At 48.7% G+C, this 72,089-nt stretch overlaps 2 pseudogenes; one reads left to right on the forward strand and one right to left on the reverse strand.

The window, feature by feature from the left end:
• Positions 1-16,006: 16,006 nt before the first annotated feature.
• LOC146187263 (uncharacterized) lies at positions 16,007-16,903 on the forward strand (annotated as a pseudogene).
• A 5,593-nt stretch (positions 16,904-22,496) lies between these two features.
• Positions 22,497-50,698, reverse strand: LOC146187264 (uncharacterized; annotated as a pseudogene).
• Between the last annotated feature and the right edge of the window lie 21,391 nt (positions 50,699-72,089).

Genomic DNA, 72,089 nt, shown 5'->3' on the forward strand with positions numbered 1-72,089 from the left:
GCATTCACCTGTGCTGTTGTATTGCTTGGTTACATCTAGTCCACTTGGGCGTACTGTGTTTTGTCTTCACTTTGTGGGGATATCATGCAGGGGTATATGCTGTGATGCATGTTTGCTTTACTATGACAATGCACTTTGCTATACTATGACAATACAGAATACACAATTTTATTGCACCATACCTGGCTCTTGAGAAGAAATTGTTATTCACATTGGCACTATTTACAGCACACACTACGGTTAAAATTTCAGGGTGCATAGAAGTTTATGGTCCCTGTCTTGCTAGTCGTTTCAGCAAGTCCAAAAAGTAAAAGCTTTCGAGCTTTGGGATAAACTCTGCCAAGAAAGCATCAGCCCTTTCGACTACTACGCTCACACTGCGTTTAGAAGAGTACACAAAAAGAAGGCACTCTTTTATCCCCAAAATATATAACATTATCATGACCTGAGTGTAAATACTGGTGTGTTTTTCTAACTGCTAGCTAGCCATTAACATAATGTACGTATGGTATATGCCTAACCTCTCATTCTCATGGTCAAGAAGGACATGATCTTTCAAAGAAAATGGGCATTTGATTTCAATTAGTTGGATGGCATGATTGGATGCGCTAACACCATTCGGTCTGCAGCACAACCATGGCTGTTCAGGGTGGATGATAAGTCCCACCTTCCAGAAATAAAGATGTGATTACTTCAAAGGTGGAAATGTGGATGCAGCTGGTAATAAATCTAGCACAATGTTCAAAGCACCTCATGGATGGTAGCTTGTAGTAATGCTGATAGCTCTGCACGTGCCAGGGGTTCCATCTGTTTGCCTGTGGGGAGCAAAAATTGACAGAAGTCCTTATATTGAAGTGCATGCCGATACTGTTACACAGAAACAATGCTATGACACTATTTCTGGCTGAACTTTGGGCTGCTTCTTTTGAAGGTGAATGCAAAAGTGAATGACTATACTTTTCAAATTCATTCAGAAAGCCAGGGAGCACACATTTCATGCAGTCACAGCATCTTTCTTCGTCTGTGCTACTAAAGCTACACTAGCACAAATAGTATGCCATGTGAGGTGCTAAAATATCCTGCACGCTGTTCCTTACCATGTGAAGTAGCAGCAGTTGAGAAAATTTACTCGGAGCTGTCGTTCTAGATGCCACCTGTTATAAAGCATGCATAGTATTAGTACAGGCCTGTGCATGCAACCAGATGTCGCACATTAAGTGTAAAGTAATAACAAACCTCTCTACAGCAGCTTGGCCCTGGGTTATCAAGGCAATCTCGATGATTTCATCGAGATTTTTTTGCACAAGCCTCTAATAAAAGTCTTTTTCGTTTGTGGACACCGCTCTCAGCATGTTGCACCTTTCCAGCTTTAGAGGTGATATGGACAGCACCCTAAACGCGGTGAATCACTGTCGCTTGTTATTTAGAATCGCATTTATCAGCTGAGCGTTTGACTCTGCTTTTGCTGTCTCCTCAACTGCAGCTGAGGGTGGTGTTCCTCGACCTTGTAAAGCACGGCTTTCGTGATCAAGGACATGCCTGAATGGCGAATTGAGGCCCGGGAATTGCGCGTGAACGACGGCCGGGTCGAGTGCTTGCAGTACCGGCGCTGGCAGTGGGCTTCCTAGGTAAACATTTTTGAAAACGCGCTAAATTATTGGCCTGGCAAGGATCGTACTCATCAGTATTGCTCTTACGTGAAAATAGATCCTTAATCAACTTCTTCGTGTCGAGATTCGGCCGAGATGATTGCCTATTCCACGCACATGGCAGGTCCGTGCACGACGTATGGTGGTGGCTGTTAATATAAACAGCCAACGCAGCAGCGTGCTTGCACCAGCATTCACGCCCCGCCTTGCAGGTGCAGGTGGCTTTCACAATCTTCCGATCACCTCCCGAAACCTACGGAACCACAATAAGAGATCAGACACGTCTACACTTCTTAACAAGAGATCAGACACGTCTGCACTTGTTAACTAAAACAAGGTGCTTACCTCTAGCCGCACGTCGTAGTCGACGCTCTTTATTTCGGCCACGCATTTTCCGATTACAACCGACGGCCCCGCGGCGCTGGAAAGTTCTTCGCGAACGCCGTAAACGTGCTGAGAAGCATACAAATTTTCGCCAAGTTGCACACTTGCACCTTTGAAAAACTCATCCACGTTTTCTATTCGCCTGAAGCCGCAAAACAGCACGCGACTGCCGCTTTGCGCTGCCATTCTCGAAATGCGCGCTGGAGGCGGAACAGACGGAGTGCGACCGGCTGTGCGGTAGATGGCGCTCGATGTTCGAGAGTGGTAGCGCCCTCATACCAGCGCACGAGGCGTATAGCCAGAGTTAGTTGATTTGACAAATATGTGAAGTTATTACGCTGTTTTAACTGCGTGTGAGAAAGGACAAGGAAAGCAAATATGTTTACTCAAAGGCACAACCTAGGGTGAAATTTTGCGCTCAACTATGTATGTGTATCCTTTCTTCTGTTGTGTGCTGTGTACAGTTGGAATCCTAGGTCTCTGACAGTCAAACACATGCTTTAAGTGAACTGTACATTGCAACTAAAGAAAACTTTTGCAACACCAACCAATTTGTAGTGCAAGTTGTGCTTTGTATTTATTTTAAAGTGGCACTATTAATATTGCTTTTACATGAATTGGTGACGGCTGGCATTTTTGGAAGTTTCCAGGGATGTAGACAGGCTCTATTTTGAAGGCTGCTTTCCAGAACATGAGTTGCAGAACCAGTACCGGTTCTTCGGAGCTCGGTTTAGGCCAGCACAACTGAAATGAAAGCATTTCATTTCGCACTTATTGTTGTCGCAGGCAATCGTACGGCCTTCTTCAGGCCCCTTGCATAGGCAAAACGTTTGTGTTGTTGTATTTTCTTTAGCATTCGATGTTTGAGATTTTTGACTGTCGAACAATGTATTTGAATGCTGAGCATTACATTGCAGTGGTGCCAAAGGCATGGGGCTGTTGCTGGTACCTTTAATTGTATCTTTCTGGCTGTCATTTGAGCTGACATCCTTTCTTACTGAAGGTTCTTTACCTTTGTTGTTTCTATTCTTGCTAGAGTTTGAGAACCGATGCGCAACTAGTTCTGGTAAAGAGGACTTTCTTGAAGAAATTGCTTGCAGTGGCAAGTTGCATTGTGATGAATTCGTTGTCGCTGAAAACTCGTTCAACATTTATCTCTTTCTCATTCCACATGACAAAATCTGCATATCCTGTTTTGCACACGAACATCTGTAATTGAATCTGGTAGTAGTAGCGATGTGTTCTCTTTAGTTGCAGAGTGCCGTCACAGTCTTTGACATAGGTGCTTGTATCTTTGAGCAAATCGCTCAAGGGGCTGTCTTTCACTCTCCACGGACACTTTGCTTCAACAACTCCTGCTCCACAGCATGTACACTGGACAAGCATGTCAGGTGTTGCAGCCACGAATTGATACTTCTGCGAAATACAAAATCCAGCTTGTTTGAACTCAACGTTCTGGTGGTACTCAGTCATTACCTGTTTGTACTTTGAAAGTGCCTCGGGCTCTTTTTAACGGCCATATCTTACTGCAGGTGTGGACAGCGTGCTCGTCGGTCGTGTACAGATAAGACTTGCTGAGGGATCCTTTAGCCGTGTATGACACACGTCATAGAGTGTTGTTCCACTGATTCGACCTCTTCTGCACAAATGCCAACTTGTATTCATAGCCTGGTTTCTCGTTATTTTCTCGACGCTTGTGATGGCTTCCTCACTAATTTTTAGTTTCAAATACTTGTTCACATTTTTCCAATAATGTTTTGTGCGGTACGTCGGCTGTACTCTGATCGTAAAGCATCCGTAGGTCAGCACCACTGCAGCTTCTGGCTGAAGGCACAAATAAGTTGCTGTACTTTGGGTCTGTGCTTGCAACAGCAGGCCGAAGTCCTCCCCCCCCCCCCCCAAACGGGAGCAGCACCTGCCTGCGCTGGTACGACCACCGGGTCCTCCTCTTGTACGGGAGCAGCACCTGCCTCGGCTTTTACGACTAGTAAGTCCAGAGACATGACGTCTCCGCCCGCCTCCTGCAGCACATCTGCAATGCTTTCGGGACCGATCACCAAGTCCTCCTCTTGTACGGAGGCAGCACCTGTCTCGGCTTTTATGCATAACATCGCCATCCACCTCTTGCTGTATATCTGCCTTGCTATTCGGGACCGATCACCGAGTGCTCCTCCTGTATCGGAGCAGCACTTGCCTGGGCTTTTACGACTGATAAGTCCAGAGGCATGACGTCGGCGCCAACCTCCTGCTGCACATCTGCGATGCTTTCGGGACCGATCACCGGGTCCTCCTGTTGTACGGGAGCAGTACGCCTTGGCTTTTGCGACTGACAAGTACAGAGGCATAACGTCTCGACCCACCTCTTGCTTTACATCTGCGCTGTTTTCAGGACCAATCATCGAGTTCTCCTCCGGTATTGGAGCAGCACCTGTCTCGGATTTTACGACTGATAAGTTTACAGGCAGGATGTCACCGCCCGCTTCCTGCTGCACATCTGCGTATCCCTCGGAACCTGCCTTCGGGGCCTCCTCTTTTACTGCAACAGCATTTTGCTCGGTTTTAATGACTGACAGATCCAGAGGCATGGCGTCTTCGGCCGCCGATCCAGAACCATGCACTGCGTGGAAGCCGTATGTGTCACTAGTACCAGGCACACAGTGAGAGGCTGTCCTAGCCGCCTGGCTGTTGTAGACACTTCGCCTTGGTGTGCCGATATGGCGGGTACACCGCTTTTTTGGCTGACTCATGTGCCACAATGAGGGCAGGGGCAGGGCTTCTCGCCACTGTGTGCCCGCATCTGCCTCGTACGGTGGAAGAGACACTTGAACTTCGCACCGCACTCCCATCACAGGTGCGCCTTGTCATGCACAGTCTCCCTATGCTGTTGAAGCTCGTTCTCCATCGGTTTTTCTATCACTGGCGCCTCTTTTTTTGAAGCCTCGTTCGCCTTCTGTCTCGTCTCCAACGTCCACATGGGCGTTTCAAACTCGTGAATGTCCTCCGTTGATGGTGTACTGCTCACAGCAAACTGTTTCACGATAGCTTGAAGAATGGAGCCGGAATGGACAGCGTAGTTCTACGAGACCGAACCGATGGCCTTGTGGTAGAGCATCCGCCTCGTATTCGGGAGGTGCCAGGTTCAATGCCCGGTGCCGCCGGGTGCCCACCAGTTTTCAATGGGTACAAGCTTTCCACCGGCCTGGTGCTCGGCTCTTCATTGTAAAATGCTTTGGTAAAGAGTACCTATAGTGCCAGTCTCAAAAGTGCAAATGTGAACTGCAGTGAGCTAATCACTAGGGGTGTGCGAATACTTGGAAATCCAAAAACAAATCAAAATTACCAAATTATTTGATTCATAAATTGAATACTTGCAGAACAATCGATATATTTTGCGACAGGCTTGATGCTGGTGCAGGGAGGATTTATAAATTACGTGAATTATTACAGGACTATAAACAACAGAAGCACCCTGTGGTTTTAATTTCTCTGGACTTTAAAGGTGCATTTGATAGTGTTTGGCACCCTTTAATCTTGCGTTTTCTAAGGCAGCATCGATGTCCAAAAAATATATATTCCCTTATAGCTTCCTTCTTAGATGACCGGCATTTAACATATCAATCTCCTTCTTGTTCTATTTCGGCTCCTTCTACTCTTGGTAGTCCGCAAGGTTCACCTCTTTCCCCATTACTTTGGAACATTGTCCTTTATGACCTCCTAAATATATCTCTCACTTCCCCAATTCACATTCAGGCATATGCCGACGACACCATTATCCTTGTACCTGGTAAGACAAGTCGCGAGTTATCTACAAGGGCAACCAGCGTTCTGACTTTAGTCCAGCAATGGTGCACCGAAAATCGTGTTCAGTTAAACGCACAAAAATGCTCTTGTGTTTTATTTCATGATGGAGTACCAGCATTACATAAGCGTAAACCCACCATCCGTCTTGGAACTCACAGCCTTAAGTGCGAGCCAACTATCAAATTATTAGGGGTCGTTTTTGATTCGTACCTTACCTTTATTCCCCATGTAAATCACTTGCAAACTAAAACTTTGACCTCTACCTCTAAGCTCCTTAATTGGTTTAATATACACTTTCGCGTTTCACCTTCTCGTTTGCGTCAAATTTATCACCAAGTCATTCTCTTCTCGATTACGTATGCTGCCCCTGCATGGTGGTATCACTGTCCTCTTTCTAGACTAAGAGATCTCGTCCTATCACTACAGCGAATACCACTCCTCGCTCTTACTGGCGCCTACGCTACCACGCGAACAGCCGCACTTTGCGTGCTTGCAAATGTTGTTCCGCTGCCTATTCATCTAGACCAGTTATGTGCCGAGTTCAAGCTTTTTACACTCCGGCAACCTATAGTTTATGGCAACGTTACATACAACCCTTCTGAAATACAGCCATTGTTCAATCCCTGGGCTGATCATCCCTCAATCAAGTTTAAAGTTCATTTTATTAAACTCACCTACCAGGAAGCCATGTTTTGTTCTTCCCAACGGGCACTGCATATCTATACTGATGGGTCCTTCTCACTTCACTCCGCGGGCGCAGCTTTTGTAGTACTTAACTCAACCCAAAACATACTATTTGTTCATCGCCTTTCTTTGCAGCCACCTTCCAATGCGTATGAAGCGGAACTTGTAGCCTTTAATTCTGCGGTTGAATATGCTCTTAACAACACTCCCACTACGCCTATTCATTTCTATACAGATTCTCTGCTCTCTGCCATCTCTTCAGTAATTCGTTTAACCCCACAATTCTTACCATTAAAAAGAACCTGTCGCGCTTATCGTCTCTCGCTCAATTCATGTTATTCCATATCCGGGGCCACTCCGGCATTTATGGCAATGAGTTGGCCGACCAAGCAGCTGGTAGCACATGCCGGTACGGCCGTTTACATCCTTCTACCCTTTCAAGACGTTATGTTCGTTCACGCTTACATCGTTCTTCCTTTGTTTGTGGAGTACATATTGGCGCGAAAATAATGGCGGCACAGAATTATTTAATTGGATACCCGATACCCTCAATATACCACGCATTTGTCCGCCCCGTAATGCGATTACAGCTCTAATTACAGGGCATGGCAGAGTTGCTTTTTATTTTAAAAAAGTACGTCTATCCTCCTCTTCACTTTGTTCCTGTGGCAAGATGTGTAATGACGTCCGCCACTACTTCCAAGACTGCTCCCTTACTGCTCCTTTTGTTTCTCGCCTGAAGTCTTTTTGCTCATCAGATATAACAAAGTCTCAATACCCGACGTTGCTTCGGAATTCTGTCGCTTGTGCAATTTTAATTCAAATGGTTAAACACATAAGTAGCACTATACCTGACTATTGTCGCTGGCATCATTCTGTTAAGTAAACTATTTGCTTGTTATTTCGCATTCTTTAAATTATATGCCGCAGGGTTTATTTTTCTACTTATCTCCTCTGAAAGGTTACCTATGCTTTTTCTTTTTCTCTTTATTTCTGTCCTAATAAATTATATATATATATATATATATATATATATATATATATATATATATTCTTTTCGAAACTTGCGTTCCAATTATGTACGTAATCATTTAGAGTTGATTTCCTTTTCTTTTCTCTCTAATATTTTCCTTGAATTCTTTGTTGTTCATCTCAGGTACCCTTTATCTCTCTCCCTCTTTTTTTTTTTCTGGCTGCCTTATTACTTGGGTGCAATTTTGACCTGTTTCCTGTTGTGGCGTGCACGCTGCTGCTGCCAACAGTCCATCCCTGGCTCTACAAGCACCAGTGGATTTCCGTTAGATCCGTACTGTACTTGAGACCGGGGATGAGGGACTCCTCGGAGTTTCCTGCCGACCCCCAACCACGCTCAGTACAGAGGAGGAAGATTGCTCTTCCTTTCAGCCTGTCTGATACGGACACGCCCACGTGCCTGCATGGAGGCGCCTATGGCTGTAGTGCGCAGGCCACACATGCCTACTGGATTACGTTTCTACGTGTCCATTGGTATTTCGTCGTGGCGTGCCCTTCGATGCCGCCAACTCTCCATCTTGGTTTTTACAAGCACCAGCGGACGACCTGCTGATCCTGTGCTTGAGCCTGATGGTGGTGGGGGCGAGGGTCTCGTCGGAGGGTCCTGAAGACCCCCTACCACGCTCTGCACAGGGGAGGGCTCCGTGCTCCTGTGTTGAGCAGAGTGCTTAAGGCATGCCTTTCAGTTTTCCTGGATGTGCCCGTGACTGCAGGCACTCTTGCCTACAGAGCCAGGTCCGTATGGGCAGCATGCATACTGCTATGAAATGAGTAGAGTTATTTTTTTTTATTTTCTTGTTCCTCTGTGATATCTGACACTTTACTTATTTTGCCTTTTCTGCTGCGGTTGTCACACGAGTCCGGTATAGTGGTGCAGTAATTTTTTTTTATATGAATCTTCCTCCATCGTTTCTCTTACCCGTGCATTTTGCGGTTAATATAATCTGGCATAGTGACGGACGTCTTTTCGCATCAGACTAGATTTAATAGTTTTTTTTTCTCTTAATGTTTTGTCTAGGTTTGCCATTCTTTCTCATCCCCTACCTTTTGTCTGTGGTGTCGGAAGTTAATTTTTTTTCTTTTGCTTGATTCTTCTATTCCTAAAATCAATATTTTCTCTCTTTAATTTGTGGACCAACGATTACAATGCCGTAGGAGACAGCAATTCTCTATTGTTCTCCCGATTTTTATTTCTTTGTTGGGGACTGTCCTGTTTACTTTTCTACCCCAGTCTCTCTTTTTTATGCTTTGAGTTTCGTACGTGTGCCTCAGATTTGCTGAAGGACGGGGGGGATATCGTGCTAGAAAAACTGGCCACCCTGTATACGCAGTGCCTGGTGTCATCGACGGTACCGGAAGCATGGAAGAATGCAAACATTATCCTCATTCACAAGAAAGGGGACTCTAAGGACCTTAAAAATTACAGACCAATCAGCTTACTGTCTGTTACGTATAAGGTATTTACTAAGGTAATCGCTAATAGAATCAGGACAACCTTAGACTGCAATCAAGCAAAGGATCAAGCAGGGTTTCGGAAACGGTACTCTACTATCGATCATATCCATACCATCAATCAGGTGATAGAAAAATGCTCGGAATATAACCAGCCCTTATACATAGCATTCATTGATTACGAAAAAGCATTTGACTCAGTTGAAACTTCGGCGGTGATGCAGGCATTGCGAAATCAGGGGGTAGACGAGCCGTACGTGAAAGTGCTGGAAGATATATATATAGTGGCTGCACAGCAACCATAGTTCTACATAAAGAAAGCAACAAAATTCCCATAAAGAAAGGTGTTAGGCAAGGAGACACAATCTCCCCAGTACTATTCACAGCATGTTTAGAGGAAGTATTCAGAGACTTGGAATGGGAGCAGTTAGGGATAAGGGTAGATGGAGAATACCTCAGTAATCTGCGATTTGCTGATGACATTGCCTTGCTAAGCAACTCGGGGGATGAACTGCAAATAATGATTGATGACCTAGACAGGAAAAGTAGAAAGGTAGGCTTGAAAATCAATATGCAGAAGACTAAGGTAATGTTCAACAGCCTCGGGAAGGAACAGGAGTTTACATTAGGTAGCGAAATACTGGAAGTAGTAGGCGAATATATCTACTTAGGACAGGTAGTAACCGCAGATCCGGATCATGAAAAGGAAATAACAAGAAGAATAAGATTGGGATGGAGCGCGTTTGGCAAGCACTCGCAGATTATGACTAGCAGCTTACCGGTATCGCTCAAGAGGAAAGTATACAACAGTTGCATCTTGCCTGTACTCACCTATGGGGCTGAAACGTGGAGGCTAACCAAGAGAGTTCTACATAAGTTGAGGACAACCCAGAGGGCTATGGAACGAAAAATGGTAGGGGTAACATTAAGAGATAGAAAGCGTGCAGAGTGGGTCAGAGAAATAACTCAAGTTAACGACATTCTAGTGGAAATTAAGAAGAAGAAATGGACATGGGCAGGACATGTAGTGCGAAGAGAGGATAACCGATGGTCGCTGAGGGTAACAAACTGGATTCCAAGGGAAGGAAAGCGTAGCAGGGGGCGGCAGAAAGTTAGGTGGGCGGATGAGATTAAGAAGTTCGCAGGGGTCAAGTGGATGCAGCTAGCACAGAACCGGGTTAAGTGGAGAGATATGGGAGAGGCCTTCGCCCTGCAGTGGGTATAATCAGGCTGATGATGATGATGATGATGATGACGTGTGCCTCTCTCCAAGTACTGTTATTTGTCATTTTGTGTGACGGTGGTTTTGCTGCTGTTCTCTTATTTTCTGGTTCTGGTTTGTGTTTTGTTTCACTTGCAGGTCTGGATGCTACCTTCTGGGGTTTTCCTTTTATTCTTCTTAAACCAGCGTGGACCACCTTTCGACATGGACCTCCTTTTTTTTTTTTAAAACCTTCTATCGCTTTTAAAAAGTGTTTTTTTTTTTTATCTCGAGCTGCTGCTCGTTTTTATTTATTTTTAATTGGTTTAAGTCTGGCAAAGCTTTTGCTGGTCCGGGCTCCCCCTCAATTTTTTTATGTTTTTTTTTTTTCTCAGTTCGAGGGTACGAATAAAATGGTAAAAAAATGGTAAAGAGTCTATGTCCCAAATAACTTTGCCGATGGGTAAGCGATCCGTTTAGACATCGGACAATAATAAGCCCGTCTCGCGCGGCAAAAGCCCCATTATGTGGTTCTTGTTTTCTTTAGCCTCTTGATTTAAAAAATCTGTTAAAAGCAGTAACAAAGAAATGTAGTGCGAACATTGCAAAAAAAAAAAAAAGGAATGCCCTGCTGCGCATTGCTGCTGTACCCCAAGCTCAAAGTGAGAGCCAAGATGAACATGAACCACCTTTGCAGGCTGCGAGGTTGTTCGCAGCTGGGATTGGCCCCCCAGGGGCGACTATCATCTACAATCACCGGCCGGAACATCCTTGCTCGCGTCCATCTCTCACCTCCCGGTCACTGCTCTACACAACATACAATTCCTCCTGCGATATTAAGGTGCAGTCCTTGCCTAAGAATATGCACCTAGAGCACCATGTCGCTCGCCGCAAGGCACGCGCAGAAGCTCTTCACAAACACTATGGCTTCTAGCCAGAGACCGTTTACGTAGATGCTGCCTCATGCCTCTCCCGCCCTGCGTTCGCCCTCAGCGCTGTCTCCAATCTCTAACTGGTCGCAGCCGGTACAAATTTTTCCTCCACTTCCCTGGAGGCGGAGGAGGCAGCGGTTGCCATCACCATAGCTACTGCCCGAGACACCACCATCTTTAGCGACTCTAAATCCGCCGTACGGAACTTCGCTCGCGGTCAGATCTTTGGGCCAGCATTCCGGTTCCTCGCCTCCCTCCCCCCACCCGAACACCCTATTCAATTAATATGGGTGCCCGCTCATACAGGTCACCCAGGAAACAAAGCAGCTCACTCCTTTGCTCGAAGATACGTCAGCCGAGCAGGGACTGCCACCGCCTGGGGAGATGCTCGCGAGCGCATGGTATCCTATCGCAAAATCTCACTCCATTACCGTGATCAACGAACCAACTACCCACCTCCTCATATATATCTGACTAAGCTACAACAGGTGACGTGGCGCCTGCTTCAGTCCCGTACATTCCCATCCCTGCTTTCATAGCTTTGATCCATCCAGGGTGTTCTCGCCGCAGTGCACCCTGTGTTGGGCACCTAAAGCTGATTTTGAACACATCATAATCAAATGCTCGGAATTCCATCCTTCAGCCACTCGGTAACTCTCCGACCTCGAGCGATGGGAGGCTGCGGTATCCAGCTCTGATCCGGCCGTTCAAAAGCGGCTGACGGACTGGGCTTTGGGTGTCGCTGGGAAGCACCAGCTTCCGGCCACATCACGCAGCCAAGAGCCGACCCATCATTAGGAGGTAATCACTTAAGGCTCCCAACATTGTATAAAGTTTTTCACCACCACCACCTCGTGCAGACAGAAGAGAGAAAGTAGAGAAGAAAGAAAAAGAAGAGGAAGAGAAAGACGCGCACCGCAACAGCCGCCGTCTACCACCTAAGCTGTGGTGGGTGCAATAACGGCCTGCAACACATAAATATTCAGTGGCTGGCTATCCCCCGCCGGAAGCGAAGTTGACCTACCGTCCAAGCCCCGCAGGGCTAGTAACAGCTACCCTTCACCGCCTCTTCAAGTAGAAGTTGTACGCTCCAATCGAAAACACTCGCTGGCTACGCACGTCATTTTGGTGACACGAGTGAACGTAAAGCAGAAATATACCTTGCATTCATGCGCCGTGCTCATGCAAGTTCTTTACGTACACTTCTTCGCGATGCCATGTGCTTAGGAAGCACCAAAGAGAGGCACGGGCATGGAGGCTTATTCAGGAAAAGAGGAATGAAATTTCGTTTACCTGCTGTGTGGGGAATATTCGCTTGTTTATCCTAGTATGGTTATACAGCATTTGTAACTGACACCTGCGTTCTGGAGTGCATTGTCCTGTTAAAAATTGCGAAGATGTAATACGGCTGCAGTCCTCTTTCCCGAGTCATTTGTTGAGGAAACACGGCTTTAGGTCAAACATTACTCAGCCAGTCCCATCCAGCGCTGTTCATGTGCTCCAACTATCGGTTCTTTATGCGTGTGCTACGTCTGAAGGTGCATTTGCCAGCCACATGGCTCCCCTTGATGACAGTGAGATAAGAGGGCTTGCAGCACCTGCTATACATGCATCACATCAGGGATTGACTCAGCTGATCATGGAAAATAGAGCCAAACTTGCACTACTAAAGCTTTTTTATCAGTTGCTGCATAACCAACTTAATCTTGATAAATTTAAGTATATCATGATACCAGAGGCGAATCGACTAGGCATAAACATACTGAAATACTAAAAGAATACTCTTTCCGCACTGACTGCCAGAAATAATCCTTTTTCCCCCTTGCAGTAAGAGAGTGGAAAACATTCGTCATCACATCACTAGTAGTACATCACCGAATGCGTTTCCAAAACTTGTTGAAAATCATCCCTTGTCATTAATTATCACATATACCAAATGTCAGCCTAAGTAACTTCATGTTTAATGCGACAATTCTTGGTCATACAATTGTTTCTACGTGATGATATTTGTGACATGCCTAACTTATCAGTTTTATCATGTTTGTCAGGCGTCGGTGATCTCTTTTTTATAACTTGGTAATTGGAGTGCGACCCTGGTATTCCACTCACCTTTTAAGCTCCTTTTAAGACTATGCATTCTGCATCTTTCATTTTTATTACTGTAGTGTTTTTCACCCTGATATGCTTTGTATTAAATGCCATTCCTGATAAAATCCCCAGTAGATTGACAGCATGTATAAATAAATAAATAAATAAATAAATAAATAAATAAATAAATAAATAAATAAATAAATAAATAAATAAATAAATAAATAAATAAATAAATAAATAAATAAATAAATAAATAAATAAATAAATAAATAAATAAATAAATAAATAAATAAATAAATAAATAAATAAAGTTATTGTTGCTGCCCGTCGAAGTGTTGCACGCGCCTAGAGACGCGCCACAGAGGAAGCCCAAATGCAGGTGTTATCGGCGTACAATGATATCTGGACGGTGGAAGGCAGGTTCTCTGGGAGGGCGATGAGTGTTATATTAAACAAAATAGTGTTGAGCACACCAGCCTGGGGCACACTATGGTGGGTATATTACGCTGGGGTCGAGCCACTTTCACACTGAATAAAAAACGTACTTCTTGTCAGATAATTCTCTATTCACGCAAACATCCTATCACCGATGCCCACATTTTCCATCGCATCAAAAATGGCTTTATGGCCCAGGCTGTCGTAGCCACCTTTGACATCAAGAAAGAGTTCCACAGACAGACGTTTCATTCGTTTCTGTTGTCGAACCATGGACATGAGGCCAAGGAAATTTTCAATAGATGAGCGACCCCGCCGAAAGCCGGCCATTGCTTTCGGCTATATTGTATAGTGCTTGAGGTACCAACCAAGGCGCGTCAAAACCATTATTTCCATGCAGATAGGAATGTACTACTTCCCTGCTACCTGATATTGTCTACGTTAATTTCCTAATAATTTTTATTTTTATGTCATTTAAGGTATAGGGGTTATATACTGACGCGCCGTGCGCGGTGCATTGTGGGCAATTTCGGGGCAGTCGGTCATTTTTGTGTCCTCCGGTGAGCATACAGGGTCGAGGATTATCGTGCGGTCTCGCGCATTCGTCGCTATGGTTTATTGCGCTGTCATCGGCTGAAATAGCCTGACACTGAGTAGGCAACAGAAGCTGAAGAGCTGTGCGAAAGACATTAGCTTTTTTAAGGCTCCCAAAGTGCGTACGAAAGAGTGCGAACGAGCAAATACGCTTTCCGAAGTGCGACGTCGCTTATGGCTGGCGCTGCTCAACCGCGCAGATATCACGAATCCTGACAAATGGCGGATCTACTCACGGCGCTTTGTATCAGGTATGTAAACAAATACTGCCAACCTCAAGCGCTGAACTTTCCATGGACAAAGAAAAGCACAGAATATAGCGAATGCATCCTTTCAGCCAAGAAAAGAACACACGGGGCGAAGGAGACAGACGCTGGACGAACGCTGAAGCTTCAGCGTTCGTCCCGTGTCTCCTTTCTTCGTCCTTTGTGTGTGTGTGTGTGCGTGTGTGCGTGTGCGTGTGCATGCGTGCGTGTGGTTTTGCGCTGAAAATATGCATTCGTCGTACCAAGACTAACAAACCAATCTTTAAGCCACGTTAACGGAATGTAATGGGTAGCACGTAGCGCAAAGTCGATCGGTGCCTGTTTCAAAATGCTTGACAGAGGGCATGCCTCGCTCATTAAAATGGTTCAAACAGTGCTTCATAGTCGCTCAATTAACAGCTGGTGTTTCGCAAATTGTATATAAATCTAACATATATGTGTCTGCTCTGCATGAACGAAAATTTTCGCGCAGGCTCGCCCGCTGTCCTCTTCGATGTGTGCAATCCGGACTGGGCTCCTTCACTACATCTTGGCTATGACGCAAAACCTGCCAACGAGAGCAGATACAAACAGCTGAAGACGCGGCGAACTCTGCGCGAGCAGGTAGCTCCATCTGGTAAATCAATTAGATGCCTGCATTATGTGTAAAAAGGTGTTCTTGTTGCGATAACACTTTTCTGTTTTTATTTTCTCAGATGAACCAATGAATGCATCAGTCGAGGCACCTGTGGTAGTAGAACCTGCAACCTCAGAACCCGGTATGCACTGTTTACAATATGGTCTGCACTGCCACTCACACTCCATACCTTACCTAACTAGAAGTACCATTGATTGTATGTGCGCTTACAGCTTGCCATTAGCAGTGTTATGTACATATTTTGGCAGCATTTGAACGAAAAGCTGATGTTGAAAACTTCAACCTGTCTAATTTTTGCTTAATTATGCATTTATTGTTTTAATTTTGTGTTTTCCTTTATACAGATGTAATGGACCAACAATATGAAGCAGCTGCAGCGATAGATCAGCCAGTGCTTCTCTTGAAACCTGGTATGTGTTTTCTCCGCATTGCCTGCAATTTTAGTTAAGTGTCACTGATTGTGATGTTATGATTACATTCGAGGTATTGACAGCTATAATGTCAAAAGTTTGGAGCCAAAGGGGTTAGGTTCAAAGTGTGCTTCTGGGCTTATGTAACATAGCTTAAAGTTTCAGAGGACTCGGGATGTTAATTAGTTCCTCTAACTGACAAATATGAAATATTGTGAGTGCATAACGAGCTGTACAGCAAGACTTAGAATGAAACTTCCTGAGATCTTCGATTTTGACAGAGGGTGTGCATACACAGGTAGTACTCAGACAAGGCAGTAATTTTTTCAACTTAATCTTTGCACTAGCCTTGAAACGTCAGGGAAGTATGGGTTTCTGTGATTTAATTTCCTGTCCTTATTTTTTTTGTCTCTTGTAGGTACAGGTTGCCAAACGGACATGACGGCTGCATACATCCAGAAGCTTGAAGAAGAAATCATCAATCTTCGAAATGAGCTACAGAATCCAAAGGAGAACTTCGCAGCAACAAGATTTTCTGAAGATTGTCTTTATGACAATGATGAGAAAGTTGCATTCTACACAGGGCTACCAACTTTTCTGATGCTTTGCTCATTGTTCAATATTCTCAAAGACCATGCGGCACATTCCTCTAGAAATCTACTCTCGCAGTTTGAAGAAATGGTGATGTTGCTCATGAGAATGAGGCTAGGTCTCCGTACACAGGACCTCGCTTATCGCTTCAACGTATCACTGCATCAAGAATATGTGAAAAGTGGCTCGATGTCTGCTATGACCGGTTAGCTGTACTTGTACGCTAGCCAGAAAAAAAGGATACTGTAAAGACAATGCCAACAGCATTCATGGAAAATTTTGGTCTGAAAGTGAGAGCGATACTGGATTGTTTTGAGGATTTTATAGAAAAGCCAAGTTCCCTGCTGCCTAGAGCTGAGACATGGTCGTAATATAAGCATCATAGCACGGTTAAATTCCTACTGGAAATCTGCCCGCTAGGCATGGTCACATTTATTTCCTAAGCATTTGATGGCCGAGCAATTGATAAAACGATAACAAAGGAAAGTGGTATTTTGCAGTTTTTAGACAGATGAGATGTTGTGTTAGCAGACAGAGTTTTTAATTTGCTGAGAGTGTCGGAGTGTGCTTTGCCACACTAGCTGTGCCTGCATTTACAAAAGGCAAGCAGCAGCTGTGGAGGGCTGAAGTTGTGCTGTGCATTCACCAACCTATGAAATTCGGTTGTCCCATTCGAATAGTGCGGCAACTTCCTGTTGTGGTGGGCACCTGTATGCATGTGCTGGTCTTTTTTCCAGACATTGAAATAAGGAGGGGGGTTAGGGGGGGAGTCATTTATGGTAGAGGAGACACAGTAACCATTCATGATTTTTTAAAATTCGGTCTTTGATTCTGAATCCATGTTTAACACTGTACACAGACATGGAAAGTTCGTCATGGAGCTTTGATACCAGTCATGACGATTCCCATGACACTGACACATATGTGTAACGTTGAGAGGAAGCGTGCAGAGCGGGTCAGAAAAATAAATCAAGTTAATGACATTCTAGTGCAATTCAAGAAGAAATGGGCAGGGCATGTAGTGCGAAGACAGGACATCGATGGTCGCTTAGGGTAACACAATGGATTCCAAGGGAAGGAAAGCAAAGTAAGTGGAGGCAGAAAGTTAGCTTGGCTTACGAGGTTAAAGAGTTCTCAGGGGTCATTTTGATGCAGCTAGCAGATGACCGGGTTAGTTGCAGTAATATGAGAGATGCCTTCACCCTGCAGTGGGTATAGTCAGGCTGACATTGATGACACGCCTAGATATGAATTTACGTTTGCTGCGCGCAAGAACTAGTTGAATTCGTGCAGCACAGGCACTTTGAAGATCCTTAACGATCACTCGGCAACTAAACTAGTAAAAAAACCTAAACCAAGACTTGACCTTTTTTTTTTCATTACAACCTCAAGGGCCTCCAGATGGGACATTAGATGAGGGGTAATTCTGTTTCCTCATCATCATCATCATCAGCCTTATGCCCACTGCAGGGCGAAGGCCTCTCCTATATTTCTCCAGTTAACCCGGTTCTGTGCTAGCTGCATCCAATTGACCCTTGCGAACTCCTTAACCTCATCCGTCAATCTTTCTGCCGCTTCCTGCTAGCTTTCCTTCCCTTGCAATCCAGTTTGTTACCCTAAGCGACCATCGGTTATCCTCTCTGCGCACTACATGTCCTGCCCATGCCCATTTCTTCTTCCTAATTTCCACTAGAATGTCACTAACTTGAGTTATTTCTCTGACCCACTCTGCAAGCTTCCTATCTCTTAACGTTACCCCTACCATTTTTCGTTCCATAGCCCTCTGAGTTGTCCTCAACTTAAGTAGAACCCTCTTGGTTAGCCTCCACGTTCAGCCCCATATGTGAGTACAGGTAAGATGCAACTGTTGTATACTTTCTTCTTGAGCAACACCGGTAAGGTGCTAGTCATAATCTGTGAGTGCTTGCCAAATGCGCTCCATCCCAATCTTATTCTTGTTGTTATTTCCTTTTCATAGTCCGGATCTGCGGTTACTACCTGTCCTAAGTAGACATATTCGCCTACTACTTAAAGCACTTCGCTACCTAATGTAAACTGCTGTTCCTTCCCGAGGCTGTTGAACATTACCTTAGTATTCTGCATATTGATTTTCAAGCCTACTTTCTTTCCTTTCTACTTTTCTACTTTTGCCGTCTAGGTCATCAATCATTGTTTGCAGTTCATCCCCCGAGTTACTTAGCAAGGCAATGTCATCGGCAAATCGCAGATTACTCTGCGATTACTCAATCTACTCTTATCCCTAACTGCCCCTATTCCAAGTCTCTGAATACTTCCTCTAAGCAAGCTGTGAATAGTAGTTGGGAGATCGTATCTCCTTGCTTAACACATTTCTTTATGGGAATTTTGTTGCTTTCTTTATGTAGAACTATGGTTGCTGTGCAGCCACTATATATATATCTTCCAGCACTTTCACGTACGGCTCGTCTACCCCCTGATTTCGCAATGCCTGCTTCACCGCCGAAGTTTCAACTGAGTCCAATGCTTTTTCGTAATCAATGAATGCTATGTATAAGGGCTGGTTGTATTCCGAGCATTTTTTATCACCTAGTTGATGGTATGGATGTGATGGAATGTAGAGTACCGTTTCCGAAAACCTGCTTGATCCTTTGCTTGATTGCAGTCTAAGGTTGTCCTAATTCTACTAGCGATTACCTTAGTAAATACCTTATACGTAACCGAGAGTAAGCTGATTGGTCTGTAATTTTTAAGGTCCTTAGAGTCCCCTTTCTTATTAATGAGGATAATGTTTGCATTCTTCCATGGTTCCCGTATCGTCGATGACATAAGGCACTGCGTATACAGGGTGGCCAGTTTTTCTAGCACGATATCCTTTAGCAAATCTGTAGTTATCTGATCCTCTCCAGCTGATTTCCCCCTTTTCATAGTTTCTAATGCTTTCTTGACCTCGTCCTTCGTCACTGGTGGAACGTCTGACTTTTTCCCTACCGCCAATCTCATTACGGTCCTGACTACTTTGGCTGCTGTACAGATCTGTATAGAACTCCTCGGCTACTTTGACTATCTGTACATATTCGTGATGACGTTGCCCGCCTTGTCGCTTATCGCATACATCTGGTTTTTGCCTATGCCTAACTTTTTCTTTACCGTTTTAAGGCTTCCCCCGTTCTTTACAGCATGCTCAATTTTCTCCATGTTATACTTCCTTATATCGGCCACCTTGCGCTTATTGATTAGCTTTGACATCTCGGCCAATTCTATCTGGTCTGTTGCATTGGATGCTTTCACACTGTAGCGTTTCTTAATCAAATCTTTCGTCTCCTTAGACGGCTTACCGGTATCCTCTCCAACTATCCTACCGCCTACTTCTATAGCGCACTCAGTAATGATATCTCTGAAATTATTGTTCATTGCTTCTAGGGTAATGTCGCCATCCTCGGTTAGAGCTGAATATCTAATCTGGCGCGAGATCCTGAACTCTTCTGCCTTCCCCCTCACCGCTAATTTGTTGATGGATTTCTTTCTTATTATTCTGTTGCGTTCCTTCTTCAGATTTAGGCTAATTCGGGACCTCACCATCCTGTGGTCACAGCATCGCTATTTCCCGATTACCTCTACATCTTGCACAATGGAGGGGGTTGAACACATTATGAAGTCAATTTCATTTTTAGTCTCCCCGTTAGGACTTTTCCATGTCCGTTTCCGGTTCTTCCGTTTGCTGAAGAAGGTATTCATGATTCTTAAGTTGTTGCGCTCTGCAAACTCAACTAGTAACTGCCCCCTGCTATTCCTAGAGCCAATGCTATAGTCACCTACAGCCTGGTCTCCTGCCTGCTTTTTGCCTACCTTGGAATTGAAGTCGCCCATTAGTACAGTATACTGCGTCTTTAATTCTCGCATTGCCGATTCTACATCTTCGTAGAAGCTTACAACTGCCTGGTCATCATAGCTACATGTAGGTGCATAGGCCTGTACAACCTTCAGATTAAAGCGCTTATTAGGCCTAATTACAATGCCTACCACCCTCTCATTTATACTATCGAATTCATCTAAATTGCCCGCTATATACTTATTGACAAGAAAACCTACTCCTAGTTGTCGCCTCTCCGGTCAACCTCGATAACACAGTACACGCCCATCCTTCAATACAGTATATGCCTCAATCGGCCTCCTAACCTCACTAAGTCCTATGACATGCTATTTCATACCCTGTAGGTCCTATAACAGCACTTCTAAACTAGCTTCACTAGCTAGTGTTCTAGCGTTAAACGTTGCCAGGATCAGTTTCCAATTGCGGCCTGTCCAGCGGAGCCAGAAATTCTTAGCACCCCCTGCTGCGTCAGAGGTCTGACCGCCGCCGTGGTCATTTGTTCCGCAGCCGCTGGTGACTGAGGGCCGGGGGTTTTATGGAACTAATCATGACAGGTTGCGGCCAATTACTGCACCAGGGTGGCCAACTCCTGTTCTGGTGAGGGAGTGCGTTGCCGGAGGTGTTCACCGGACTCAGGTCGCACCCAAAACCTGTTTATGGAATTCCATCGACACGCGGATTTTTTGTTTTGTTTTTATCCGGTGGAGAATTGCGTGGCACCGGATTTGAACCCCGGTCCTCTTGCATGCGAGGCGGATGTTCTACAGCTACGCCACCGCTGCAGTTTTCTCAGCTATTTGTAAAGCCTCTTCAGATAACCAGTTTGCTTTCTTGCATTTCTTTTGATTTGGAACTTCCTTAGCAGCAACTTCTTGTATATATCACGAACATCAGTCCACATCTCTTCAGGCTCTATGTCTTCTAGATCTAATTCTTGAAATCGATTCCTTACTTCCACAGCATATTCTGATGGAATTTGATCCAGATCATACCTGAAAGGCCTTCTAGTTCTCTGAGTTTTCCTCAATCGAAGCTTAAATTTGGCAACAAGAACCTGATGATCGGTGCCACAAACCGCCCCAGGCCTTGCTTTTACTGCTTGTATAGATCTTCTTCATCTCTGCCGGCAAAGAATATAATCAATCTGATTCCTGTACAGACCATCCGGTGAAGTCCATGTGTACAGGCGCCTCTTGTGCTGCTGAAAATGAGTATTCGCTATGGTCAGGTTGTTTCCTTGACAAAACTCTACTAGCCTCTGCCCACCTTCATTTCGCTCACCAAGACCGAACTTGCCTGTAATTCCGGATATTTCTTCACTCTCCACCTTAGCATTCCAGTCTCCTATGAGAAAAAGGACGTCTGATGATGGAGTGCGGTCTAAAGTGCACTGGAGGTCAGCATAAAATCTCTCAACGTCAGCTTCTTCAGCAGCAGTGGTTGGTGCATTGACTTGGATAGCTGTTCTTGATTCTTATAGCGGTAACGAAACACCACAGGAAGAAAGATACAAAAGGACAGAAGCGCTTCTGTCCTTTTGTGTCTTCCTGTGGTGTTTCGTCAGCGCTATAAGAATCAAGATCATGTACCAACTAACCCGTCAAAAAGTCCTGCTGCAGGATAGCTGTTATGTTGAAAGAGTGACCTTGGATACGAAGTGAAATAATTCTGTCGTTTTTGGGGTTGTACCATAGCACTGCTTTGCTCATTATTCTGTTTATGTGAGAGCGATCCAATTCCTACTGGATTAGTGCCCACAATAAAAGACATAATGGTCGCCGGAATTAAATTCTCCCATTCGGGTGCACTTGAGCTCGCTGATACCATAGATATCAGCTTTCAATCTGTCCATTTCTCGCTTGACGACAACCAGTTTACCTTGCGTCATAGATCTTATATTCCATGTTGCTATGTGATATATCTCCATGCGAAATTGGGCTTTCCGGTCGCTTCCCGACACATCCACAACAAAGCGTCCTTTTGGCTTTAGCCCAGCCGCTTCATTCGTCCTGGACCTACTAGGAATTGCCCTTTGTTCATCCCCAGTAACATGTGGGACGCCTTCCAACTTGGGTTGCACATCTTCCGGCGCCCTATAATTAATTTGGACAACCCTGCAGTGGCCACAGGATTGGAGGAGGTCAGTTTATATCCCCATTCCAAAGAAAGGCCCTGGCAAAGGTTCTTCCAACTACCGCACGATAGCGCTTATTTCGCATGCTAGCAAGGTGATGTTGAAAATTATCCAAGGTAGGCTGCATCAGTATTTGGATCGGGAGCTTCCGGACGGGCAAGCTGGGTTTCGCAAGGGCAGAGAAACTAGAGACCAGATTGCCAACCTTCGCTGGATCATGGAAAAAGCAAGAGTTCCAGAAACCCATCTACTTCTGCTTTATTGATTATGCGAAGCGTTTATATGCGTAGATCGCAGCAGATTGTTGCAAGCTCTCCAAAAGATGGGAGTCCCAATTCACCCCATCTGTCTCCTCAGGAACCTGTATGAAGGGCAAGAGGCCACAGTCAGAACTGGGCATGGTCTTACTGGTTGGTTTCCGATTGAGAAAAGAGTGAGGCAAGGCTGCATATTGTCGCCCTGCCTATTTAACCTATATGCTGAGTGCATCATGAGGAAGGCCGGACTGGACGAAGCTGGGTGAAGATTGCTGGAAAACGTATCAACAACCTTAGATATGCGGATGATACCACTTTAGTGGCAGAAAGTGAAGTGGAACTCAAGATACTTCTGCTGCGCGTAGAAGAAGAGAGTGAGACGTTTGGGCTTAAACTGAGCATTAAAAAGAAAAAGATCATCCTGGAGCATCAAAGGAGAAGTGGAAGCTGTGACAGATTTTATCTTCTTGGGCTCCAAGATTACCCCGGAAGGATATTGCACCCATGAAATTAGGAGACGCCTGCTTCTGGGAAAGAGAGCCATGGCTAGCCTTGACCGCCTAGTAAAGAGCAGATACATTAGACTGCCAACCAAATCCGTATAACTCATGCTTTGGTCTTTCCAGTTGTGATGTATGGATGCGAGAGTTGGACTGTGAAGAAGGCTGACAGCCGAATAATTGACGCGTTTGAATTGTGGTGCTGGCGGAGACTCTTGAGAGTTCCTTGGACTGCGAGAAGATCAAATCAATCGATATTGTCGACCATAAACCCTGACTGCTCATTGGATGGTCAAATTCTAAAGTTAAAGCTTTGGTGATCTGATGGGAAGAGAAGAGTTGCTGGAGAAAGATTTGATGTTGTGAAAGGTTGATGGTCACCGGCGAGGGGGAAGGCAGTGAACGCGATGGTTAGATGGCATCATCGAGGCGCTGCGGATGAAGTTGTGTGATGTTAGGAAGATAGTGAGAGACCGGAAAGGGTGGCATGATATGGTCCACAGGGTCATGAAGAGTCGGACACGACTGAACTGACACAATTTGCCTGCACCACACAGTCAGTGGTGCATGATATGGACCATATTGTGGAAGAAGGCTAGGTCAAGACGGCGAGGTCGTGGCGGCAAGGACAGCGAAGCCTTGTCCAGCGTTTTAATCCGGTCACCAACCCAGGCACGCGCCAGAGACGGCGCCGCGGGACGATGATGATGGTATGTACAAATGAAAGAAGATGATGATGGCATGTACAAATGAAAGAAGGTCCACAGAAGGCTCACACAATCTGCCCGGGGGGTCGGAAGCGGCCAGCCTGGCCGCTCCTAACTAACCGATGTACCGCGGCGCACAAACGGTTTCAAGCGAGAGACATGAACAATTTCAGTTCCACGGTGGCGTCGATCGGCTGGGGGATCAACAGGCGCGACTTTGTAGTTAACTGGAGAAGTTTGGCTGATGATCTTGTAGGGACCAAGGTAGCGGTGGTGGAATTTCTCACTAAGGCCAGGGGTGCGCAGTGGAGTATAAAGCAGTACTTCGTCACCGGGACGATAAGAGACCACGCGATGCGTAGAATCGTAGCGACTCTTGCGGTCTTCCTGGCACGCTGCTGTGTTGAGGCGGGCAAGATGACGGCATCTGGCCACACGAGATAAGAACTGGGTAGGTACCGATGTGGAGTAGTCGGGCGTAGAGAAGAAGGAAGCGTCGAGAATTGTAGTGGGAGGACGGCCATAAACGAGGAAAAATGGAGAATAACCGGTAGTCCGTTGTAGTGCTGTGTTATAGGCGAAAGTGACGAATGGTAGAATAGTGTCCCAATTTCGATGATCCGGTGTGATATACATGGAGATCATATCCGATAAGGTGCGGTGAAATCGCTCAGTCAGCCCGTTAGTCTGGGGATGGTAGCTCGAGGTTGTCTTATGAAGGGTGGATGACGCGTAAAGAACTTCGGCAACGACTGTCGATAAGAAGGCCGTCCCACGGTCACTTAGGAGCACCCGAGGAGCGCCATGACGCAATACAATTGATTGCAAAAAGAAATTTGCTACTTCTTGAGCGGAACCGGTCGGTACAGGTGCTGTCTCAGCATAGCGTGTAAGGTGGTCGACAGCTGTTATAATCCAATGGTTACCCCCCTCGGAGAGAGGTAGGGGACCATATAAATCGATGCCGACTACGTCGAATGGCGTGGCGGGACAGGGAACAGGTTGTAGAAGGCCAGCGGGTGAAGAAGTCGGCCGTTTGCGACGTTGGCATAGAGGGCAGGATGCGACGTATTTGGCAACGCTGGAAGATAGGCCAGGCCAAAAGAATCGTTTTTTCACGCGGTCGTAGGTTTTGTCAATACCAAGGTGACCTGCAGTAGCGTCATCGTGGAGAGCCGTCAGTATTCGTTGACGAAGCACACGCGGCACGACTGGTATCCAGCGAGTTCCATCAGGGCAATACACGAAGCGGAGTAGGATGCCATCTTCGAGCTTGAAATTGCGAAGTTGTCGGCGAAGCCGAGCATTGGGTGGGTCCGAAGCGCCAATAAGGCGATCGATGATGGGACGGCAGTAGGCATCGGCTAATTGCTGTGAGCGGAGAGTGTGTTTGTTCTCTGCGTCGTCAAATGAAACTGTTGTGATATACGTCGGGGAAAGAGATGGTCGGCTGTGGTCATAGGTGGAAATGCATTGGGAAGAAAAACAGCAAGCCGATTCCGAAAGTGGACAGCGAGAAAGAGCGTCGGCGTCTTGGTGTTGGCGACCCGATTTATAAATGACGTCAAAATCGTATTCTTGCAGGCGTAGAATCGAACGGCCAAGTCGGCCTGTCAAATTTTTGAGCGAAGACAACCAGCAAAGAGCATGGTGATCGGTCACAACTGTGAAGTGCCGACCGTATAGGTAAGGGCGAAACTTTTGGACAGCCCAGACGACGGCAAGGCACTCCTGTTCTGTAATAGTGTAGTTTTTCTCAGCTGGAGTCATAGTCCGACTGGCGAAGGCAATCACTTTCTCACGCGAAGTTGCATCGCGCTGCAGAAGTACAGCGCCAAGACCGATACCACTGGCATCAGTGTGCAGGATGGTTGGAGCGCTGTCACTGAAGTGGCCAAGAACAGGGTCTGATGTGAGGGCGTGCTTCAGGTTATTAAAAGCAGCTTCGCACTGTTCAGTCCACACGAAAGGGCTGCGTGCTTTAAGTAGTTGATGGAGGGGAGCAGCAATACTTGCAAAATGCTTTATAAAACGCCGGAAATAAGACGCCAGGCCGAGAAAACTGCGCAATTCTGTAGTCCGTTGTGGACGAGCAAATTTCAAGACCGCGATAATTTTTTCAGGGTCTGGACGAATGCCGTCATGGCTGACTAGATGTCCCAATATTTTAATTTCCTTCTGTGCAAAGTGACACTTCTTGGTGTTGAGCTGAAGGCCCGCGGAAGCGAGACACGTGAGGACCTCATTCAGGCGCGTGAGATGGTCGTTAAAAGTTGACGAAAAGATGACAATGTCATCCAAGTAGCATAAACAGGTTCTCCATTTTAGGCCACGAAGCACAGTATCGATCATCCTTTCAAATGTCGCTGGTGCGTTACAAAGTCCGAAAGGCATAACATTAAATTCGTAAAGGCCATCGGGAGTTGCGAAAGCGGTTTTTTCTTTATCGTCCTCGTGCATAGGTATTTGCCAATAACCTGAGCGGAGGTCCAAAGTCGAGAAATATTCGGCGCCTTGGAGAGAGTCAAGGGCGTCATCAATTCTTGGCATTGGGTATACATCTTTGCGGGTAATTTTGCGGGTATACATCTTTGCGGGTATACATCTTTGCGGGTAGGTTCCGGCATGGTGGGACTAACACGCCGGCAGAGTGCAAGTATGGCCTCTATGTAAGACGCGTACGACTCATCGGGACCTTGGAGGCGAGAGGCGAGCTTGTTCTTCGCGACCTCAGTGCGAACTGCTGGGTCGGCGAAATATTGGCGGAACTGCTGCTTGAATGTTGTCCAGTTAGTGGTGTGGGGTTCGCGGTTAATAAACCAGGTTCTGGCGACCTCAATGAGGTAGAAAGAAACGTTCAGAAATTTTAGAGCGTCGTCCCACCGGTTGTAGTTACTGCAGCGTTCATAGGTGTCCAGCCAGTCATCGACGTCTTCGTCGCGACGACCAGCGAACAGCGGCGGGTCGCGTTGTCGTGCGGGCATAGTCGGAGGGGGTGGTGCAGCCGAGGTAGAGGGTCCTGCCGATTCGCGGGTGCTCTCGGTCGACATAACGATGGTGGCAGGCGGTAAACAGCGACCGGAACGTAGCTCCAGCGAGAGGCAGGGCACAAAACAGCAAGGGGATCAATTCTCACCTCCACCACTTGTGGAAGAAGGCTAGGTCAAGACGGCGAGGTCGTGGCGGCAAGGACAGCGAAGCCTTGTCCAGCGTTTTAATCCGGTCACCAACCCAGGCACGCGCCAGAGACGGCGCCGCGGGACGATGATGATGGTATGTACAAATGAAAGAAGATGATGATGGCATGTACAAATGAAAGAAGGTCCACAGAAGGCTCACAATATCAATGATATGGTCCATAGTGTCACGAAGAGTCGTACACGACTGAACGTCTGAACTGAACTGATTTCTACGTAATTAGTAAGGAGTGGTTCTTTGTCTCTTCTTTCTTTGTACGGATATGTTGTTGCTCCGTTCTTCTTTCTTCCAACGAAGTACTGTGCCAATAGGAAGATTCTTGAGCGAAGACAGGGACTCTTGTTTAGCACTGGTAAATAGGTTTTATATACAGAAGACTATTTACAATGACTATATACAACTCAGAGTTATGTCTCACCGGCCGCCCCGTGAACCCACTCCACGGCTACACAGGAGCTCGATCCGCGTGCGCGGCTCCGGTCGAGACCAAAATGTCTCTACGTCTGCAATGGTGCAGAACATAACGCGTCTCGTGCTCTCTCACCAGGCGAAAAGAAACAAAAACACAGTTTTATTGTTCTCAAGGCGCGAGCAGGAGGAGTCTCGTCAAACCAGGCAGGTTAACACTTGTATTTACTCTCTCCATAAACGCCTCGGCCTCGGTGCCGTACACAGCTTGGAAACGCGGCGACGAACGCCCACCCGCAACAGATACCGCGACACCCTCTCGACACAGGCAAGGTGCCGCTACACGTCTCCAGATTTCGCTACCAAATGGCCGCCCCAATCCCGGCCATTGTCCGTACCGCGCCAGGCCGCGGAGCACCGGCCCTGTCGAAGTGTGGATTCCTTCGCTAACCGCAAGCGCGCCCCTCACAAGCATAAAGGCCCGACTCCATAGACACCTCTGCGTCCTACGAGCCGGGCGTTGTGCGCGCCTGCGCGGTGAGCACTGCGCCTCGGCGCGTAAAAAAAAGCGGTTCACAACTCCAAGCGCATGGCGCGGTACGCGCCAGGTCACGCGCTGCATAATCTGTGGAATTTGTCGCGGAGGCTTTTCCACCGCTTCTGGAGCGTTTTTAGAGCGTCTGTGATGAAAACTCAAGAACATACACACAAAATGTTTGATATATACGACATGAATAACGAATATACACGCTGTGAATAACGAACGAACAGGTTCAGCATGTCACCTTCGCGCGTGAACCCCGGCACAAGTTGCGCGGCCACTGCTATCCATAAAGCCGCCGTCATCAGCTCTTTCTAATGAAGCGCGTGGCTCGCAAGTCATAGCAGCTGCCATCGTTCGATGGCGGCGATGAGCAGCTCGTTGTTGACTTCATTTATTTGGCTGCCAATGCAGGATGACGCGCTTCCACTGAGGTGAAGATCCGCCATTTTGGGAAGACCCGCCTCGGACCCGCCTTTATTTTTTGTTTGTTTCTTTCTGCTTCCACAGTGTATGGGTTTTCTGTAATTTCTGTGTAGACCGCATCATTTGCCTAATTTATTGTGTAGTAGATGTTTGTTCTTATTTATGATGTTTCCCCCCTACAATAATGCCCCTGTGAGGGCGCTGTAGGTACTGTGTATAAATAAATAAAAAAATTACCGACGATTACGTTATTTCCTAATGCGAAATTTGAGTGCAGCAAATAAGCTGTTTCACCTTTTCGATAGGTTGAGGCAATGAAATCGAGCAACACATGTATGCGCTATCACAGAATATTTTTTTATTTTTCACAGGTATTCCTTTAACAAAGACTACCTTCTCGGCGGCGGCGATGAGCTTCTGCTTCAGCCTCGCTTACACCTGGTTGCTCTCGACGGTGGCGATGAGCCTCCGCTTCGGCGGTGCGAACGGCAGGGTCTTCTAGACGGCGGCGATGATCTTCTGCTTCAGCCTCGCTTACTGCTCTGGATTCTGGCGGCGACGGCGCTGGGCAGCAGCAGCAGCAGCAGCAGCAGCAGCAGCAGCAGCAGCAGCAGCAGCAGCAGCAGCAGCAGCAGCAGCAGCAGCAGCAGCAGCAGCAGCAGCAGCAGCAGCAGCAGCAGCAGCAGCAGCAGCAGCAGCAGCAGCAGCAGCAGCAGCAGCAGCAGCAGCAGCAGCAGCAGCAGCAGCAGCAGCAGCAGCAGCAGCAGCAGCAGCAGCAGCAGCAGCAGCAGCAGCAGCAGCAGCAGCAGCAGCAGCAGCAGCAGCAGCAGCAGCAGCAGCAGCAGCAGCAGCAGCAGCAGCAGCAGCAGCAGCAGCAGCAGCAGCAGCAGCAGCAGCAGCAGCAGCAGCAGCAGCAGCAGCAGCAGCAGCAGCAGCAGCAGCAGCAGCAGCAGCAGCAGCAGCAGCAGCAGCAGCAGCAGCAGCAGCAGCAGCAGCAGCAGCAGCAGCAGCAGCAGCAGCAGCAGCAGCAGCAGCAGCAGCAGCAGCAGCAGCAGCAGCAGCAGCAGCAGCAGCAGCAGCAGCAGCAGCAGCAGCAGCAGCAGCAGCAGCAGCAGCAGCAGCAGCAGCAGCAGCAGCAGCAGCAGCAGCAGCAGCAGCAGCAGCAGCAGCAGCAGCAGCAGCAGCAGCAGCAGCAGCAGCAGCAGCAGCAGCAGCAGCAGCAGCAGCAGCAGCAGCAGCAGCAGCAGCAGCAGCAGCAGCAGCAGCAGCAGCAGCAGCAGCAGCAGCAGCAGCAGCAGCAGCAGCAGCAGCAGCAGCAGCAGCAGCAGCAGCAGCAGCAGCAGCAGCAGCAGCAGCAGCAGCAGCAGCAGCAGCAGCAGCAGCAGCAGCAGCAGCAGCAGCAGCAGCAGCAGCAGCAGCAGCAGCAGCAGCAGCAGCAGCAGCAGCAGCAGCAGCAGCAGCAGCAGCAGCAGCAGCAGCAGCAGCAGCAGCAGCAGCAGCAGCAGCAGCAGCAGCAGCAGCAGCAGCAGCAGCAGCAGCAGCAGCAGCAGCAGCAGCAGCAGCAGCAGCAGCAGCAGCAGCAGCAGCAGCAGCAGCAGCAGCAGCAGCAGCAGCAGCAGCAGCAGCAGCAGCAGCAGCAGCAGCAGCAGCAGCAGCAGCAGCAGCAGCAGCAGCAGCAGCAGCAGCAGCAGCAGCAGCAGCAGCAGCAGCAGCAGCAGCAGCAGCAGCAGCAGCAGCAGCAGCAGCAGCAGCAGCAGCAGCAGCAGCAGCAGCAGCAGCAGCAGCAGCAGCAGCAGCAGCAGCAGCAGCAGCAGCAGCAGCAGCAGCAGCAGCAGCAGCAGCAGCAGCAGCAGCAGCAGCAGCAGCAGCAGCAGCAGCAGCAGCAGCAGCAGCAGCAGCAGCAGCAGCAGCAGCAGCAGCAGCAGCAGCAGCAGCAGCAGCAGCAGCAGCAGCAGCAGCAGCAGCAGCAGCAGCAGCAGCAGCAGCAGCAGCAGCAGCAGCAGCAGCAGCAGCAGCAGCAGTTTTCCACAAGCCATCTTAATAACATGCATGGGATAGCCTCTTTGGGGAAAAGGCTGCCGATGCCATCGAGAAGAACTTTAAAAGGATCGTGTTCAAGGGCAAGAGAGTTCAAGAAAACGCTGTTTCCTTGCTCCGAAGCCACAAATTGGAAAAGCTGGCGAACTCCGTGAAGAAGGCAGACGCTGGGCAGTTGATGGTGTTTTTCACAGCTAAGTCCCACAAAACCGGCATGCCTTTCCGTTCCATTGTTTCTGAGCGTCACACTTGGCAACACTCGGTCACCCTTTACCTGCAGAAGCATCTGACATCATTGAACGTGCTGGATTCATTCGTCATCCCAAATTCGTCCTTTCTCAAAGCAGCAATCACAAAATCCTGTATTCATTCCTTACAAAAGAGCGTCTTTGCACAGGTCAACAGGTTGAAGGAATCTGGCTATCCCATGCATGTTATTAAGATGACTTGTGGAAAACTGGTGCTTTGGATTAAGGCAGGCCATAAGCCGAAACTTGTTACACGGGAGCGTCAAAAGGTTGGCGTCGTGCCGTATGTCCATAGGATGGCACACGGACTAAAAGAAGGTGGGAAGCCGCTATGGTGTTTCCGTGTTTTTTTCTGGACCGACAAAATTGAACAGTTTGTGCTCACATATTCGAAATCGGCCGGAAACTGGCGGCGACAAGAAAAAGAGGCGTGGTTGCTCCGTTGAGCACCGCTCGCCGTTTGTACACTGTGGGATCGGCGTGGTGTGTAAGCTGCCTTTGTCTTGCGGAGGCGTTTACATAGGACAAATGGGGCGGTGTCTTGTCTCAACATTAGACAAGGGGAACACCACAACTCCTTAAAGGAACAGTCTGGAAATCTTCCGGAGCATTGCCGCGCTTGTAGCATTCAAGAGAACCATAAGGGGAAACAAAAGTGCACACCGCTTTTTTCTATGGCCACCGTTCTTTTTAGACATCGTGACGAGCTGGTTCGTGAAATTATGGAGGCTTACCATATTAAAAAATGTCAAAATTTGTGCTTCAGCGAGCCGTCGGTTACTTGGTAAATTGCGAATTTGATTTATTAGCCTCTACTTTACATTGACTTTACTTATCTATGCTTAGGTGTGTCTTCCCTTTTCTTTTTTCCCACCCCAGCAATGAGTGGCACTTGTTACTGTGTGTTACTGCCTATATGTTATGACCTAGCATCCCATTTAGGAGGCTGCTTCTCTCTTTTTTTTTCTATTCTTTTTCTCTTCTTTTTTTCTCCTCTTTTTTTCTGTTATTTTTTTTCATTTGACCTGTATTTATTGCGTGCTTGAGCAATAAACCCTGCAGTTGCCAGTTAGCGCTTGTCCGTGTCTTACTTCCTTCCGTCCTTCGTGTACTTTCGCGCTATTTTTCATCATGAATGTTAATCAACGCGCCTAACTTTCGACATTACTTATAAATAATTAGCATTGTGCCAAAACTGCACTAAAACTGAAGAGTTTTGTTCGTGCATCGCAATCGTTTTAAGCTCGCGACGCAACGAGATGGCACCACCGCTGCCATCACTACCACACACGACGCGAACATCCAACTTTTTCAGATCGAATGAGGAAAATACCCCAAACAAACTTGGTATATAAAGGTACTGACGGCCGAATATTATTTCTGTGTGAACTTTGAGCTTCAGATATTCAGCAGTTTAGCCGGGAGAAGCACTCTACGGCATGAATGTAAGTGCGCAACTAACCGGCGTTATGGCGATGACGGTGCCTGGTTTTGTCTGCTTTAGCCACGGCTGCTTAACTCACCCGCTTGTAAGGTAGTTGTGTCGTTCAAGTGATTTGTAGGCCTTCATTTGGTTTCTGGCGACGAAGCTCGTTCGTAGCACAAAGAACTCGTGTATGTCACACATATTTATGCGCGGCCACAGGTCGATACTTACCGTGCAGTTGCGCATATCGACTGCGAACGGGTCAGTGCCGCACAGGTCGATTTTTTCAATGTAACGTGCTCTGTCCACATCGCGCAGACTTTCCAGATAGTTGGAACTATCAGTCATGATTGCGATTAAGTTTTCATGACATCAATGCTGCCATGAAGTAGGAATTACAGCGAAGCGCACACTAACAGCTGAACCGCTAACCAGCGACCGCACTAGTCGAAACAGGACACAGAAATGGCGTCGGTCACGCACTGACGTAAGCTGCGACGTCACGTGAATACCCTCTATACCTGAGAAAGAGCACGGTGATAGGTCACAACTGAGAGTGGCGACCATATAGCTAAGGACGAATTTTCTGGACAACCCAGACGGCGGCAAGACATTTGTACTCAGTATTGGCATACCTTTTCTCAGCTGGAATCATGGTCCGACTGGCGAAGGCGATGAGTGTCGCACTTAGGTTGCGTCGCGCTGTATATTTATAGCGCCGAGACAACGACCTCTGGCATCAGTGCCCAGGATGGTTGGAGCAGTGTCGCTGAAACGACCAAGAACATAATCGGATGTGAGGACGTGCTTGAGGTTGTTAAAAAAAATGTCGCGTATGCAGTCCAGACGAAAGGGGTGCGCGATTTTAGTTCATGACGTGGAGCAGCAATAGTTACAAAAAAAAAACAGTGAGGCAGCCTGCCTACCGAGTGTTTTCAACGAAAAAAAAACGCGATTCGCCATCACGTACAGCAGATGCTGGACGATGATACTATACAGCCCTCACCAAGTCCTTGGGCATCTCCCGCTGTGTTGATCCGGAAAAAAGATGGCAATTGACGTTTCTGTGTCACCAACAGAAAGTCAAACACGTCACGGAGAAAGACGTTTACCCCCTTTCTCGAATCGATGATTTTTTGGAGAGCACCGCCACTTTCCAGAAAAGGATTCATTCTGCACTCTTCGGTGTCAAGTGGCAAACTTGCCTCGTTTACTCATATAATTTTTTTTTGTTCTGAGATATTTTCGAAGAATCTAAACCACCTTCATGCCGTCTTTACTGCCATCCTTCTTTTGGCTTGTCCCTTAAACCGGAGAGGGGCCGTTTGGCTTGCGACGAGCTCAAATTCCTAGGCCACCTTGTCAGCTCTGTTGGCAACCACCCTGACCTTAAAAAGACGACCGCGGTGGCGGCGTTTCCAACGGCAACTGACAGGCGGGGCGTGTGTGCATACCACCGGCGTTTTGTCGCCGATTTTTCTAGAATAGCAGTGCTCTTTACTCACGGCACCAAGGATGCTGTTCGTTTTATCTAGGACCACGAACAACAAGCTGCATTCGTCGACCGTCAAAGTCGTCTCCAGTAGTCACCGATCTTAGGCCGCTTAGCCGCCACGGAAGTCCACACAGACGCCAGCAACAGCGGACTTCGCGCCGCACTAGTAGAGTGGCAAGACGGCAATGAGCGCTTCATCGCCTATGCCAGCCGTGCATTCTCTCGTTCCGAAAAGAACTATTCGCCAACAGAAAAAGAATGCAGTAGGATGCTGAGTTGGGCGAGTTGGTTGAAGTTAATTTTGGATGGGAAAACAGCGCAAAAGGACGAAGGACAAAATAACAAGACAAAGTAACAAGTAATAAAAATGTAGTGCGAGTCAGTGCTCGTCTGTGTGCTCTTGGTACTTTGTCCTTCGTCCTTTTGCACTGTTTTCTAATCAAAATGAAGAAAAATAATGTCTCGCGGAGGTGTGGGCGCTCGCTAAATCCATACGGCATTTTTATGGATGACCATTCAGGGTCTTCAGTGACCATCATTCCCTGTGCTGGTTGGCGAACCTCAACGACTCTTCTGAACGCCTTGCCTTGGGGAGTTTGCGGCTGTAAGAGTACGCTGCTACTGAACCCTCCCCATTTATACTGTTTTCCCCTCTCTGCGGAATCACGTTTTTTTAGTTTATTATGCATGTATAACCTATAGTGTTTTGTATAGTGCTTTGGTTTGTGAGTAATGTGCGTTTTTACATGTATGTACGTATGTATGTATGTATGTATGTATGTATGTATGTATGTATGTATGTATGTATGTATATATGTATGTATGTATGTATGTATGTATGTATGTATGTATGTATGTATGTATGTATGTATGTATGTACCCAAGAATATTTATGGTCTATTAGTACGCGGAAAAGAACAGTGACGCAGACTGCGTCTTTCGCGCACCACTGCCTCTCGATATGGCTGATGCTGATCGGTACGACGAGACTTTCCTTTGAGAAGTCACAGCCTCAACCCTCGCTCAAATGCAGCGTGAAGACCTTGCTCTTTATCCGCTCATTGATTAGCTTGCAGGCCGCTACCACTTCGCCGTTTCTCGAGAGCGCTGACCTCGGTTTCGCTATGCAACGAAGTCTGGCACAAACGAACGTTGACAGCCTCTAATACCCTCTTTACACGGGCAGAGTTAACTATGGTTAGCGTAACTGTGGTTGCGCGAAACCGTGGTTAGCCCGTTTACACGGCAGACCAAACCATGGTTACACCCCTAACCGCGGTTATCGCAAACCGAGTTTGGCGACCTCGGTTTGCTTTGTTAACCGAGGTTATGGCGGCGTCTGTCGACGGAGGCTGCTCGTCGGCAGCCGAGTGCGCAAAGCGTACGAGCGTGTCTGCTTCAACAGTGTGTACTCCTTTGCCCGTATTGAATAGGCGGTGTCTACTGTGCCACCCAGCGTCTTCGGTTACTGCCTACAGCCAAGCGTCTGCGTACTGAAGCCCCGTCCTGTGTTTGCAGTATCGTTTGCGCGGCTTGGCGCTGAGTGCGGAACGTCAAAAAATGCGCGGTGTTAGCTTTATCATGAAAGTACACGAGTTCGCAACGCTTGCAGCGCGGGATGCTGCTAGCAGGCTGATGTACGTTACTTACCGCGGCAGTGAAACGTGCGAGCGCGGCGAACGACGGCGGGGTGTGTAACCCCCTACTCGTCGATAGGCCTAAATTATTCTCTGCGGCCGCGGCGGTCGGCGCTTTGGAACTGATCAACGCTGTCGAAATGGTGTACTCATGAAACTTCCTTATTGTGAATTCTATTCTGCCGCCGTAAAATAACGATATGATTAACTTTGGCGACGCAATAATCGCAGAGCTAGTATAAGCAGAGCGGTGAGCCGCAATGCACCGGCGGCAGCTGGCTTGAGCAGAAACTTGACAGTATCGCGGTTATCGGTCTCGCCAGCAATTTGTTGCTGGTCAGTGATCCTCAAGAGTGATTCAATCCGAATATTCGGCCCAATATTCCAGATGCCAATAAATTTAGCGCGCTTTATTTCTGACGTCGGCGCTAGCGAGCCGCCGTGTCGTTCGCGTACGGTCTGCGGGAGGAGGGGCCAACGCGGCGGTGTTTACGGTGGTCGAGGAGGTGCTGCCATCGTGCGGGGAATGACCGCGCTGTAGACGCCTTGTCGGACGGCACTCCGGAAACTACGTTATAAATAAGTTATTTGTAAATGCTGCTTCGTTCCGCAGATCACCGCGTCGCTTCGGTTGTACTTTATCAGCAATGGCGGCCGTAACCGAGAACGGTGGCGAGCTGCGTAAGTACAGCTAACCGCGATTGGCGGTTAACCGTAGTTAATTTCGGTAACCTCGGTTAAGCGTAACCTTGGTTAAGCCGGCCGTGTAAAGAAGGTATAAGCCAATGTACCTTTTGATCGTTCATGTTGCGCTTCGGTGTGAAACTCTGCGCGCCTCTCACGGTGAACCATCGTCTGGACATCTTGACTACAGTCGCACATTGGCACGAATGCGTCAGAAGTATTCCTGTGCAAACATTTCGGCCACAGTGGAACAGTATGTGAACTCCTTCGTGACTGCCAGCACCGTAAGATACCCATCGGAAGCCTGCCGGTTCGCTCCAACCTTCAGCCGTAATGTCCGTTTGACCATGCAAGTATCGACTTACTGGGGCCATTTGTTACACCATCTCAGAGCTACAGGCAGAATTTTGTAGCCACCGAATTATTATCGCAGTAATGCGAAAGAAAACAAATCCTGCATGGTTCTGCCACCGAAATAGGTTAGGTTTTGTACAAATCGTCCTCCTTCGTAATTTCGCTCCAGCTCTTGGCATCACAGATGGCAGAACCACAATTAATACACAACTCGTGAAGGAAGTGATGTGGCTCAGTTGTTCAGCTAGCGCAGAAGTACCGACTATCACCCCCAGACGAACGGACTGACCTAACGCCAGAACAAAACCCTAACCGATATAATCTCTATATGTACGGAGACGTCGACCACAAGAGCGGTGTTATATGCACGTCACTCTTGCATATAACAACACAGAGCAAGAAACAACAGGCTACACGCATTTCCGCCTTCTTCAGGGAAGGGAAGTGACTACAACGTTCGATGCGATGCCCCTCGCGGATGGTACACACGCCTCCATGTCCAACGCCAATGAATTCGCCCAGCTTGCTGAAAAAGCCCGCAGACAGGCAAGGCGTAGCATTCATCAGACACAAAGGTGTGATGCCCAGCGATACAACATCCGTAAACGGGAAGTCGAATATCATCACTCCGAAAGACTATTGCGTCGGTTTTTGGCCTCTTTAAGGTCCTTTGCAGGGTTACACAAAGGTGTGATGCCCAGGGATACAACATCCGTAAACGGGAAGTCCAATATCATTACTCCGAAAGACTATTGCGTCGGTTTTTGGCCTCTTTAAGGTCCTTTGCAGGGTTACACAAAGGTGTGATGCCCAGGGATACAACATCCGTAAACGGGAAGTCCAATATCATTACTCCGAAAGACTATTGCGTCTGTTTTTGGCCTCTTTAAGGTCCTTTGCAGGGTTACACAAAGCTGTGATGCCCAGGGATACAACATCCGTAAACGGGAAGTCCAATATCATCACTCCGAAAGACTATTGCGTCGGTTTTTCGCCTCTTTAAGGTCCTTTGCAGGGTTAGTGCCTTGAATTTCGAAGTCCTTCCAAAAGAAAATGTCCGCTCGTCACGTCGTGCTTCTCAGACCGACAGTAAAGATACGACAGTCTTCCCAGCAGTGGATCCGTCCGAGATAAATGACACTTGGGGGAGCAGCTTCTTAATGAACCGGAGAACTTTATACAGACTATATACAAGAGATGATACAAGAGTCAAGCCGGATTTGCTTCCCCAAGGGAGCAACAATCAGAGACGAACGGCAACTGGCCGCGCCGACCGCTAAAACACAGCAACCAGGGACTCCGCGTCCCCACAGTTGAGCTGGCGCCTCTTGCCCCAGCTCCAAAGCAACCACTACTCCCAGCGCTCGCCAGCGCGAGCGTCCTATCCTAAGGAGTACCTCCGGCAAAAGACACCCGGGCGCAGTCCCGCGCTCCTGAGATGAGCCGGGAGCATGCCCCTTTCCACAAGTAAAAAAAATAAAAACACATTTACTACAAACTGACTCCTCGGCAACCTTCGCAAAGCGCACCAGATGCACGCTACACATCGCAGTGCAGCGCGACAAAAGCCTGACCCCCCTTCGCGGGTTTTATGGCCTCCGGTCGCTCCCACTCGTGCGACGGCACAGCGGGAGACCGCGCTAATGAGGTCCGAGGAGAGGCAAAAGGGACGCTTCTCCCATCTCCAATAGCAAAGCGAAAATAAACTCAAGAGGGGGGTCCGAAGGAAGCGCTCGCATTTTAGAGCCAATGCTCTCCTTCTAGGAACTAGAAAGCGACACGCAGTTCAACACTAGGCCACCCAGCTGAGAAATTCTCCCAAAACACAAGTACAGATATACATCAACACATACACGAGGGTCTGGCATAGAAACTTACACAGACAACCCAACAACCACTGAGGCCGAACAGAGCACGGGTCTTACACGTCCCCCCTAAGAGGATAATTGAGCTTCCAATGCGCTCAATTAGACTAAAAAAAAAAGACCTGCTCTGTGAGGCTCGCTTTTAAACGACCGCAACCGCCTCTGTCCGCGGTTACACAAAAGTACTCTTCTGCCTAAATAGGACCCAGTACCCAAAACAAGAGCATGGAAAAGTACCAATAGGATGCGAAAACATATGTGCTTAGCGCGTACACAATCACAGGCGCTTGCATAACCAAACAGTTCTCAGGCATGCGACTCAGTCACACACACTGTAAAAGATGAAATCTGTCAATAGAAATCAGTTCATCTTGATCGTCAGTTCTCTGCATGTTGAGAGCTCACACACAGCTTCGACGTGCCCTTCCCCCACTCTCACACACTGCCTGCACACATGCTCGAGCCAGAGCACGGGATACACTTCTACAACAAGACAATGTCGAAGTGTGCACAGAGTGCGACCAGTTAGTCAATCATTAGCCTCCCGGGTCGAACACCTGCACTACCTTTTCCAGACGGCCCCACGTTGACCACATTGTACGACTGGGCTCCGATCTCTCCAATGCAACGCCGGCTCCAACTCCAGTCAACGCAATGCCTGCCCTTAGCCTCGCGCGCTCACGAATATTACTGTCAGGGTAAGTTTCCGAACCTGGCGTCGGCAGCCCTTCGTTCGGATTCGGGTCAACCGTTGGCATTCCTGGCCGCTCATTACTCCTTCGCGCGGCCCTATCCTGGCGCTCGAGGTTTTCTACTTTCTGCGGTAGTAGGTCTGCGCCGCTCATTGTACGCGGAAAGGAGACTTTGGCACCACTTATGGGCGGCAACTCGTGCAGCAAGGAAATAGACGACGCACTGCTCGCGTTTCCGTAAGCTTCGTGCAATCTGTCTGCTTTCCCCGGCGCCCGCCGTAGCCGCTCAACCTCTTTGTTTGGCATTGCGCCAGCCGCGGACAAAATGCAGATTTCACCTGTGTCGCTTTCGTCGCGGAGGTTCTCATCCCGAAGGATCTCGGAGCCTTGTTCAGGGCTCACCTGCTCTGATACTGCTACAATCGGCAGGGAGGCTTTCTTTGTGTCCGCCGGCACTGCCTGGCAATCATCGGGCACCTTTTTCTCATCCCTCGGATCCCCTGCGGCGGGTATCGGGACCTGTATGTTTGCGACATCGACAGTGCCTGCTTTCGCGAAAGCTACATCCAACTTTGCAGTGCTAGCTGTGGTTGGGAACGGTACCGCGAAAACCGCATTCGCAGCCGCTTCTGCTAAGCTCAGACTGTGAGCCTTGGCGTTGGTCACCTCGTCGCTACCGGCCTCGTCATTTTCTGAGCCATCTTGTGGGCTTGCATGCTCGGCTTTCTCTTCTGAGACGGGCTCCTTTGTATCCGCTAAGCCTTCTAGAGATACGGTAGCCACATCCATTTTCTCAATTGTCTCTGCAACGGCCTGCGATGCTACATGTATAACGTCGGCAATTTCATCGGGCTTTCGTTTTAATTCCTCTAGAGGAGCATTTACCTCTACAATGCCCGAAGGACGCTCGTCTGTTTCTGACAGCGGAGACACAACAGCTGTATTAACTGCGCTGTTCTCTCCCACGTAGCCTTCTTTGAGCTGGCCACGTTTGCGGCGCTCTCTTTCTAATAAAAGCTCCTGCCGCATCTGCCGTAGCTCTTCAAGCTCTTTCTGCATTTCTTTCAGCCTCATTGCTCGAATTTCTGGACCGCAGTCCGCCCCGAAATCCCACAGCCACATATCAATCTCCATAGCTATTTGCCTAGGCTTTTGGCTCGAGCACGGCAGAGACAGGGAAGCAAGAATGGGGAAAATCACTCACAAGTGACGCTGCAGTCCTGGTTGCAATGATGGAGCGTCCTTGGCGTCATCGCTGTGATGCTCCGCATCGTCAGTGCACACACACACACACGCAGTCTGCAGTCGGTGTTTCCCCGGTCTTTCGGAGTCTTCGATAGCTGACCTCGCCCTAGCTACGTTGGGGCTGCTGATGGTCTTCTGCGTCTCCACAACCGATGCGCGCACCTCTTTGCTCTCGCTTCTTCGGCGCTCGGCCGCCCGATGCTTCACGCACCCTCCTGCACTTCGGTGTCTCGGCGCCCGATGCTCACGCACCTTTTTGCAGTTGCGTCTTTGGGGTCTCCACGCCCGATGCAGCACGCACCCTCTTGTACTCGAGTCTTCGGCGTCTCGGCGCCCGATGCTTCACGCACCCTCTTGTACACAAGTCTTCGGCGTCTCGGCGCCCGATGCTTCCAGGCTCCTCCGTTCTTTCGGTTCCGCTGCAGCGCACCAATCCTGTAGCGACTGCGCCAATAAAGATACGACGGTCTTCCCAGCAGTGGATCCGTCCGAGATAAATGACACTTGGTGGTGCAGCTTCCTATTGAACCGGAGAACTTTATACAGACTATATACAAGAGATGATACAAGAGTCAAGCCGGATTTGCTTTCCCAAGGGAGCAACAATCAGAGACGAACGGCAACTGGCCGCGCCGGCCGCGCCGACCGCTAAAACAGAGCAACCAGGGACTCCGCGTCCCCGCAGCTGAGCTGGCGCCTCTTGCCCCAGCTCCAAAGCAACCACTACTCCCAGCGCTCGCCAGCGCGAGCGTCATATCCTAAGGAGTACCTCCGGCAAAAGACACCCGGGCGCCGTCCCGCGCTCCTGAGATGAGCCGGGAGCATGCCCCTTTCCACAAGTAAAAAAAAATAAAAACACATTTACTACAAACTGACTCCTCGGGAACCTTCGCAAAGCGCACCAGATGCACGCTACACATCGCAGTGCAGCGCGACAAAAGCCTGACCCCCCTTCGCGGGTTTTATGGCCTCCGGTCGCTCCCACTCGTGCGACGGCACAGCGGGAGACCGCGCTAATGAGGTCCGAGGAGAGGCAAAAGGGACGCTTCTCCCATCTCCAATAGCAAAGGGAAAATAAACTCAGAGAGGGGTCCAAAGGAAGCGCTCGCATTTTAGAGCTAATGCTCTCATTCTAGGAACTAGAACGCGACACGCAGTTCAACACTAGGCCACCCAGCTGAGAAATTCTCCCAGAACACAAGTACAGATATACATCAACACATACACGAGGGTCTGGCATAGAAACTTACACAGACAACCCAACAACCACTGAGGCCGAACAGAGCACGGGCCTTACACCGATATTTCAGAAGAATTGTCTTTATTCAACATATCAACCATACATCAAAAACTTGGTTGCATGCCAGCCGACTAAAACCTTACCACTGCCCCAAGTGCAGTGCTTGTGCGCGCCGTTCTTTCCTGCCTGGATATTGAGTGCTCCTCCTTCTACTTTTATTTTTTTCCCTTCTATGCTTTAAGGATCGGGACACTTCTTTTGACGAGGGGGTAGTGTCACATGTATTGTGCAACTGGTGTGGCCCCTTGTGAGAAGGCAGAGACAGAAGTGCACTGGTAATCGGAGGCTGTCGAATGGAGTTTTGCTGGTCTTCTTTTTTCACCCGTATAATATTAAATTTTACATTGCGAATAACTCACAGAATAAAGCAAGTTTACATACCACTTGTAAGATCCTTTGAATGACTGTCCACACCATTGATCGAGACAGTGTGTAGCCCTGTAATGACTTCACAATGTCCGGAGCACTTTAGTGGTGCACTTCACTTAATCAAACATTAATATTCCTTTGCAGGGCATTTAATAAGGTGCAAAAGAATTGAGTTTATTTTTGTGATCATTCCTTGAGTAACACTTTGTGTACAACGATCTTCAATATACATTAAAAATATCATGTAGTACTGCAATACATAACAAATATTGTCCCAACCTGTTCTTGCAAAAAATCGTCCTGCTGTAGCCAGCACCCATCTGAAGTATGCAAGCGGTAAAAAAACAAACGGTAAATGAACAATGTGAAAAATTTATGTATGATTGTGAAGCCCTAATTCAACTATAAAACACAGGCCTTTGATACTCACTGAATTGAACTGATAAGATTTATTTTTGTTTCCATATATATACCATGAAAGGTGCAAAAGGATAAAGAATTTCACTATTTGCAAAGAGTTTGGGTGCCTTAGCAGTCCATGCACCCCTTTTTTTAGGTTGTCCAGATGACAAAATTCTATAAAGCGAGAATAGAAGTTGCCTGAACTAGGTAATGAGCGGAAGCACAGTTATGGAAACATTACCTGCACGCGCCATTTGTGGATCTTACGTTTTAGGTGTCTTGGCTGCATACCTGGCACGACTGCGCTCCCTGTGGCTAGCGACATAGGATTCACACCGGGACCAATCAGCAAGACTGTCCAATTAAGTTGATGCTTGCTGTGGAGTGTAGACAACGACGGTCCAAGATTCACATCAACCATGTCAAGAGTAAGAAAGCGAGCCTCGGTTAAGCCACTTACCCACTATCGAAGTAGTTATACTGCGGCTTCTGGTGATTGCCTGTGAGGCTGACTACACTCGCAGTTCGGCCGACGGGGAGCCAAAGGTGTGAGCGCGGGCAACGTAGCTGTGTCTCGGTGCAGATGAAATTGGCGCATGCGCCTCCCCTAGCTGCTTAGAGAACTAATATATCGGAGATAATAAACGAAAGTGTATAAAGAGCAATATAAATTTGTAACATTTGCTTTTCGAGGCATATTAAGCAGCCTACTGTGTATTGAGGTGGTTCTAGTAAAATGTGAAGGTTATATGGTACCATTCGATGTTAAGTATTTCTGAGTTCAGTCTGATTTCTTTTTCTTTATGCAAGAAAATAATTTCTCATGCTGATGGAGTACTTGCATTCAGACATGTGTTGCTTCATTCTTGCTTTTCACTGCAATGCGATTCCTACCGTTAACATATGCGGAGACACAGCACTCCACTGCTCGAATACAGTAATTCTTAAGGCAACGATGATCCATTAAAGGCTTAAGTGTTAAAATTCATCATTCTCGTAATATTTGAAACACCACGTGAACGGCATACACGCACAAACATGCATAAACTCGCCTATGCTGACGGGTGTTCGGAACTGTGAGAGTGGCTTGTAGGCGATGATCAATATGGAGCCCCTCGTTTGAGGCAATTCCCTTGGAGAACCGATCGCCATCGTTGGAAGCGTTTGCCCATTTTGTACGGGTTGGGTGGCCGGCGCCGAGTTTCGAACAGGCCGCTTACTGAAGCCCAGGTAGAGAACCAAAAGTCTTTAGAAGGCTGGATGAATGCAATTCATTTTACAATGCCATTTAGGTGTAAGTTCAATGATACATGTTTTCAATATTTCTGCGAAACCTCGTAAATGCCATCAGGACGAAGACGTATCACTTATTTATCAACGCTAGAGGAGCCGGATTTGTCTCATACGATATATCCGCGGGCTACTCTTCCGCTTTGTTCCAGATACTTGCATTCGCCGTTCAGTCATTATAAGGAAGGTTCCTTAACACTTTTAAATTGAGCGCGGCCGAGAGCTGCACGCTTCTGCAGCCACGGCCGGTCTCAATGTGCGCCCTAGCGCGCGCAATGAGACCGGCCGTGCTGCAGCATAGCGACAAAGGTGCGTCACATGGTCGTACTGTTGGTGATTAAAGACAGAGGCCCACAGACGAAAACATCTATCCCACCCAACATTAGGGAACACATACTGGTACCACCTTTACCTCGAAACATGCACCCAGGCTACAACAAAGAACACAGAGAACACAGAGCCAAAGCCGTCGCTAAAAGAATGAAACGCAAAGCAGTCGACCAAGTTGCTTATGTGGACGCATCATGGGGACGACACGGAGCAGCTGTCTCGGCAGTAGTAAATGGAGAAGGTGCGCCTAAAATTGCGGCCTCAACACGCACCCGTGACATTAGTACAGCTGAAGAGGCCGCAATAGCGCTCGCATGCACTGGTACACAGGCCAAAACTATAATCAGCGACAGCAAAACGGCTGTCTGGAATTTTGCAAAAGGACGGATCTCAGAGGAGGCCAAAAAGATTCTTCTCACAAATCCCATTACTAGAACCATATCCATCATATGGATACCAGCACACGAGTCTGTCCCTGGCAACGAAGCTGTGCACCTGCTGGCCCGAGATCTCTACCACCGGGCAGCGGTAGAACAGCCCGAATGCAAGGGAATTAAAGATTGCGCTATCACATACAATGAGATCACAGAATCTTACAAATTAGATCCAAAAGTATACTCTCCCCCAGATCGGTCTGTCACTAACAATGAAGCACGCATCTGGAGGCGATTACAAGCCGATAACTACATCTGCCCTGTCTGGGTTTTCTTAACACAGACCGGGGAAGAAGAAGATTCTAAATGTAAAAATTGCTGACAAAAAGGCACGCTAGATCATATAATATGGCTATGCGCCGATTCCCCAGGCGCCGGCATTAACATTGATAGTAGAGAAGCCTGGGAGGTTTGGCTGCGGAGCGGAGATCCCACCGTTCAGCGGCACGCGACCCGCCTGGCGGCTGAGGCCGTGAAGAGTGCTTGTAACCTCTCCTGACCTCAGCCTGCGGAGCACTCCTGACCCGCTCCCCGGCCGGGAGATGAGGGGCTCCTTTCGGTGGAAATAAAGTTTTCATTCATTCATTTCATTGGTGATTAAAGCGTGCGAAAACTCGTTGCCTGAGGCATAAATGAAAACAGCTGTTTTCATATAATTAAGTGCACTTAGATTGATAACTGTATAACTGCAAAATTGAATAACGAGAAATAGTTCATAGAATGAAAATAAAACAGGTTTTGATTCTCATATATAACAGAAAAGAAACGTTCATTTATTTCAAACATGATTTATGCTATTGGCTTGCTGTAAATATATTATGATGTTGTTTAGCACTGGGTATAATTCTTGTAAAATCGCTGGTCTTGTCTTGTTTTTGTTATTGCGACTGTAGGAAAAAGGAAAACAAAAATTTGGAGGACGCTTAAGCTTCGCCTTCAAGAGTGGAACGCGATAGCGTTATTGCACCTCGTCGAGAAAACTTACTAAACGCAAGGGTATTGGGGCATCCTCGCCCCGGTACCTGCGCGGCCCGAAGGGGAGAAGCGGGTGAGCGAAGATAGTGATCTAAAGAAAGGAAAGACGCTTGATTCTACAACCTGCGAGGGTGCACGGCGAAACGTCAGGGGCGAGTGGCGCGCCACGTGTCGGGGCAGCGCCGCACATTGCGAGGAAGGGTTCTTCTGTGTTTGCCGCAAGATGGCTCTGCATGTGCGCAGAGCGCAGAAGAAATGTAGCGGAAACGTACTTCGCTACTCGTGTAACTACGACTTCTGTAAGTAACATGCTCATAATTACAGATATACACTGGAGTATAACGTTCTACGGCATGTTTCTAAGGCAACACCGCATTCACTAGAAGCGCTTTTGTACCGCTTTCAAGCATTGAACTCGTGGCTGAGTGGTAGCGTGTTTCTCACACTCCGGAGACCCTGGTTCGATTCCCACCCAGCCCATCTTGGAACTTGCATGTTCATGAAAGTGCATGAAAGTGCATGTTTATTTATGAAGTGCATGCCGGGATTTATCGCTCACTGGACGCCGACGACACCGGCTTTTCTGCGACACGAGCTCCTTAACGCTGCCGCGTTAAAATGCAGGGGCCTGGTACTGGCTCTTTAGCTAAGCCATCTCCGCTGCCTCATGCGGACGAAGAGAGTCCGGATTTATTTATTTATAGGAAGGGAAAGGCGCGGTGACTGTCTCACTTGTTTTCTGTGGACACCGCAACCGCGCCGTAAGGGAACGGAGGAAGGCGGGAGTGAAAGTGGAAAGAGAGAAAGAGGAGCCGTAGTGGAGGGCTACGGAGTAATTTCGACCACCTGGGGATCTTTAACGTGCGCTGACATCGCACAGCACACGAACGCCTATGCGGACGAAGAGAAAATAGAAGGAAAATAAGATAGAGGGAAAGACGCACGTAGCAACAGCTATCGTTCACCACTGTAGCTGTGGCGGGTGCAAAATAAGATAAAGGGAAAGACGCACGTAGCAACAGTCATCGTCCACCACTGTAGCTGTGGCGGGTGCAATGAAGGCCTAAAACATAAATATCCGGTGGCAGGCTAGCCTCCGCCGCAAGTCCCAGAGCCCCGTACGGCTGGTAGCAGCCACCCGCTCATCCTCTCTGGTGTGGTGGATAATGAGGAGATTGCCTATGAAACGCCACTCTGAATCTAGAAAAAACTTGGTCGAATGCTGAAAGGCAATGGTAAACAGACTGTTGGTTAACAGTGTGGTGTTCGATGGACGACACTTCACAGAGGATTTCTGCGTGGCCGCCCCTCGACCGCCTGCCTCAGGGAACAAGCCCCCCCCCCCCCCCCTTTATTGCAACATGACAAGTATATATACAGACGCCGAGTACCTCACGCATGCGCCCGGCATTGCAAACGTACACGTGCACTTGTTAAGATAGCTACTATCACACAAGTAGCGATAATGCCACATCATCCCCTTCCCTTTTGGAAGAGCAGCAGTTTACAAAACAAAGACGCACTTTAAAATACACAACAAATACAACAACTTCAAAGCAAACGGCTTGAATGGCATTCACACAAAATACACAAATACAACAACTTCAGAGCAAATGGCCTGAATGGCATTCAGAAATACCGTATCGTTCTGGCTTTTTTACTTTTCGACCAAAGCGTGTGACATATTCATCCCGAACCGCAGGCGAAGAGGTATTCGGCGGTGTCTGCATCGGGTCACTTGGGACTGTTTGTGTATTTGAAACATCGTTTTCTTTCCCCTCTAGACCATCTGGGACAGTTTGTGTATTAGGAACAGAGTTTCCGTTCTCGCCGAGACCATCTAGGCTAGACGGAAATTCGTACGCCCCGTCAGAGTCCGAACCTCTTTTGGGCGCTTGCTTGATTAGCGCTCGCCTGTTACGCTCAATCTGAACCCCGCTATCCAAAGCCACCAAATACGAGCGTGGTCGCTTTGCACAATGAAGAACCACACCTTCTCTCCTGTAGTCCTTGACCCAAACCGAATCCCCTGGCAGCAACGGGAAAAGGTGACGGGCCGCATGCCGACGATCATAATTTTGCCGTTGACCTTCCCTGAAATCGGCATCTTTGTCCCGTGCTTCTTTGAGATTGGGCGTCTTGGGGGCCAACTTCTTTGGGTGGAGAGGCAAAGTAGTGCGAAGCCGCCGCCCCATGAGTAGCTCTGCTGGAGTTTTGCCTAGGGGTCCCGGCGTGTCCCTGTACGCTAACAAAGCCAAATGTAAGTCATCCGATTTTAGCAACAGACCTTTCACAGTTTTTACCATTCTTTCTACCTCCACGTTTGACTGCGGGTACCTAGGGCTACACGTCACATGTTTGAATCCATAAGTTTCGCGAACTGGTTGAACTCCTGGCTAACAAAGTGAGCACCATTATCGGTTACCAGCATTTCCGGGATGCCGTGTGTCGAAAACACCTTCTTGGTATGATAAATAACTTCAGCGCTGTTAAGAGAGGTCAGCCGACACAACTCCGGAAACCGAGATAAGTAATCAACTATGAGCAAGTAGTTACAGCCTTTCACATGGCAGATATCTGCCGCAACGCTTTGCCAAGGCCGGAAAGGCGTCTCAGTCGGGATCATTGGCTCGCACGGCTGGACGCGAAATTGGGAGCACGTGCGGCAGTTTCCAATGAACGCAGCAAGCTGAGCGCTTAAACCTGGCCACCAAACGGACTCTCTTGCCCTTGCTCTACACCTTACCACACCCTGGTGGCCCTGATGAAGCAGCTTTAACATTCTGCTTCTAAGGCAGTGTGGCACCAACAGGCGGGTGCCGTGCAGGACGACACCTTTGCATACATTCAAAACGGCACGATCCTGCCAATAGGGCCTCAAAACAGCTGATAACGAAGGTAGACTAGGCCAGCCCTTCCGGACATAGAGACACAACGTACGACAAGTCTCGTCCTTCGCCTGTTCTTCGGCTACTAAGCAGAAGTGCTCCGACTCTCTTAACTCCGATAACGTGCCAGCAACGTAACAGTTGATTTCATTGACCGAAAGAAAGTTAGTCTTTTGGCCTGGCCCTGGCGCTCTGGAGAGTGCATCCGCTATTTCAAGGTTTTTTTCCCGGAACATATTGCACCTCAAAACTGAATCGAATTAGCCGCATTCTAAACCTTTGAATGCGAGGCGGATCCAAATCAAGTGGAGTCTTTCCTAGTAAAGCAACCAACGGTTTGTGGTCTGTTTCTACCGTAATGTGTAGCCCACGCACAAAGCTTTCGAGACGTTCTGCGGCCCATGTTATAGCCAAAGTATCCTTTTCGATTTGCGCATAGCGCATCTCAGTTGGTGTCAATGATGTTGAGACAAAAGCAACCGGCCGCTTTTCTTTATTTGGTTGCACTTGCAGTAAAACCGCTCCTAAGCCTTACGACGAAGCACCTGCAGAAATAATCGTTGGACGTTGGGCATCAAACTTAGCCATACACCTATCTGAGCAGATAGCACTCTTCACGCCATCAAAAGCTATTTGCTGAGGTTCTGCCCAGACCCACTCTGTGTTCTTTTGCAGCAGCTGACGCAAAGGCGCCGTTTGTTCAGCTAATTCTCGAATGAATCGGGAAGAATGATTAGCAAGACCTAAAAATCTGCGCATTTCTGCAACGTTCTTCGGCGCGCGCTTTATATTTGCAATTGCGCGAACCTTCGCTGGATCCGGGCGTATGACATCTCGGCTCACGCGGCACCTCAGAAAACAAAGCTCGTTTACACTGAACTGGCACTTTTCTTTGTTTAGGGTCACGCCGTTTTCGGCCAAACGTTCTAAAGTGCACAATAAGCGTTCGTCGTGTTACTTCTGACTAGAACCAAAGACAAGGTATCGTCCATTAACTTCACTACCCCGGAATTCCATCAAGGATCTCGCACATTTGTTTTTGAAAATACTCCGGAGCCGAAGATATGCCAAATGGTAGCCGCTCAAAGCAATAACGGCCAAATGGAGTAATGAAAGTTGTGAGCAGTTGACATTCCTTTGCTAACCTCACTTGGTGGAAACCAGAGTTTGCGTCCAGTTTGGAAAACTTGACTGCCCCATTGAGCAACCAGAGTGTCTCATCCACAGTTGGAAGCACAATCCGTTCACGTTGCACCGATTTGTTCAACTGAGTCAGGTCAACGCATATTCGCACTTGTCCTGACGGCTTCAAGACGGGCACTATGCCAGCACACCACTCCGTAGGCCCTTGAATTTTACGAATGACCCCATTCTTTTCCATTTCTTCCAGCTCTTGTTTTACCCTGTCCCGTAGTGGGATGGGTGTACGACGAGCAGTGTGAATGGCATAGGGCACCGCGTCTGGCTTAAGACGAATACAGTATTCGCCTTTCATGGTCCCCAGACCACGGAACAAGGAACTAAATCTTGTCTGCACCACCTGGTGAACTGATGCCTCGTCCACAAACTTCGCTATTCCCAACGCTTCTATTGCAGGTAAGCCAAGAATCACATTGCTTACCGAATTGACAACGAAAACATCCTGCCTAACCGAAGCATGTTTCCACAGAATGTCGGCAGTAAACATTCCCTTCACGTCCAACTTGTCACCGCCTGCTCCCATCAAAATAACATCAGTAGACTTTAGTACCTTAGGTAACGCTGGAAATGACTCTGACACCACATTTACCTCGGCTCCCGTGTCAACTTTGGCCGAAACAACTACACCATTAATAACAACCTGGACAAAGCGCGCTTTTACTGATGTCGCAAACAAATTCCCCACGGAAAACGTCCCACAGTTCCTGTTCGGATGCTCCCCCCGAGGACAGTGGACTCCTACCTCCAAATGCCGTACTTCGGGTTCCGTGGTCCAGTGTGTCCGTGGGCAGACAGCCGCGAAGTGTCCCCGGCGCTGACACCCGTAGCACAGCGCTCCCCTGGCAGGGCACGATGACCTGGAATGAGGGCCCCTACCGCAAGCTGCACACTTCAGGTGCTCCGGATGTTTCTGGTTTGGTGTCCGCCTATGAACAGTGTCGACTTCAGCGCTCGTCAGTGAACCATCGCGGTCCACGCTGACGCGAATATCCTGCTGTTGCCGTTGCACAGCTTCTTTCAGGCGTGCCTTGGTGAGAGCACTTTCTAGAGTCAGCGCCGCATCCATTTGAAGAGCTTCCGTCTCGTATTCCACTTACAAAGCGGTCGAGAATCATACGCTCTTTCATCTCCCTGTAGTCGCATCTATCGGCCAGCGTATGTAACTCCGTAACATACTGATCCACGGACTCGTCTGGTCCTTGGTGGCGGCGATGGAAGCACGCACTTTCGTAGACTAGGTTCCGTGTGGCAACAAAATGGGTATCGAACCGTTTCTTCACCACCTCGTATTTCTTCGAGTCTTGCTCAGACAGGCTGAAAGTCTTGAAAATATTTCGTCCCTGTCGTCCCATCGTGTACAGCAACGTACGCACCTGAGCCTCTTCAGTTCGCTCGTTAAGTCCCGAGGCGAATCGGTAGTCATCGAACTCTTGTATCCACTCAGGCCATTCGGATGTTTTGTCAAAGTTGAAGCTTGCTGGCGGCTGCACCAGGAAAGGCTGGGAGGATACCTTCGTTTCTTGCGCCATTTCTCGTTGGTGTTATTCGGGCTGGTAACGATACCTTACAACTACCGCAGGTCCAGTACAACCCGGACAACCACTTCTGACACCATGTGGTGTTCGATGGACGACACTTCACAGAGGGTTTCTGCGTGGCCGCCCCTCGACCAGGCCTCAGGGAACAAACCCCCCTTTATTGCAACATGACAAGTATATATACAGACGCCGAGTACCTCACGCATGCGCCCGGCATTGCAAACGTACACGTGCACTTGTTAAGATAGCTACTATCACACAAGTAGCGATAATGCCCCAAACAGCTGCCATAGGTTTGCTTTTCGCAAGTGTGTGAACATAGTCTCAAAACTGTATACTTGTTTAACGTAATCGAGAAATTTTTTTGGTTTTTAATGATCTCAGTGACAGCATGGAGGTTCGTTGGTTGGTTCACAGGAAGGGAAAGGCGCATTATCTGTCACACTTGCTCGGTCGACACTTGAACCGCGCCGTAAGGGGAAGGTGGGAGTGAAAGTGAAAAGAGAGAAAGGGGAGTCATAGTGGAGGGCTACGCAGTAATTTCGACCACCTGGGGATCTTGAACGTGCGCTGACATCGCACAGCACACGGACGCCACTTCGTTTCGCCTCCATCGAAACGCAGCCGCCGTGGTCAGGTTCGAACCCGGGAACGCCGGCACAGTAGTCGGGCGTCTTACCACTGCGCCACCCCGGCGGGGCACCATGGAGGTGAGCGCGCGTCGAAATTGCAATAACAGCGCATCTCCCGGACACGGGAGTTCATGGTTAGTGGCACCTCACGCTTTAATGAGCACCCGTGCGAGCGTTTAACATTGAATTCAGACATGAGTACATCCTTTGAAGCGAAACCTTCACTACACCATGTGTATGCCGTGGTCAAACACCACGTTGGCCTTTGACGGCAGAAACAGCATAGCGTGTGCCCTCTTGTCGTTGAGGGCGTCCTTGACTTGGACTCCATAGTACCGCCAATCGTGTCGCTGCACGACCACGTCTGCGATTGTCTAAACCTAAACCTAATCAAAGCACAACCAAGCAAAGCGGCGCATGCGCTCCGCCGAAGTTAGCAGGGTTAAACCTCAGGTGATGTTGAAGCTAACATTTCACTATCCTAGGTGGATCAGGTTTTCGCGTGGGCTTCAGTTCGAAATAATAATAATATTAATGATAATAATATTAATAGTAATTGGTTCATAGGAATGAAAAACAACAGAATCTGTCACATTTGTTTAAATGGACGCCTATACGGCTCCATGAGGGGAGGGTGGGAGTGAAAGAGGAAAAAGGGAGCCGTAGTGGTAGGCTGCGGAGTAATTTCGAACATCCGGAGATATTTACCATGCGCTAACGTCGCACAGCTTCTTCCTTTCACCTCCTTCGAAACGCAGCCGCCGTGGTCGGCATCGAACTAGTATACTGCAGTATAGTAGTCGGGCGTCTTACCACTGCACCACCGCGGCGGGGCCGTCAGTTTGACTGCGATTTGCCGTTCAAGGAGCAGGACAAACTGTTGCTGCTTGTTCAGGTATCCACAGAATAATCTGACAGATATTGTGCCCTTCCTTCCTATAAACCAACACACAATGCCAGCCTGGGCAGTGCGCGTTAAAGATCGTCAGTGGTCGAATTACTCCGTAGCCCTCAACTACGGCTGATCGTTCTCTTTCCACTTTCATTTCCATTTTCCTCCCTTCCCTTACGGCACAGTTCAGCTGTCCACAGAAACAAATGTGACAGCTACTGCGCCTTTCCCTTCCTGTGAACCAATTGTTATTTATAGCCATTGACATTCAAGGAGCCACAGGACAGTGTGGCTATAAATACACTAAAACATCCTTTGAAACATCCGACCGCTTGAAGTGTAAACTTGTGGACCGTCTTTGTGTCCCACCACGAGGTGATCAGCTTAAGCAGTGGAACTCGAAGTGACCTTCGCGCTTTCAATCTTGGAGCTGCGAAGAAAGTTGGTGTTGGATCAATTGATTGATGATGATGATGATGATAACTTTATTCTACAACCAGATAAGGAGTCCCCCGATTCCAGCTCCCGGCATGCAGGCCTAAGGGACGGGTGCCGAGAGCTCCGCAATAAGAAGCAAGCAAAGAGGTCTTGGTTCTTCGCGGCTTCTTCCGCCAGGCGGATGGCTTGTTGCTGTGAAGCAGGGACCTCGCTCCGCAGCAAGGCTTCCCAGGCTTCTCTGCAATTTGTATTTGGTTTAGCCCCTGGGGAGCTAGCACATGCCCAGATTATATGGTCGAGGGTCCTTCTCTCTCCACAGAGCTTGAATTTATCGTTTTCTCTATCGTCCATCTCGACATATAATAAATGAGCTAGGTTACGTCACCTTGAGCATGCGTGTTGTATTCTAGCAGCAATCGCGTCTCGACACGGAGCCAACCATGGAAGCCAGTGGAGGTGATGCTGGGATTAGGGTATCGTACCTATTCTACGAAAATCTTCTGCTGAGCGCAGCTATTCAGTGGTTTTCGCTGAATACCATGTTTAACTGTGCTAAACATGTGCTTATTTTTTTCTTTCTCGCCTTGGATTTTTAAGGTGAGGAGGAGGATAACGAATTATTTGAGGAAGTCAGGCAGGCAGGAGCTTCCGCGCTAGATGGCCAACAGCCGTTGATCTCTGCTGGACTGGGTTGCACGCTCGATGGCCTGCAGTTCGATTACCGCATCCGAGCTGAGCATAGTGGCCTCTCACTGCTCGCAGGTGGAGAGCTGCAGATCCCATGGAGGGGGTCTCAGGGGCAGGCCCATAGTATGTGGTGTAAGTTGGCCCTCTGGTAGCATAAGTTATAGTAAGGTGTGTATAATGCAAGGTATGCATGGGAGAGAAGGGGACTGAATTTGGAAACGAATATGCGCCTGTAATTTTCGCCAGGTGACATCCTGTGCCTTTGTGAGATTTCTGTCCCGGAGGGTATAGGGTTTCTGCTGGACGGAAGTGTAGTGTAATTTCTTGATAGGAACCCATATGATCCCTCGCCTACCTCATAAGGGGTTGTCTCGTCGCAAGCTGACGAGTCATCGGGCGAAATTGTGGGCAGCCTCATTACCAGGAAGGGAGGAGTATGCTGGTATGCAGATTAACTGTATTGAAAAGGAGGTGTTTGAGAGACAAGCAGTAATTTGAATGCTTTAGGGGATATCCTGGCTTTGCTGTAATTTATTATTGCGGTTTTCGAGTCGCTAGCTATATGAAGGGCTGAGGTTGAGCTTATCGCGAGGGCGACTGCAGCCTTATCCGGTTCCTCCAGGTGGTTGGTAACGGCCGAACTGGCTTTGAGTTGTTGACCCTGATAATTTAGTCACAATCGTGAATGCATTAAGGTCCGCATGTTCGGCTGTATCGACATAGACCACGTCTTAGTCGATACAGCCGAACACGCGGACCTTAATGCATAGGGGGGGGGGCGCAGATTTTACAGATGAAGAACATTACTGTAAAATCTCATAATAAATTAGGCAATAAAGAATACAAGAGGGGGTGGTGCAGTGGTTAAAGCGCTCGATTATTGTTCCCAAGGAAGCGGGATCGAATCCCGGCCTTGGCAGCCCAGGTGATCGAAATTTCCAGAGTCCTCCACTACGGCAACTCTCATAGCCTGAATCGCTTTGGGACGTTAAACCCCGCAAACCCAACCAGACCAAGTCTTGATTGAACTGGTATTGCTTGGGTAGGGGTTTGGTTCTTTCGACTCGCCTGTCAGAATGAAATTCAGGATGCATATTTTTCGGGAGAGGTAGGATTTTCAAGTGAGCTCGCAGGCTCATTGGAAGTGACACTTTGCCGTGTCTTGTCGCGGGATAACCGATTGAGAGAGCATCCAGGATAAAGCGTCCGATCGGTGTGTGGGTTAGCCGTTCGTATTGAGAGGTGAGCTGGCCTCTACCAGCTCGCTAAGAGTGTTGTGGACTAAGAGGGCAGTGGAGCGCTCCGTGGAGGTGTTTATGGTTAGACCAAATGCGGACCTAAATTCCCGTCTGATCAGGCAATCAAAACATTGTGTTTCTGCTACGTTAACTTTGAGGTAGGGTAGCGTGTAGGTAATTCTAGTAGACAGGCGGAAGAGATCAGATTCCTTCATACCCGAATACCGGTTAGCCATTCGACGTATGAGACCCACTTTCTGAGAAACACTAGCCTTAGGGCGATTGAGGGACTCCGTATTTCGGCCGTTGTTCTAGATGTAAATTCCAAGAACCCGTATGACGGACACCTTCGGTAAAAGTTGTCCCTTAACGTGCACCCGGATTTGTGCATGGCCCCCTGTGCCGTGTTTACTACGCATGATCAGAAGTTCTGATTTTGTTGGTGAGCAGGATAGACCCGCCCTCTCTACGCATTCGGTAATGGTGTCAACTGCTAGTTGTAGGGTTTCTTCTATTTCTGCGTCATTTCCTGATGTGACCCACAGTGTTATGTCTTCGGCATAGAACCTATGGGACAGATTGGGTATATGGTTCAGTTCGTCCGGGAGTGATAAGAGGCACAACGTAAAGCGGAAGGGGGAGAGGAGAGACCCCTGTGGGGTGCCGTGGCTGTGAAGTGATATATTGTCAGATTTGAGGATTCCAAAATGTAGTTCTGCTTTTTGACCTGTGAAAAAATTGCTTACGCAGTTGAAGGTCCTCGGACCGGAATTTATTGCGTGCAGGTCGTTCAGTATAGCTGCATGTGCTACATTATCGAATGCCTTGGCTAAGTCTAGACCTAGGATAGCTTTGGTGCTATAGCCAATGGGCGGCTGCATTATGTCGTGGGAAAGTTGCAACATGACATCTTGTGCTGAGTGTCGAGAACGGAAGCCCAACATTGTGGGTTGTAGGAGATGGCGATCCTCGACATAGGTCTGGAGGAGGAGGAGGAGGAAAAACATTTATTATGTAAACTTCCTTTTCTTCCTGAGTGGAGCCCTCAGTCCAGGGCTCCATGTGCCGCCTCAATCCTGCAGGCCCGCCAGAACAGCTGTCGCTGGTCTTGCGGTTTGGTGCTGATGAAGCGGTCTCAGAAAGAAATAAATACACGTCAGTCCATAAGCCCATGGGCCATGGCAATCCTCTCGGCCCGCTCGATTAGCCGGCGTTGTTCGGCCAGCTCCGTGCGGGACAAGGCATCTTCCCAAGATGAGAGGGTGGGGTGAGGTACAGGTGGAATGCCGCCGGGTGGCTTTGGGCAGGCCCAAACAGAATGGTATAGTGTAGGTCGGTGTTGTTGGCAGGTGGGGCATTTATCTGGGTAGCGGGTGGGGAAGAACAAATGTTTATGGTACAAATTGGGGTGAGGCGATTGAGGATAACATGCTCCATTAGTCTGCCTATGCATGATGTTAAAGAGATGGTCTGAGGTTTTCAAGGGCTAGCCGTTTGCCTGGTTTAGGTGTGAATGCTACCTTCGCACGCTTTTCTATGCTGCAGGAATTCGGCCTTCACCCGACATTCATGCATGTAAATTGTAAGTGCTGTAATTGACACATCATCCAAGTTTCGTAGAGATTTGTTGGTAACACCGTCCGCACCTGGGGCAAAGTTTACGAGAAGCTGTGTTATGGAGAAACCTACTTCAGCCTCAGTGATGGTGTCAAGTTCTGGATTTGCAAGCCCCGCATACGTTGGAAGGGTGGTCGAGGAATGGGAGTTTATGCATATTGCTTGAAGGTCTCAGAGAAGATCTCCGTCGGTTCCCGGGTATTTGCGCATTAGCGTTGGCAGGCTGTCTAATTGGGTAGATTTTGATCGCTGCGTCAAGAAGGTACCTCAGTAAGTTTCAAGTGCGAGCAATACCTAACTGCTCTTGCATTGCATCACATGCCTGTCCCCATTGTCGGTGGGCTAGCTTTAGGGTGTACTCCTCAATGTGTTGGTCAAGCTGCGTAATTTTCAATTTCAGGGCGGTTGTGCTTCTGCGACTTCCGGCGTATTTGGATTGAATTTCGGGCCTGCCAAAGGTGCCGAAAGTGTTTCTCGGGTGTTGTTTTGTTTATTTCTTCTGAGGGCTCCTCAGTGTGGCGAGTAATATTCTCTCGAAGGTTGGCAACCCACTCATCCAGGTTCTCGATTGTGGATGGTGCAGTTTGGTCACAGAAGGTGAGTAATCTGTCCCAGTCAGTGAGGAGAGTTTTATGACGTTTCCTTCGGTATGATTCAGAAGTAAAGGTAGTAGATATAAGGTAGTGATCACTAGCGAGGTTTTCCCCTGTGTTCTATATGTGTATTTCGGCAGAAAGTCAGGTCGGGGTTATATCTACACAGATATTGTTAGCCAACCAGGTCGGGATATGCGGGTCAGTAACGAGCGTGAAGCCAAGCTGCTGTAAATGTAGCCATATATCTCATCTCTGCCCTTGGCGCTGTCCTTGTGATAGCCCCGAGGCTGTGTGGGGTGCGTTAAAATTTCCTACTATAATCAAACCGTTGTGGTGTGGGAGTTAAGAGTCTGTGAGAAGGGTGTTGTCCTCGTGGAGAGCTATATAAACTTAAGATGCAAACACTTGGATGGTCCTGTTTTTGTGGCAAAAGCTCTATTAGAACATGGTCTATGTCGACGCCTTCCATTGTATGTTGGATCGCTGTAAGATTACGTTGCATTAGGAGGGTGGTGATGAAATTTGTGGCGCCTGGTGGCGTATAGGCCGTGTACCCGAGACTTTTGTGGCACCATGCGTTTCCTGTAGGGCGAGTATATCTGAAGGAGCATAGGATGTTTGAATGAACTGCTGGAGATTCCCCCGTTTCCAGCGGTATCCCCTGTAGTTTTATTGCCAGATCTTACACGTTTTGCGGGAGCTATAGTGTAATTTAGCGGGGTTGAGGAGAGGTTTCGCTGAGCTGAGGGCGACGGGCGGTCATATGGCTTCGTTCTAGTCTCCATTATAGGAGCGTGAGCTGAACCTCGCTCAAGGACATGACCTTGTTTTTGAGGCCATCTAGCCACGAGCATAGCTGCTGGATTTACTGCGAAATTGGCTGTACAAGTTCTTGCAAGTACTGTACGAGTTGTTGGATTTGTTGTTGCGTTTCCTGGTGTACTTGTATCTGAAGTTGCGTTTGTTGCCCGTTTCGCGAACGCGGGTTTTAGCGTTGCTATTTCCGAGACTGAAGGCGTCGTACAAAGGGTCATCCTTGCTTTACGTTTCGGTGGTGGAGAGTCATTCTGATTGATCCTTTGGGGAGGAGGTGGAGGGTGTATTGGGGGTCACTGTCGAGGAAGTTTTGTTTTGTGACTTTAAGGCAGAAATTTCCTATTGTTGCTGTGTCAGTTGTTTAAGGCGGTTTATTTCTGACGGTAGGGCATGCAGCTCTGCGTTGTGTGTGCTGATAGTCAATCTGCGTGTTGCGGGAGGCTGCGTATGCCCAGCTCACCTGTTTTTCGCCCGGTGGAAGGCTGCTTCTTGAGTCTTGTCGGCTCTCAAGGGGCGGAAAGGACTGGAACAGGGAAGGTTGCGCTCCCTGTCATCTGGCGCCCTCGGGAGCCCGAGCGGCTTCCAGATCTTCTGGGAGAAGCGAGTCGCGCCTGGGGGCGGCTCATGTGGCCGCCGGCATTGGCGTCTTGTGTAGCTTGTGCTTCCTGGCTTTGGCACTGTTGGTGGGACGCTGGAGTCTAGAATCGATGCTTACATTGAGCAGATGCCGTAATGTGCATTCCGGAGCATATGGCGCAGATGGGATCACATTTGTGTTCTTCAAGCGGGTTGTTAAGACCCCAACGAACATTTGAGAACTTTAGAGGTTGAGCAGATGTCAGCATGGTGGCTGCATTTACAGCAAATAGTGCATGCTCCTACCTTTCTCTTGAAAATCCGGTATCGGTACATAGCGCCTCTGTAGCTAATCCAGTATGGGACTTTGGTGCTGTCAAAGACAATAAGTGCCGAGTTGGTCTGACCCAGTCGGCGAGCTTGAAGAACATTTGAGGTGGTATTGTATTCCGTTAGGCTTCTGGAGATGTCTTCGGGGGAATTTTTATGTGGAATATTGTGGATTATCCCTATAGCAGAATGGTCTAGAGCCGTGAGGTAGGTATCAAATGAATGTTCGACGGCTCCAAATTTGAGGGCCTGGATTGCTTGGTACTGATCAGCATGCTGCCCAGAGGGAGTACTCACAATGATGGAGTTCTGGATGTATTTTAACTCTACCAGATCGGCCTATGCAGCAGCAGGTGAAAGTCCAGCTTTTTTTATTTAGTGCGTTTGTTATCTTTGCGGCATTCCAGGCGCGAAGGTTGTGTTCCCCATGAGGCCGGAAACAATTTTGTAGTCGTCGTCCAGAAGCGGTGCCTTTGGTGGCGTCTGCGAACGCGGGTTCGGAAGCGTGGTCGACTGCTTGCTTCCTCTAGTTGACGCAGCATTCGCCTCAGCCGCTTTTTGTTGAGCCGCTCGTAGTCGCTTGCGGGCATGATGAGCTGGTAGCCAGCCGCCTTTGGTGAGATCTTCCGGGGTGCACTCCTCCCCTTCGACGAGAACTTCCATAAAGTGGACGTGGCGCGCGGCGGATCGGTGGTTTGAGTGGAAAACGGCGTTTGCAGGCTAGGAGAGACGCTCACTTGCTTTGTGCATAGTTCCAGACGATGCCTGGCTCCTTTAGGGGCGCGGGGTGACACAAATGTGGATGATGGGCTGTGACAAAAAGGTCACCACGAGAAAGCGATCGGAGCGCATAGGAATGTGCGCCCGCACTCGGCGGAGGCTAGAGGTGAATGCCCTTCTAGCCTAATGAAACGAAATTCCGTGCGTGAGAGCTGTGCGCAAGATCTTTCATATTCTGGAAGATTCTGCGGGAGGTGTTCTCTCCTAGCGTTCCTGTTATCTGCAAAATAATAATAACTGTATTGACAGCAATAGTAATAGTAATAATAATAAAACCATAATATTATAATTTGGTTGAGAGGAAGGGAAAGGCGCAGTATCTTTCACAGTTGTTTTGTTGACACCTGATCACGCTGTAAGGAAAGGGAGGAACGAGGGAGTGAGAGCAGAAAGAGCGTAAGGGGTGCCATAGTTCGTTGCGACTGAAGGAAGAAGGAAAAGAAAATGCTCGGGCCTGCTACTGGCTCTGTAGCTGAGGCACCGCCGCTGCCTCGTGCAGTGGTGAATAGTGGCAGTACGGTGTCTAGATGGGTAGGTGTGCCGACAGGCGGGGGTAACGTGTGCCTTTTCTTCATGACGCCGCAGTGGCGCCACCAGCGAAAGCCCGGTTCATGACCGTTTCCTCCGGCCGTCGCCACGCATGACAGAAAGCGACTCGCTTCCCTTTTTTCAAGTGCAAATGAGTTTATTGCAAACAAGCTGTCTTACGGGAATAGGGAAGGGATGTAAACATATTACAAAGGCAGGGGAGCCGAGTTTAAGGCTGTTTTTTTACGTACAGCGTGTTTGCTGCGTTCCCAATTTTTCAGGCAAGCAACTCCAAACACTGTTATGTCACTTCCTCGTTCTTAATTTTTTTTTTCATTAAATGTTCGACGCCATCACAAGGCAACGCGAATATATATTAACGCAGTGCTCAGCTGTGATTTATGCGTGTGCATGGGCGTAAGCAGACCTTGCAAATATATAAAATAAAACGAGTGCATAAGCTTGTATTGCAAAACGGTATCTTCTAGCTGAACTTTTGAAAGTGCAACAAATGACATGCACACATTAGTGTTTTTGAGTCAGTTAAGTAACACGCCCCAAATTCATGCCTATGCGTTCAAAGCACGCGTCTCAATTTCAGGTGTTTTCTTTTTTTTCGCGCGTTTTCACGGGCCAGGTTCTTGCTCTTGACCAAGAAGTGGAGGCGCATGATAGAGTAAAACTTGACGACGCTGTTAGTGATCTCAATCTTATGCTCCCCACAACCGATCATAGGCGGAGGTTTGAGCTGCAGAAAAGAGGCGAAGTATGGGAGACTTTCTCGCCTCAGTTCAGTGACTGTGAAGCAGTGACTGAACCTCTCCTCGAGAGATGTCACGAGACTGTTCAAAGCATCAGATGGGAATATTAAGTTCCCCATGCTTACGTGGGCTGTGAGAGCGGCCACAGGCGGAAGGGGAGCTTCTGGCGATGCCAGCAAAACAGTGGCACAATCGGCACATTTAGTCTTTGAAAGAAACTTTCGCGCCACGTATCCTGCCAAATAGAAAATCAGCCGCGAATCACTTTTTCCTACCGCCAGGCACTTTTTCTTACCGTTACTTCCTGTCATTTGTCGCAAAACCCCAAACAGTTGCTCCGAGATGTCTTGGCTTAGTCTGGCGGTCATTAAACACCTGTAGGCTATTTTGGACGACAGATAATCCAAGAGGGAAAGAGTGCTCGGCAGCGTGACTCGGAGGACTTCTGCAGTGCTCCCTGATAAGAATCCCTCCTTCTGAGCACACCGTTGCCACTCATCAAGACAGGTGAGGAAGTCACGAAGTCGCCGAGCTTTCGCAGAGTTCGGGCGGAGGGCGGCAGCTGGAAATCTTGAAGTCATGATGCTGATGATCTCCTGCATCAATCTGACAAGTTCATCGGTCGCGTGAACTGAACCGTGGTTGTGCTCAATCTGCTGTCTATACGTGAAAAGACCACGCCGGACACCATCAGAGAACAAGCGAAACGCATAATTTGCGCACATCTTCTCGAATGTGTCGGGCCTTACAACAGCTTTGTGCACCCTGGGCATTGCCTTCAAGACGACATGGCTACGTTGATCTAGCTGCCATGCGGCATCAACGTGACTGATGGATGCCACGCCCTGAGGAGTTGTTAAAGGGTGCTGGAGCAAGCTGTTTCTTACATTCTTCACCAAATGGGGAAAATCGGAGACGAAGTGCAAGGAGCGGTTCTTGTCCACAGGGTGCGGCGACTTGCAGACAACTTGTCCTGCTTTCCCAAAAATTCCAAAAATACGCCACATGGAACGATTCCAGCTAGCAGCGTCTGTTGTTATGAAATCCACAAAAAAATGTGAGGAGTTTTCTGCCATTATCACACCCTCCACAGTAATTTTTGCTAGCACATCAGCTTTCACGTTCCCCTTCGAGGCAAAAACGCCAAGCACCTGGTGCCACTTTCCCGTGAATGGTTGGAAGAGAACAACTAGGGCGTGATCCGCCAATTCTGAGCTGGAGCTAGATGAAAATTTTTCGAGGTCCACCAAACCGTTCACTTTCCCGTAGTGACTGACCGTCAGGTTCTCGGAAAGTTTAATTTCATCCATCATAATGCCGCCGTGACGTGGCTGCTCCGTCATGCATATGCATTTTTCCTTCAAGGCAGCAAACACCCGTTTGTTGAAGCCGAATCCGCTTCGAAATCCGCGCAGGTACCGTTGGAGACACGTTCTGCCGGGCAGCAGCATGATCTTCTCCTTGCGCAGGTGCTCATAAAGCCGTTTGCTCCTCATCCACATTATCAAGCATTCGAGCAGCCACTCGCGCTGGTACTTAAAACCCTTCGTGCTTTTCCGCTTTGAAGCATTTAAACAGGCCATGACTTGTGACTGTTGTCTTACTGGCAAATTTTTTATTGTTGACATTATTTATTGTTGACCATTAAATCCACATTTCACTTGGTGGGGGTCAATCTGAGGTTTCCTGTACCCATCTCGCCCTGGAACTTCGCAGCAGAACATTGACTACCCCAATGACGGAGCCGACTTCATTGCACCTGCCTCCGCCCGTCACCTGCACAGGTGCGCTTCGTCAACGGGACCCGGCTACCTTCGGTGGAAGCAGGGATGACGACGTCGACGATTGGCTGACCACTTACGAATGGGTCAGCCGTCACAATAATTGGGACGACAATCGTAAGCTCAATAATGTCATCTTTTACTTGAGCGACGTCGCTAATCTGTGGTTTCAAAACCACGAGTCGGACGTTGCCACCTGGGCGAATTTCTAGACGAAATTTTCTGATGTCTTTGGCCGCCCCGCCGTCCGAAAACTCCGCGCGGAACAGCGTCTACGGTCGCGAGTGGAGCTGCCTGGTGAAACGTTCACCAGTTACATTGAGGACATTGTTGACATGTGTCGTCGCATTGACCCGACCATGACCGAGGCCGTTAAAATACGTCATGTCCTCACAGGAATTGATGACGGCGCTTTCCACATGCTCATCGCGAAAGGCCCCACTACGGTCAAGGAAATCTATGACCTCTGTCAAAGCTACGACGAGCTCCGGAAGGAGCGTGTTTTGATTCTCCATCCTCATACATCACTTGCTTGACTAGTTGCGGAGAGGGAGTCATCTAGCCTCTCTGAAGACATCAAGGCTTTTGTACGCCAGGAAGTCGCGCGACAACTGTCCCTGCAGCCATATGTTAAGGAGTCGCCAACAACTGGCCTTGTTCCGGAGCTTCGCCATGCAATCTAGCAGCATGTATCTTAAGTCCTCCCTAATCCTGTTCCTCAATCAGCTCCGGTCGCACCTTCAATGCCGTTCCCCACGCCCACAGTTTCATCTTCCGGCGTTGCGCCACTGAGCTACGCTCCAGCATTCGCGCCGGCTCCTCCTCAAGTATTGCGTCGCACGTATGCCGAAGTCACTTAAAGTCCACCGTCTGAGCCAGCATATGCCTATGCTTCGCCCCCCATGCTGTCCGCACCAACAGATTTTGCTCCCCCTTGCTTTCGGCACGATCTCCATGGCGCACTTCAGACAACAGGCCTATTTGCTACCACTGCGGCATCCCTGGGCACACTACACGCTACTGCAGGCGCCGAATAAATATGGCCTTTGCTGCACGGCCTGCGGCACCTTATTCGGCCCCCCAGTTCCCAGTCCCATCGGGTCCTCCAACAGCACCCCCTGATCCTCCGGACTTCCTCCCTCGTTGTTCGCCATCACCACGTCGCCGCTCCATTTCGCCAATGCGCCGACGACCCGCTACCCAGTCGGAAAACTAACCGCCGCAGTTCGCGAGGCACGAACTGCGTATTCGACAGAATTTCAAAGTCCCCGTCTTAATCCCGCGAATGTTATTCCTGTCATCGTTGAACGTGTTCATACTCTTGCGCTCGTCGACACCGGTGCCGCTGTATCAGTTATCAGCCAAAACTTCTGCCGCTCCATCCGAAAGGTGACTACGCCTCTCGAGGGACTATCGCTTCGTACCGCATTCGCTCACAGTATACAGCCGACAGCTATCTGCACTGCTCGCGTCGTCATTGCTGCAGCCTTGTACATCATCGAATTCGTTTGTTCTCCCCACATGTTCTCATGACGTCATTCTCGGCTGGAATTTCCTGTCCCAGCATCATGCTATCAATGACTGCGCCAGTCCTCAATGAGAGCTCATTGAATCGAGTGATGCACTGTCTGATGCCCTGCTCCACGAGCCGTGTCCTCATTTTGCGACCAAACTCCTCGTAGCACATGACACAACCATCCCACCCGTTAGCACTGTTCTGGTTCCCCTCATTGCCTCTTTTACCACCACCGCGACAGTCTTCTTTGTGCCCTCTAACGTTGTCTCCGTCGCCGCCACTTACCGCTGCCGTTTGCCGTCCTTGACATTAAAAACGGCGCTAGCACACTTCTGGTAGCCAATCCTCTTCCGTCTCCCGCTATGTTGATCGAAGGGGAGTGCCTCGGCTGCATCGAGCCCGTGTACCTTCTGTTCGCCTTTGATGATGTGTCATTCCCTGTTTGCCAAGTTGACGCCTTGACTCCAACTCGTGTGGCTTCAGATCCGCTACAGCTGGACGTTTTTGACCATTCTGCGGACAGCGCTCTAGAACCGCGCCACCGCGAGCAAGTTCTTGACCTTCTACACCAATTCCGTGCCTCTTTCGACATTCCGCAATCTTCCTTGCGCCGCATGATGACCGTTTCCCACCTCACCGACACAGGCGCTCACCCACCTCTCCATCAGCGGCCGTATCGGGTGTCCCCGACTGAGCGCCGTGTTATTGCCCAACAAGTCGATGACATGCTGCAACGCGGAGTAATTAGAGAATCCTGTAGCCCATGGTCGTCTCCTGTGGTCCTAGTTAAAAAGAAGGATGGCTCCATACGATTTTGTGTTGATTATCGCCGACTCAACAAAATCACTCGTCGTGATGTGTACCCCCTCCCACGAATCGACGATGCCCTAGACTGCTTGCAAGGCGCAGAATTCTTTTCCTCACTCGATTTACGCTCCGGGTATTGGCAGGTGCCAATGGCAGAGGCGGATCGTCCTAAGACCGCCTTTATTACTCCAGACGGACTATACGAATTTAATTTTATGCCATTCGGACTCTGTAACGCCCCAGCCACATTTGAAAGAATGATGGACACTGTACTGCGCGGCCTGAAATGGAACATCTGTTTATGCTACCTCGATGATATCGTCGTCTTTTCAACAGACTTCCCGACCCACCTGACTCGACTTCGCCAGGTCTTCACCTGCCTAACCCGCGCCGCTCTTCAACTGAACCTCAAAAAGTGCCGCTTCGGTGCCCGCCAGCTCACAATACTCGGACATGTTGTGTGCAAAGATGGAGTTCTGCCTGATCCTGAGAAGCTCCGCGCCATTGCTGACTTTCCGAAACCGACCACTTTGAAACAACTGCGAAGCTTCGTGGGCCTTTGCTCGTACTTTCGTCGTTTTGTTCGCAATTTCGCGACCATCATAGCCCCCCTTACACAGCTCTTGAAAGGCGCCCCTAACCTCCCCTCTTGGTCGCCAGCCTGCGATGATGCATTCGCGACGCTGCGCAATGTTCTGACGTCACCGCCAATCCTTCGCCGTTACGACCCTACTGCACCTACAGAACTTCACACCGATGCCAGTGGTGTCGGCCTCGGCGCCGTCCTCGCCCAGCGCAAGCCTGGCTTCTCCGAATAAGTTGTCGCCTACGCAAGCCGTGCTCTTACCAAAGCCGAGACCAACTACTCCGTTACCGAAAAGAAGTGCTTAGCAATCGTGTGGGCTATAACGATGTTCCGCCCTTAGATATATGGCCACTCCTTCGAGGTAGTTACAGATCATCACGCTCTCTGCTGGCTCGCGTCTCTCAAGGATCCGTTTGGCCGTCTCGGGCGCTGGGCTCTCAGGCTTCAGGAATACGACATCCGTGTAGTGTACCGCTCTGGCCGCAAGCACTCTGACGCCGACGCTCTTTCTCGGTCACCGGTGCGCTCGCCTAACTCATCATCCCCTCCTCAAGCCTCTTTGTCAGCACTCACCATTGAGGATATGCCTTTCTAGCAACGACAAGATCCTTGGGTTTCTAACCTGCTAGATGTCCTTGGAACTACTTCCGCGGCTTTGCACCCTCGGGCACTCCGCCGACAGACATCCCATTTTACCATTCGGGACGGCCTGCTCTACCGAAAGAACTACAATTCAGATGGCAGAAAATGGCTTCTTTTCATTCCGCGCCACCTCCGCTCCGAAGTTTGTGCCCACCATCACACCGACCCGCAAAGCGCTCATGCCGGCGTCCTGAAAACCTATGATCGAATTCGTCAGAGGTATTACTGGCGCGGAATGTACAATTTCTTACGTCGTTACATTCGCTCTTGTACCGCCTGTCAACAACGCAAGATTTCTCGCCACACCGCTGGCCCTCTCTAGCCTTTACCGTGTCCAGCTCGCCCGTTTGATCGCGTGGGAATCGACCTCTATGGTCCGCTACCATGCAGTGCCGCCGGTAATCGATGGGTCATCGCCGCCGTCGACCACCTGACCCGTTATGCGGAGACTGCTGCACTTCCCGCGGCGACAGCCCGAGAGGTAGCCCATTTTCTCCTGCATCACTTCATTCTTCAACACGGCGCCCCTCGCGAACTACTGAGCGATAGAGGTCGTGTCTTGCTTTCCGAAGTAGTCCAAGAGCTCCTGTTGTCTTGCAAATCGATACATCGGGCTACAACCGCGTACCACCAGCAAACCAACGGCCTCACGGAGCGTTTCAACCGTACGCTTGGGGACATGCTCGCAATGTATGTTACATCTGAATCTGGGAGCTCCAACTGGGACCAGGTACTGCCATTCGTAACATTCGCGTACAACACTGCCACCCAAGCAACAACTGGTTTTTCGCCCTTCTTTCTCTTATACGGCCATGAACAATCTTGTACTCTGGATGCAATTTTGCCATACCATCCAGATGCCTCTGAGTACAGTGCTTTATTCGATATTGTACAGAAGGCTGAGGAATGCCGTCAGCTAGCTCGCACGTTTACCTCCAACACTCAAGGCTATCGCAAAGATCAGCATGATAGCGATACCCCTGCTCCGACGTTCCTGGCCGACAGCTTCGTTTGGCTATGCGTTCGTGCCACCAGCAAACTATAAACCAAATACCACGGACCTTATCGCGTCTTGGAACGCACATCCCCTGTAAACTACATCATCGAGCCAGTCACCCCTTCTTCCGACCACCACCGCCACGGCCGTGAGGATGTCCATGTTAGCCGCCTCAAGCCGTATTACAACCCTCTGGTTGTCTCTTCTCCGTGAGTCGCCAGGATGGCGACTTCTTCACGCGGGGGAAATGTAAAGAAGATGAAGAAGAAACAACGCTGCGGCATCGCCATCACCAGCGCTGGTCTCCGGCGCCCATCTCTCTCGTGCTGAAGCTGTGCCCTGCGGCTGGTATTCCGATCCTGCTGTGCCCGAATTACTGCCAGCGCTAGACGTTCCAACCAACAATTAAATCCACATTTCACTATCACTAATTTTTGCAAAATAGCTCATTTTTCTTGCATTCATTTATGGCTTGTGCTGTTTTAAAGGTGGCTCAGCCGAGCAGGAGGAGGAAGAAACTTCAGTTTTCTCTGTCTTATTTTTCGCGGTTGTGGAGTGTCTTCAGAGGTATCCTAGTCGCATCCCCAGGAGTCTCCTCCGTCGACCTGGCCCACATGTAACGAATTGCCGGTCGCTGTCAGTCCAGGCCTCCGATGGCCACTGCCGCCCGTTCAGTTTGTTGTACCAGACCTTGCTGGCCCTCGGATCGGTCCCTGAGAGCAGTCTCCCATTGCTCTGAGCTCAAGTGTTTTATTTGGGGTCCAAATCTATGTTTTGCTAAGCCCTCGTGATGTAATATATAGTTTTTTATTTTCGTCCCACCAGGAAGATATGTCCGAGTACATAATGTGCTTTTTTGGTTAGTTTATGTAGGTTTGAGTATGAATTTTTCTCTCTGTTGAGAGATCTGTCTGGCCGGGGATATGCAATTTTCAAGTAAAGCCGAGTATTATTTCGGTGCTGCCGCAAGTTCCATGGTCTCATCGGATGCTTGAAAAGTTGTATAACCTCGAGCTATCCTGTCGGCCTCTTGGTTCCCTGTCACGCCAACCGTGTGCCCTGGTGGCCACATATTTGTGTCCTTTTTGATTTTTATTTTGTCGCCCGCTTCGAGGAATGTACGTAACGCGTGACAGTCTATCCTTTTATTTATGTAATTTCGGCAGGCTTCTTGAATCTGCGAGTATTGTTAGACACCTATCGGTTCTATAGACCTCCCACACCACTAGAGCAACAGCTACTTCTTTCGCCTTGCTGCCATAGAGTCTCGCTTAGACGCGCTGGTTACATCGCGTGGAGATGAATTGACCAGCATGGCCGCTCCAAATATGTTGTTTCCTCCTATCCAGGACGTAGTCTGCATACTCGATCAAGTCTAGGTGAGCGTATAATTTCTCAATAAATTCGGCCCTCGCTTCTTTGCTTCCTCTGTGGAGGTTTGGGTCCATGTCTCTGCACATGCCCCGCTGTCTGAAGCATGTTGAATCACGTCCGTCTGTGAGGCTACCCTTCAGTGCGCTGAAGCAGTGCGGCACAGCACAACTTGCAAAGGGACATAAGGCGTTAGCCAGCACCCGCTCGGCTTCAGTTGGCGACCTCTGCAGGAGCCCCGAGGACCACGGCTAGAATTGCGATCGTAACAGCTCGTCCGCCACTCGAAGAGGTCTTGAAAGGAATAACTCATTGGTGTCCCTTAAAAGATGCCGTATGTCCGGACCTGTCCAGAAATTAGAAGTCTGCAGCATTAGTATCTCTGGTAGGGCATCAGTGAGGATGTCTGCACAATACCCCCACTCCAGCAAGGCAAGAAAACCACCACCTCCTCATCCATGCCAGGCAACAAGATAAGTTTTAAACTATGCGACAAGAATGGCAAAGTAACTTTCTCCTTCCCTTTTCCTCAACATAGCAAGTAGCAATAGATTACCCTGGATGGGGAAGCACAGGTGACATGCATTCCCGTATACCTATTTAAGCACTACTTTTAAGCGCCTCTTTCGGGTTCGAAGCCTGCCTCTTCGTAACTCCCTTCACAAAGACGCTCTGTGGTTCCGTCGTTCGCTGGCTACTTGTTCGCTCTCGCACGCTCATTCAGCACAGCGCTGTTTCTCGCCATTCCTTCACTCCTCGCTGCGGCAAATTGGAGCGACGCAAGCGTTTCGCTAAAGTGCATAACCGCAGGGTAGCGAATAAACCAAGGGCTACTACCACCATAATATAGAGTGATATGGTAGAGAAACTACTTCAAACAACAAAGGGGGAAACAGCACAAGCTAAACACGGACAAAAAGGGGAGGACGAGACACACACAGCGCTGACTTACAGCTGAAGGTTTATTTCAGACACGTCGGTAAATATACAGTAGCATCAAGGGATACAACAACTTGGTTGGGAACAGTCATCGCCATCAGAAAACATACAGGTAAACACAGATCATCCAGCTCTCAATAAGAACTGCAATTCTTTATCTATAAGGGCTATGGAGGGGCTGCTGACACAATGTTTTTTAAGATGCGCAATGTTTAAAGCTTCAATAATCTCTCGCGTGGTTTTGTCACCACACGTGCTTATCACGCTCGTGTTGCCCAACTCAGGGGTGCATTTGCAATCTCGGCAATGAATACCCAGATGGCCCGAGATTCCTTGCGTAACATTGTGATTGTGCTCAGACAATCTCTTGTTGAGGCATCTGCCTGCCGGTTTGGCCTACATACGCATGGCCGCAAGACAAGGGGATGGAATATACAACACCCTGAGCACAGGAAACGAACTGGTCGCGATGAATAACTGTGCATCCGGATTGCCTACGACCCATCTGATTAACGCGCTTGCAGAGGCTGGACAAGCGATGCTGGGCTGAAAATAAAATGTCTATTCCTACTCTTTTTCCTATTTTTCTTAAGTTGTGGGAAATCCCGTGTATGTAGGGGATGACCGCGATCTTGCCCTTATCTCTTATTCTTTTTTCTTTTGCTTTCAACAAGGCCTCAGCCACTGAGGTTATGAGGGTTAGCGGGTATCCAGCCTGTAGTGATCGGCTCGTCTGGGTTTAAAAGCTGTTTTCCAGTTTGTGGTTGCAGGATTTTTTGAATGAATTGTCAAAACATGAATTGTTGATACTGCGCTTAACTAACTTTGAGTGTGCTGAGTCAAAAGGAAGAAGTGATTTGTTGGTTCGAGGCTCAAAGGCCCAGCACACGTGACTGGGGTTAAAATAAATTCCCAATTCTAAAAACCGTATGAAGCCATTAGTAGGCAGTTCATGAGTGACAATCAATGGGCTCAGAGTGCTTGCAAAATTGCTAAGAACTTTGGAAGTTTCTGAAGAGAAGACGTCCTGCTCACACTGTAACAACACAAGATAATCATCCACAAATCTAAAGATTTGTTTCACATTGCTTCCCTGAATGAACCTGAGTAGCGCTCTATCTTTTATGGCCAAGTAAAGATCACTGAGGATGGGTGCAATGGATGAACCAATACAGATGCCATTCTTCTGAATGAAAAGTGAACCGTGCCATTCAGCGAAGGTGGATCTCAGGTATGTTGACAGTAGCTCAAGGAAGCCGGCAGTTGAGATACAACTAACATTCTGAAATTTTACAGCTCCATGCTGGTCGATACAATCCTTAATGCAATTAACTAAGTCGTCATGGGGGATGGATGATCTGTGTAAACACAGATCATCGAGAGCTGGATGATCTGTGTTTACCCGGCATGTTTTCTGATGGCGATGACTGTTCTTAACCAGGTTGTTGTTGTATCCCTTGATGCTACTGCATATTTATCGACGTGTCTGAAATAAACCTTCAGTTGTAAGTCAGCGCTGTGTGTGTCTCGTCCTCCCCTTTTTGTCCGTGTTTAGCTTGCGCTGTTTCCCCATTGCGATGAACCAACTAGCCCGCCACGTTTTGTTCCAACAACCAATGCCAATAACAGCGACACTGATCTTACCAACTATATCCGGACGGTGGCGTGGGTTGATGCCACTCATCTGTGGTGAATACATCCACATTGCTCATCGTCGATGACGTCGACACTGGGGAAGTAGAGCATGCAGCCCTTTTAAAATCAGCGCAGTGGATTCTACAAACCTTCCCAAAATATTAAAAGCACAGAGTTCATCTCTTCACTGACTCGTCTCGCGCGTATGAAGTGTGCAGGCAAATGACTTCGAGTCTGTCAACGTACCCAAAAATTTCCGGCCATCTATTAGAGATAATTTACGACCTCAACCTCAAGCTAAACATTAGAAGACGATTTCTTGGGTGCTTGCACACGCATGCATTGAAGGCAACAAGTGGGCCAACAGCGAGGAGCGAGCTGCAGCACGGAAAATATCAACCGCGCGGAACGCACTTTCTGCCATAGCGGGTACCGAATCCTGCCCGCTGGGACCCTCGACCTTCAAAGGAATTGCGAGGAAGCGACGGCGAAAGGCCCTTGAGCACCTCCGCAAAGGAAGAGAGGAACGCGCCGAGTAACAGGCGTGCCCCATTCCCCTAAGCCGGAGGATTTCTCGAGGGCCACGCAGGCATTAGAGCGCCTCCTCGCCACTGCCACTTCGTTAACCCCGTCATTGAGACAAATATTATTTCACAACGACGCCGACGAAGGGATGTGCCGTTACTGCCGAAGTCCATCAACCACTGCCCGTATAGTATGGGACCATCAAGAATATTCTGACGTTACAATCAGGGCTCTCACCGATGTTGCGACTGCCATCCGTCCGGCCAGCTACATCGACTGCGTCATTCCACTGGCTCTTGAAAAACGCCACCTTTGCTACGCTCTGGTAAAAGCTTGGAGAGTTTGTTGGCTTAGGCCCTGGAGCCAATCTTTACGGCAAATGTCACAGACAGTCCAACCAGCACCCTCCTCGGACTCCGTGATTGTGGTGTGGCCAGAAGCCTGCACAGATGCCATCAGCAAAAGTGCATGACAGGGCGGTCATTGAACGTGTTTTAATCAATCCCTCACAGGAAACCTTAGAGCGAGGAGAATGTCATAGCTGGCCTACTAAGACACTATCGCACCCCCATCTGTCGTTGTCAGCTCTGGAGGCGCTGGAGGCGCTGGCTCGGGTAAGCTTTCCGATCGGGAAGGCGAAAAAGAGGTTTTTTGGTTCTCCCTCGATTCACTCCGCAGGGCAGAAGGCGCCTTATTCTTGAATGCAGCTGCCGCAGCGTGTACATGATAATTTCATTCCAAGGGAGCCTCCTCTTCCGCTTCAAACGAACTTTCCGATTATTCCGTGATTTCTTCACTCGACCCGGCAGA

This window comes from Amblyomma maculatum, chromosome 6 (assembly GCF_055883805.1).
Source record: "Amblyomma maculatum isolate TAMU_Amacu chromosome 6, ASM5588380v1, whole genome shotgun sequence".
In the NCBI taxonomy this organism is placed as follows: Eukaryota; Metazoa; Arthropoda; class Arachnida; order Ixodida; family Ixodidae; genus Amblyomma; species Amblyomma maculatum.